At 44.8% G+C, this 72,089-nt stretch overlaps 2 protein-coding genes and 1 pseudogene across 3 annotated transcripts; 1 reads left to right on the forward strand and 2 right to left on the reverse strand.

The window, feature by feature from the left end:
- Nucleotides 1-1,672: 1,672 nt before the first annotated feature.
- Nucleotides 1,673-53,504, reverse strand: LOC144113460 (transmembrane protein 208). 2 transcript variants are annotated; one of them, XM_077646544.1, is made up of 6 exons: nt 53,220-53,504; nt 47,996-48,094; nt 44,013-44,072; nt 32,002-32,141; nt 17,251-17,335; nt 1,673-3,494 (listed from the first exon to the last, which is right to left on the reverse strand). In XM_077646544.1, the coding sequence occupies exons 1-6, from the start codon at nt 53,277-53,279 to the stop codon at nt 3,369-3,371; spliced, it is 570 nt and encodes a 189-aa protein (XP_077502670.1). In that variant the 5' UTR covers nt 53,280-53,504; the 3' UTR covers nt 1,673-3,368. The 2 variants fall into 2 exon arrangements, with proteins under 2 accessions (XP_077502670.1, XP_077502671.1); XM_077646545.1 differs by having other exon boundaries at nt 53,274-53,502.
- Nucleotides 53,505-54,420: 916 nt separating this feature from the next.
- On the forward strand, nt 54,421-56,534 carry LOC144113461 (cleavage and polyadenylation specificity factor subunit 4 pseudogene; annotated as a pseudogene).
- An 11,815-nt stretch (nt 56,535-68,349) lies between these two features.
- Nucleotides 68,350-70,251, reverse strand: LOC144113457 (uncharacterized). Its single transcript, XM_077646540.1, has one exon. It carries the CDS (start codon nt 69,931-69,933, stop codon nt 69,118-69,120), a length of 816 nt encoding a protein of 271 aa, XP_077502666.1. The 5' UTR covers nt 69,934-70,251; the 3' UTR covers nt 68,350-69,117.
- Between the last annotated feature and the right edge of the window lie 1,838 nt (nt 70,252-72,089).

The raw sequence follows: 72,089 nt of genomic DNA on the forward strand, positions 1-72,089 counted from the left end.
TTGAAAAAGGCAGATCAGGAAGGAATCGTTCTATGATAACACAAGAGGCAGTGCCCCATTATTTGAAGGTAGATCAGGGTATCTCAGTGTGCACAGCTACAAAAAGAAATTTGATCAAGGTGACACATGTGCAGTGCATGGTAAATCATTATAAGCAACTGAACATCTTATACTCACGTGTGATGGTAACCACCCAGACGTCGATGCAGGCAGTCACTCTCCCTGAGGCCCTAGGGCCTAGGGTTTAGAGATAACAATGGTCATGCGAATGAATCCGGTGGAAGTTAGCAAAAAGCAATTGGAAGATTGATGGCTTAAAAGCAGAGAAGTGACATAAGTTTAGAGGTATAGGATTAAAAATGTATTTTAAGAAAATGGCAAATTTTTAGACCTATTTATAATATCGCTAAAGAAATTTTAATAAAAAAAGCCGCGCATGATGGCAACCGTCCCCACACCATTTCAAAGGGGACGCTGTTAACTTCCTTCCTTCCATCCATCTATCCGGGCATTGAGCAGACAAGAGAGATGGCGGCCGCCGCTGTCAATTAGTGATGTCTTGGCGGATGGGCACGTAGTTTTCACCATTAAACTTGCATGGTCCGAATAATATTATGTGTGCGAGAGCCGTGAAGGAAGCTGCTGGGTTCCTGGCTACCCTAATAATCAACTGAGTATAGTTTGTGTTCAGGCTAGTCACTTGACCAATGGAAGCATTTGCAAACGCCACATAGTGACAGGAAGAGTGGCTAGTCCAGTCTTCACTATGCAGTGCTTGAAAATACTTCCAGCACTAAAAAAAACGGAGGACATGTGTTCTGCTTTTCTGTCACCAAATGGCATAAAGAGTGGAAGCACGCCGCACTGTCAACAAAACGGAATAGGCAACTACCTTGGTGTACGCCACAAACCACATTGAGCAGTTTTTAAGCTCAAATTTTTTTCTTGTTAGATAAGTTTACTCTACTGCAAACCTTATAATAGTTGAGTACAGCAAATGCATCCATGTTATTAAATAAGTCACCTGATATTAAAAAAATTTCTGAATTCAGGAGACTGTGTAAGGCTTTCTGCACAATACATTCTATGGAGGATTCTATTGGGCGTTCTGAACACCCCTTCTTGAGGCCAATTAACTCGTGAATGAAGATTGACACTTGCTGCTCAGCAGATCATAAAATATGCTACTTAACTGGCAATAGTTGCAGCACCACGTGACCGTGCACCAAATGAAATAGAGAAAAAAAAAAGCCCGTGCCATATCTTGGCGGCCGGTGGAAGTCTGGTCTACGCTCTCGCCACTTGCACTCTGTGGCAGGATGGGCCCATTCACACCTCCCCTATTCTAACACCACAAAGCTAGCTATGCAGCAAGCTGGTCAACTTACTTGTTAATTCCTGGCTGGGCAACTTCTGCACTTGCAACACTGTTGAGCATTTGTGATATGGTTCGACAAACAGAGAAGGACAGAATGCATCAAGAAGGCAACAAATGCCCTGTAGAATGGCTGTTGTATTTCATTCTAGAGTTTTTCATTAACTGCTGAAAAAAAAAAAACTAGGGCCAAATTGGTCTGTTACTTAGACAGACAGTTCAATGACAGATGGTTTTATATCATTAGTTCCAGTAATTCCAGAACAGTCAGTGCACGAAAAGTTTTACAAAGTAATCTAACAGAGAAGTTTGTTTTTATTCAAGGCTCTTCAGTATGTCACACCTGAGAGTGATGCTCCTCTGAGGGGTACATGCATGTGCCTTTAAAAAGTTGCATTAACATGCACAAGTATCGATGCCAAGCTTAATTACACACAGTATACACGCAGCACCGGTTCACATTTTTCAATCCCAAACCTAGAAACCGCTCTTATTAAATGCATAGCAAAGTAAAGAAACTTGTTTCTTGAAGTCCGCAATCTTTTTCAGTGAAGCGTTGGCACAAAAGAATAACTTGGTGCATTTTAAACACCTGTTAGCTGCCAACTCATACCTTCATGAAAGATTTCAACTCACCACATTATTCAAAACACTCGCAGGAATCTCAACAAAACTAAAGATAATGCATACCCATACAGCATAATAAAAGTAAAAAACAATGCATTAAAAAGCATTCAGCATCCGAGAAAAAATGCACTTCACACATTAGAGTCGACATGGCTGCTACAGCATTAAAATCCAGCTCAGCACCATCAAGCATCATGAAGACCCTAGCCCCATTTACAAGTGGTAACCAAAAAAAACAGCAACAGTTGTACTGGCTAAGCAGGACCACAATTTTTTAAGAAGGCCTTGAGAAGCCAATCTTCTGAGCCACAATTTATCAAAAAACAATTGGCACAAGCCATCACTGCTTTGGGTGTCAGCCACAGAGAAGAGCTCAGGAAATGACCTGCCTAGAAGGTTCTAAAGCTGAGCATTAAATACTGCTATCATACGGGCGCTTTTGACCCAGATCAGGCTGATTAAATTTAACTCAATGCTGATCCCACATTGCTACAAAGCCATTTCAGTCACAACTGAGCCCGATCCTGTGCGACGTCAAGCTGGTTCTCAAACGTGATTTCAGACTTTTGATCCGCCCAAAGGAGCTGCCACCGCTGTCTTCAAGCCCAAGAAACATTCAAACATATACTAATAAGTGGCCACACTGCTTTGTTGCATATAATTAGAAAATTACACACCAACATCTCAATCGAAAGCAGTTTTGTTTACTTTTAATTCATTACAAACTACTTGTTCACCATAATTATACGAGTGCATATGCATGCAGTGCCACCTGGTAAGTAGCGAGCCAATTTATTAATTAGAGTCAAGTGAAAACATGCAGCAGTGTGACAAGTCAGGTGCACTCAAAATTTCAATCAGTAACAGACTCGATCAGGACTCAACGTGCCTGTGTGACAGCTCCATAATACAAGCACAATCATAACTAGCAACATTTTCCTGTTTTACCTGTGCTGGGGCTGCTATTGATGGAAAGTCGAAAAAACACACACACGCATAAACCTCATATTTATCCCTGTCAGAACACTGCACATGAAGCTTGCTTATGATGTTTTTTTATTCTCATATCTAAAATGTTTGCATTAATTTAACTAGTGAAAGGACACGGAGAAAAAGAGCTATAATAAAACTGTCCTTGCTTCCTACAAGAAATTTATCTTTACAGCCAAACTTTTCTTTGTAGCAATGTTGAGTCCTGGAGTTTAAGCTCACTACTTGAAGACAATATCATGACTTCAGAGAAAAAGAAACTGCAATTTACAAACTGCATATGCCTAGTATCACCTTTCAAATAATGTCATCATTAAAACCACATTCAGCTTGCTTTGTACTCGCACAAAGATCAATCTAAGACAATGTGAATCTTTCAGTGCCGCCTGCTCTTGCGTTCCAATTTTCTCTGCTTTTTGTCATCCACCTCTGGAGGGGCTGGCTGGAAGAACCAAGGTCCCAAGACGTTGACCCAGAGTAAGTAGAATGCATAGCCAGGAGCCTGTGGTAATAAAACTCCATATCAAAAACAGCTAGCATACCCACATCACTAATAATTTGCCACCTTCAACTCTGCCTCTCTGCTTGCACATCTTTTACCTCTGCACTGTATCCTTTCTGCTTCCAATGCCTCTCTGGCAATCTGACTCTTGAGCCTTGACATGCATGATTAGAAACATGTGAATAACAACATTCACAGTGATAAATGTCAGGTGACCTTTGATATCAATATGTGCATTGTAACTATGTTCTTTGATTGTTCAATATAAACATCACTTGAGAAAGTCAAGCCTTACTACTCTTTAGTGCAGTGGGCAGTTTGAGAAAGTTTTGCTACTCTTTAGTGCACTGGACAGTTATCTCTAGTTGAACTCACATCAACTACACACTTCACACAAGATCTGCAACTTTACAGCTGAGAAAACGATACTATGGCATGTGGACCCATCATATTAATGTTGTGCAAGATTTTGCTGAAGTTGCGAACAACAGCTATACAACCCTTTAAGGGCTCACAAAAAAAAAGGGTACTAAATGGCCGATACTTTTTTTAATGACGTGAAATGCTACAATAACACGTTCAAAACAAAAAAATATTAGCGAAAATATTTTACGACACAGAATAATGTTTTATTAGCCATTACGTGTGGTCCACTCTTGGAACATCGAAAAGAAAGGGTTGGTTTTGAATAGCAATACACAAACTGTAATATTCATCCATTGATTCGCTCCAGGCTATTGTAGACTGGAGACAGATAACACTCTTCCATATTATGCCGCATGGATGATGCTGTTTGTTTGAAAAAGAAGGATAATCTCATGCTAACAGGTTAAGCTTCAACACACAAGGAATGCCTTCTGCCATCTAGTGAGAGCACTTACTCAGTGGAAGCGTGGGTGAAAGAAGGGGTGCTGCCATCTAGGTTTTAAATGTAAAAACACCATTTGACAAGCATAGGTCATTGAAGGCCATTTAAAAAGCAGTGACACACCAATGACTTATGATCTCTTGTGACAAGCTGAGGTCGTCATGAACCCTTAAGGGGTTAAAGGGGCAGCCTACTCAATTTTATCAAATATATATACATATATTTTTTCAACAGACTAAAGCTCCTTGCCCAAATAAACGGATACTTGGCTGTGGTGCCAAGAAACACGGCAGAACAATTTAAAACCAAAATTTTCCACATGGTAATTTTGCCTTTTCGTGAAAGTCGGCATCTAAAATCCCGACACCAGGTACACAGTATATAGTAAATACAGTAACTTTCTGCAACTCTTATACACAACGCCTGAAGTGCTCAAGGCGGCATGCAGCGGCAATAATGAACATAACATCGACCCACATGTATACATTGTTAAAATTGTAACTGAGAGCCCTACGGTGGTTTTAAATATACTACCAATGAAATAAGACTGTTGATCTCTACCACGAATACCGGCAATCGTTTTTGGCCAATGGCAGTGCCACTTTCAGCAGTGGTCTGCCTTTTCAAACCATTTTAAGAGATGATGAGAAAGCAGCTTTAAACTGCTCAAGGAACAGTGGCTAGTTGCAAAAGAAGAAACGATTAAGGCATCTGATGTTTCTTGAAGAAAAATAACATTATGTACTGCACTCAGTCCTATTCATAAATTGTGTTTCATCAACTCCAGGTGACATAGCACGGTGTAGCTGTAAACTCTGGCCAGACTTTCTTTACCACTGTAAAAACAAACCTATGCCAAAACCAAAAGTTCTCCCCTCACTACTGTCAACATACGGAAAGATCTTCAAGAATATGCCAATATTTTTATACTTGTCTCTAGTTTCAGCAGTAGACTGTCCCTTTTACGTTTATTAAACCATCTGGGCCTTAAGCTTGCTGCATGCATGGTCCATGATCTTCTGATATTTGTTTTCTCAAGAACACGCTCTTCAAAAGACATCATTAAACAGCAAACAAACTACGGCATGAATAAGTGTTAAGCTTAAACTTTTGCTCAAATAACTGTGAGCAGGACTTCTGTTAACGGCACCAGAAAAGTTTGATGGCAGAACTCCTTTTTGTTAAGTTTACATGTGTCAAAGAGTATTTAGAGACTTCCAAGCTTGATCAGCCAAATGATTTGTTTTTATTCATTAGAAGGTAGTGCTGCTTCAGAGCTGAAAACACATAATGTGCTCCAAACTCCTTTGTCAAAATCACAAACCTCCTGTCTGCACTAAATAGGAATCACAATATGTTTTTATTGGCACCTTGTTTTTACAAGCAGAGAAAAAAATTGCTGATGGCCTAGCTCAGTTAGGCCAGGATATACGCAGCGAAAGTACGGCGACTTCTGGATAGGAAGAGTTTATATATGAAACCCGTGCATTCACTAGATGCGCCTTTATTCATGATTAAACCTTGAGCCGTTGTGGCGGAGTGGTAGCGTCTCCGCCTCAAACGCCAAAGGCCCTGGCTCAATTTCCAGCCTCGACACAGGTTTTTTTTTTATTATTATTCAGCGAGTGTGCGGGGTTTCAGTGGCCCCCATATATTTCTCCACCGAATAAGCTGATTAGTGGTTAAGCGCATAAGGGCGGGTAAGGGTAAGGGCGGCTCCAGGTGCGCGGTGTGATGTCATGCCAGATGGCGCGGCGTCAGCCCAGCTGCGGCAGTTGCTAGGCAACGGCTCAAGGTCTGTCTCTGTGCCTCCTGGGAGCACTGCCACAGCGAAATCGCAAGTTCATGGGCAATGTAGCTTTCGCTACAAAATATTCATGAGAACATCCTGAAAGTATTGGGACCTCCTCTATGGTAACAGAGCAGCAAACAACAAAGGAGTAAAATAGAAAAGCCAACAGGGCAAAAAATGGAAACAATTTATAGTGACAGTAATGAAAACAGAACAAATGAAATAACTACAAAATACAGGTCTAGTACAATGGAATAAGTACAGAAAGAAAAATACAACTTTGCTTATCAACTTTCACAATAATTTTCAGAAGTAAATTATTCTGTTTATCAATAGCCTTTCTCAACAGTTGAAAGAAGCCTGCTTTTCTGAACAGAAACTTCTCTGGACAAAGGGCTGAGTTGATCCTTTACATATTTACTTAGAGCAGCTTTGCAAGGAAAGTATTACGGTCACCAATAAGTGTTTATCTATGCTGAGATATTGTTACGTGATGGCAAGTCGGTGAAGACAATACTACATGACAGATGGCGATGGTGGGCCTAGCGCAAGCGCTCCTGCCGTGCCACTCCCCACTTCGTCGTCTTCTGGTCCGTGACAATATTCCAAAAAACTGTTTCAAAATCTGCACAGCTATCTTTAGCCAGTCAGAAAAAAAAAAAAAATGGGTGTTGAGTGTCAGAGCTGAATCAGCTCTAAACAGGATGCCAAGCAAATACTCACAACCTCTGCCAGAACCAGAGAACACCAAGTTACAACATTATATTTTAGTTTGTTTCTGCCTTTGTTAATTTGCTCGCTGTACAATGGCAGCAAACTAAAGAATCGATATGGTTGTAAAACAGACCCATAAGATGTAGCAATACTCTTTTCCGCGCACTTATGCAAAAACATGCAAAACCATGCCTAAAAGCATACTCATACAAGTATATTCAGTGATATGACGACACGCCTCCATCATCCAGCCACCACGATGAAAATATGGACGCAGATCTCAACACGTCAAGAGAGGGTATCACTATCCACCTGCCACACTATTTCATGTGTGATGCTGACCTTCCACCATCAGCTTTTCTGACCATTTTGCTTGCTGAAAAGCATTGTCAGTATTTCTTTTCGCGGGAAAGACAGAATGAAGTGAACAGAAGAAATCAAAGCAGAGGTGAAAAGATGATGATTATGGATTTTTATGGCGCAAAGGCATCTAAGGCCAAAGAGCGCCATGACACAAGGTATTTTTCCTTTTTCTCAAGGTGGGGTCAAAGACCCGTTTTCCAAGCATTTCACCCTAAATAAGCCGAGCACCAGACCAGGGGAAAGCTTGTACCCATTGTATCACCGGTGGGTACCCGGCGGCACTGGGGATCGAACCCCGCACCTCCCGCATGCGAGGCGGATGCTCAACCACTTGGCCACCGCTGTGGTCGCAGAGGTGAAAAGAGAAATATTACAGAAGAGAAAATATGTATAACAATGGCCACTATCAACATCCAGAAAACTGATCTCACACATCATGCAACTTTGCAGCCAGCAAAATCATTTTACTGTCAGTGATAACAGACGAAGACAAGATGACATAATTATCTTTGAAGTACTTCCCTGCTTCTTACCAGCACTCACCTATGAAGCAGAAACGTGGAGGCTAACAAAAAGGATTCAGCTCAAGTTAAGGGCAACGCAGTGAGCTATGGAAAGTAAAATGATAGGAGTAACGTTAAGAGACCGGAAGTGGGCAGAGTGGGTGAGGGGACAAACGCAGGTTAATGACATCCTAGTTGAAATCAAGAGGAAGAAGTGGGCTTGGGCAGGGCATGTAATGTGAAGGCAAGATAACCGCTGGTCCTTAAGGGTAACGGAGTGGGTTCCAAGAGAAGGCAAGCATAGCAGGGCACTGCAGAAAGTCAGATGGGCGGATGAGGTTAGGAAGTTTGCGGGGATACTGCGGCCGCAGCCGGCAAAGGACAGGGTTAATTGGAAAGACATGGGAAAGGCCTTTGCCCTGCATTGAGAGGGTATGATGATGATGATGATGAGCATGCTGCATCTTTCAACCCCCTAACGGACACATTTTTTTTTAAATTGGTACCAAAACTGTCATGTAGTACCTGTGTTGCCATCTGTTGGCAAACCAAAGAAATGCCTTGCATGAGTCCTATTTGCCTTGAACCGGACAAAGTGTCAGAAAACACATGGCAAGCCACACTCACTAAGAGTCATGACAAGCCTGACTCGTCCAAGTCTGCTAGGGGTTACAATTCCAGTTCAGCTACAATCCATAGATGACAACCGATACCTTTTCTGCAGATTATATTGATGTTCAAGCAAGTGACTGTTTACATGTTGGTCCGTTTAGTCAATGCATGGTATGTGAGCTCCACATGGGCTACAAGAGATGCTGTAGTTCAAAAGCGTGGCTTTTTTGGCTTGTTGGTGCATGATCATAGCGAGAGAATACAGAGCAGAGTAGGACAGGACGCAAGAAGAAACGAACAACACGAGCGCTAACTTCCAACAAATTTTATTTCACACATGCAACACATTGCATATTGCATGGCCTGTCGCTAAAAGATGCTGGAGTGGAGCTGCACTGACACTACACAGCACAAGGGCAACATAGTGCACTTCACCTCGATCAAAATGCTGATGGACAGCAATCTTGCATTTTGGACGCGGCAGCCAAACAATACTAACCCACTGCAGCAGGCTGTTTGGTCAATGTAAACTAAGCAAAGGTCTAAATGAACAGAACAAGCCATTTCCTTGGACCATAAATTTACTTCGTTAGAGAAAGGGTGCACTAGAGTAGGATAAAATTTGTTTAAAAAAATAAACTGCAGTAGGCAACAATGGGCTATGGTTAGCAGTGTCCTGTATTGATGAAGATGAATTTCTTATGATGCAAGGGCAGCTTTGGCCAAAGAGCGCCATGGCACAAGGTAATTTTCATTTCACAAGGTGGGGTCATTTCCCAAGCATTTCACCTTAAGAAGCCGAGCAGCAGGCAGGGGAAAGCTTGTACCCATTGTATCCCCAGTGAGTACCCGACGGCACTGGGGATCGAACCACGCACCTCCCGCATACAAGGCGGATGCTCAGACCACTAGGCCACTGCTGCGGTCGATAGTGTCCTGTATTACTTCGCTGACTAACCTAACAGTAAACGAAGCCACCTTTCTGACGTTTGATTATATCAAACATGCGGTCGATGGTGTCCTGTATTACTTCGCTGACTAACCTAACAGTAAACGAAGCCACCTTTCTGACGTTTGATTATATCAAACAGGCCAGAGGCACCAAAATTCTCAGCCTTATAATTTCGTCTGGCAGTCAGCTTCTTTTTTAGGTAACAAGAAAAATGTTAACGGACTATGTTTCTGTCTTGAAGGAATGCTGTGCGACAGTGCTGAATTTAGGCGGAGGTTAACTGCAGACTCAAGTTGTATCTGATTATAGTAAATTTAGAAAGCATACGATGAGTGAAAAGCTGTAAATTTAGGAGAATATGGTCAACATTACCGTTCTTTTAAATGGGCCTCTCAGCGCCAATTTCTGTTGGGCATGCTCATTTTTAAAGCATTTTATTGCCTTATTTATAACCTAGAAAGGTGGGAAGGAAGCCAAATGACCTGGTCAGATTGTGCAGAGTGATATGGAAGTAAGCTGAGGTTTTGCCTGTCTTGGTTCAAAGGCCCAGCAAACTTCCTGTTTATTTTCCTCTCAGTCTCCCATTACTGCCGCTTTTTCTGAATGGCAACAGGTTTTTGGCTGCCCCTTCTTGCCTCTTAACTATTCATTCAGTGCCATTGTCCCTGCACCATACCTGCCTGTTTCCATTAGTCTGTGCCTAGAGGTGCACAGTGCAAGAGGAATGATCGGTGAGAGTGGGATAAACGATACAAGCACCCATTGGCAACTAGCATTTATTTTACATAAAAAGAAACAGGAGAGTTCGAAAGACAGCAAATTCAACAAAAAGACCGAGCACAAAAGCCCCTGCATTCGCTCAGCCCCAACCTCATTCGATTATCTTTTAAACTCCATTGCCGTGCCTATCACTGCCAGCTTTGAGCTACAAATTCCATTTACCTGTGCCACCTGCCTGGCGCTCACAATGCCAATAGCTTGCCAGCTATTTTTAGGAGTTTACACAGTGATGGAATGCAGTGTTTAGCAATAGACTATCTGTGTATGTATTTTGTGCTGCTATGAACCATCCTTTTCTAATGTCTGTTACAGCTTTTGGTTTACCCATACAGCCCAGCATTCTACCGTGAAATCTACAGCATCAGCCGTAAGTTAGTGAATTCATGTAACTTAATTATTTGAATTCAATTTAATTCAATTCAATGACCACCACCTGCAACCACCAGACCAAATTTTGCTGATTCACATTAGCACAGCTAGGCTTTCTCTTATGATTGATGATGTAGATTCCGCGGCCAAATGATGGGCTGCGCTAAATGGCTAAAGCAAAGCTATAGTAGCTTTCACTGATTAACGCTTTAAGCCGGTAAGCTTAGCTATACAAGAGTGTGCATGTGTGTGTATGCGCTTGTGCTCACGTCTCTGTGCACTGTGTTTTTGCTCCCTTTCCAGTCTTCCTTGTCATGTTTGTCGCTGCGCGAAATAAGCTAGCTTTCAGTTGGCGCCTGTCCTGTAATCCATGTTGACGTTCATCTCTTCCACTCTGCGTCTTTAAAATGTAGTCTCCGAACTAACCAAAACTGTTTCCCCAGTCAGTTTGTGTCTACTCAGTAACCATGCTCACCATTGATGCCATCTCAATGGTGTTTGAGTTTCAACATTTCCACTAGTTAGTTCGAGCTTCCTTTGCCACTCCTACAGGCGAAGCAGTGCAGCTGTCATTATTTATGAATGAGCTGCATCTGAACGGGGCTTTTACCTTCTCTCTTCTACGTGAGAGCGAATGTGGAAGCAGTGATTATATTGCAGTTTTTTCATGTCTCATGTTACCTTTAAGCACACGTTGACATCACAATGCTCATTTGGCTGTTCAAACCGAAACCGAAACAGCATGAGAAAGTAATGCGATTATAAATTATTTAGCCGTCGTAGGAGAATACCAGGTGGTAGTCCATGTATAATAAGGCCTTACGCATCGTTACAAAAAAGAAACCACGCACCCAGAATATAGGTGTCTATACTCCTTTAACTCCTTTTTTGTGTGCACAATTTTTCTTAGTAATCATTATTACAGAGCATTTTAAAACACTCTGGGTAGTTCATTACAAGCCACAGAATGTTTAAATCTAGGTGAAATTATTTTTGTCTGCATCTTTGTCAGCCAAGCAATTCATGGAAATTAGGGGGAATCTTCTTTTGCACTTCAGTCTGTTAGTATGACGCTCTTATAAAAATATGGTGAGACTAAATATATAAACAAGATTTCCACACTCTATGCACACCAAGGAACATCTGTGCAAAATTTCATTGTGATCCAACAAGTACAAGAGGAAAAAATTGTGTGTGCAAACTTTACAAATGGGTAAAAACACCAATTTGAGAAAAACTCAATTGAAAGTTTATTTGTACGTTGGATGCCGAAATTCTCCCTCAAATCACATGAAACTTGATGGTAATGTAGTTCAACATGTTGGCCACTAGCCCACAAGACTAGAAGCTCGTCAGCTGATCGTGTCCAACACCTATCGAACGCACATCGAGCACCGCTTTCACACTGCTAGCAAAACTATCCCGAGGGCTTCCACTGCACCGCTCCACGTCGCTGCCTTCACGGCTATCAGTATCAGTGCGTCGAGACGTATTCACAGCAGAAATTGCTGCTGCTCGGCATGCTCCATTTGCACACCTGAGCTCCAGGAGAGAAGCGAGACCATTCCGCTTATTTTTGACCTCAATGACCGCGAGTTCGCACTTCCTGCACGTCGCCCTGCACATGGCACCACTAACAAGTCTGGTAAGCACTTCAACTTCACGGATAACGACACTTGCACCGGTTCTGCTCTAGGCTATCTCATCCCGGAATGCTGCCAACTACTTCTATGACGCGCTCACGAAGTCAAAAGTGTCACTTATAAAATCAGACGTGCTTGACTTTGCAGCGCTAGAAGGCATGCTGCCGTTCTGCTGGCATAGAGGGCTTGCAGCATCCGCTGCGTTCGTGGCTCTCCTTCGCTTCTGCTAGGTTGTTCATCATCGAAAACTTGAACTTCCGATAATGAAAACAAACGCTCAGTAGCCGTGCGAGGGGATCCGACGTGAGCAGATACGAAAGTGCTGGGGTGGCTCCACTGCACGGCGACAACCAATGGCGGCCTCGGGTTCGCGTCACGTGATAACAGGAGCGCTCGGAAGACGCGGGAAAAAAGCGTTTTCTTCATATTTTACCGTGAAAATACGAAACTGACTGATGTGCCAGTCGAAAGCGGAAGGCTTAACCCACTTTTGCAAGTGGCCACAATGGCAGCCGGCACCGCTGCACAGAGCGGCGGCAGCTCAAAGATAGCCAAAATTGGGCAGCACGCGCAACTTTTTCGGTCACTGTCTGTCATTTAGACGCGTTTTCAACTAACTTCTCGCACAAACCTTGCTTTCATATTTTGTCGCATGAAAGTAGGATGTTCAAAGATGATAAAACAAATAAAAACAGAAAATTGAAAATTTTTTAAACGCCGATTTTTCGACTCGCATCTCCCCTTAAGGAATACAGATAGTATATATGGTGTTTTGACTGAAATATTTTGTGTTTTCTGTATTGTATTCATTTTTTTGTACATTTTTGCACTAACTAAACAGAATGCATTTTTTTGCACAACATATTACCGAAGATTAATAAGTTCGCACTCTGAAAATAGTTAAAAACTAGCTCTAACTGTCTTGGCCTGCTATTTGTTGACCCCTTGAGAACACAACAAGCAGGCGTTCAGTGAAACTACCCGTTCACTGCACATGCAGGCCTGGCAAAAGATTGCTGTGCTCCCAGGCCACGCCAGGGCTTTCGGGTAAGCCGGAGCCCGTGCAGTGCTCCAACGCCTACGTTCCCAAGCCTGCCTTGCATGCAACTGCGTGCAAGTGCGTGCATGCTGTTGGTCTGGGGCCGCAGGTAACGTAAAATGTACAAGGAAAATTTTTTTTTAGAAATCCAGGTAATGAATTAGGGTTGCACAAATTACATGAATAAATATGGTGTCCCGAAGAAGATTTTCAGTGCTACGATCATACTTTTTAGCAGGCAACAGATGAAGAAATGTGTCTTGGCCATTTCAGAGGCTACAGCTTCAGATGAGCCAAACATGCTGGAATGCACCTAATGCCTAAAGAGGAGTATGCTATTAGGCAGACATGAACTCTGCTTTGAATGCCATCATTCCTTAATTGAAGAATTGTGATGCACAAACAGCAGGATCAAAGGACATTCTACAAGTGTAAGTAAATGGGCCTGTCTGCCATCTATTGCACTGCACCCTATTCCAAATATTCTAAACATTAATGATACTGCCCAAGAGAACATCAAGAGATGTAGATTTCATGCAGTGCCTCAAACTAATCGTGTGTAGTACTACAGAAGCTGAGATCAAGGCTCCAACGATTTTGAAAAGGTGCTGAGGGACTCCACATGTCTTGGTTTTCATTCCTTCCTGCCCAACATGCATAGAAAGAGAACTATGCAGACACATGGCACCTCAAGAAATACCCAAATTCAATTAATAACTGGCTGTACAATGAAAAATTCTGCAATGAACAATTACAGTGTGATTAGCTCCAAAACAAAGTGAGTAAAAGGAAAGGGGGTGGTTGAGGCATGCATCGATTTTGGTGCTTAGGGAACCCCAAAAAGCAGTCCAAGCAACTGCAGAACCCAGTTTGAGAACCCCAGGCTTAGACCACAGTCCTTAGAAAGTCATATGAATACAGAAAAGTAAAAAAACAGGAACAGCCAGTAAGGCACATGGCAGAGGAAAAGTGCAGCCTTTGTTTGCAACTGAGTAGGGAAGCTCAAAAAACAAAGCTTTTAATATTTTTTAATATATTAATAAAGTTTTCTAGCAGAAAATCTTGTGTGTCCATATTATCACTCATAAAAGGTACAACTTCAGCTATACATGATGTGTGCCAAGTGCCTTCCTTTTTCTTTTAAGTTTCCTGACTTCTTCAGAATTTTTTACCTCAATGGTCATTAGCTTTTTTTGGTTTCATGGGATTTAATGTACCAAAGCAACTTAGGCTATGAGGGACACTGTAGCGAAGGGCTCCGGATAATTTAAACCACCTGGGGTTTTTAACATGCACTGACATCGCACAGTACACAGGCCTCAAGCATTTCGCCTTCATCAAAATGTGACCTCAGCCGCTGGGATTGAATCTGCATTTTTTGGGTCAGCAGCCCAGCCCCATAACCAGTGAGCCACCGCGGCGGCTTTCAATGAACATTAAGCGACTGCTAAGGGACCACCACCATCTTGCAAAGTACATTATAGAAAACCACTAAGAATTCAAAAGTTTATTAAAGCCGCACAGAACAAGAATTAGCCACTGGTAACGAGAACTTGCTGCACAAAGTTTTCTTGCAGCCATGTGTTGTTAGCCATGTATTGCTATTATTGACACTGCACTTACCAGAAATACATTTTAATCATGGCTACCAATATACGACCTTTCACTGCACTAGCAAGCAAAGACAGAGTAGGTCTCTTTGATTTGGCTGCACTCACTGCACTAGTTCCGTGGAGTTCCGCGGCGGTGCCACCAGCGTGCAGCGTCAGTTCAAGTGCAGCTTGGTAGTGGCTGCTTCCAAAACGAATGGACGAGTTCAGGCCTGGTCGTCTGCTAGCCTTGGCGTCGCTACCAAATCACAGCTCACCGCGTGCCGCCGACATCAACGGGTGCCAAAATCCCGAACTACGTTAAGTATTTTCAAGCAAGAAATCCCAAGGAAGTATTGCCATGAATCAGCCCCAGGAAATAGTCGTTTCATAGAAAAAAAAGTGTTGTTGCATGTATACACGCAGACGATTTACGGATATGCGCTGAAATGCCGCCCTTGGGGATCGACTTGGCTGCTCAGGTTTAAAATTATGACACCATGAACACTTCTTCACCTCCTCCTTTCAAGAAAGAACTGACATAGTTTAATTTAGAGACCACTGCCATATCTTCTTCGCTTCTCCTATCTACACATGGGTGCCGCCATATTGCTGCACTTCAGCTGCACTTCCACTTGGGAGAGTGCAAGTTGGCCAAGAACTCGTGTTGCACTAGTCTGGTACTTTTGCAAAACGAAGATGCAAGTGCCGCGGGCGTGCGCTGCACTGGAAAAACGAATGCGAAAGTGCTGCACTCCTTGAACTGGTGCAGAAAGTGCAGCCAAATCGAAGAGACCTAGTAATGACAGTGCCATCTCTGGCAGCCATTGCCAAAGTGTGAACACAATGTTGCCAACAGCATCAGTTTTAAATAACTAGTATTTTTCTCCATTACTGCCTTGTACAAAAGTGCGCATTAATGTTAAAAGGTCGGTGTATATTAAAAGTCTACCAATCTTTTCGAACTGAAAATTTATAAACTGACTTTTTTTCCCCAGCAATCCTGCACATTGATGATTGCAGTCTGGTTATTTGAGCAGCAAGTGGAGGCGAGTGAGCATTTGATGTTCACCAATTTATACTAACTGACAGCAATCTATGGGGGTTGCTGACCAATGAACGCAATGCAAATTGATTGGTTAAGCAACCCATTGTACCCTTATAGCTTTCCACCGCTTAGTCATGCAATCATACCCGTCCAGTTTGTTTTCATTGCAAATGTCTTGAGTCAATATGGCTGAAAGTAAAATGTCTTCTGGCCAGTACTCAAGGCACTTCAGCCATCAGCCTGTGCAGTGAAACGACCTTTGCTCTCTGAATGCCACCATGTCAAAGACATTAAGTGCGCCCTTCCTGGCCTCACCGTTGCTTTCTGTACCACTACCCTACGTAGATAGGACTGATGATTTATTGATGATTGAAATGACTGAAATAATCCAATTTCCACTTTTATGACAAATGAAAAAGTTCACAGCTTTAGCAAAAGCACTGTGGTTTTTGTGATGGTCTGATTCATGAGTAAACTGCCCCTGAGCAACAAAACAGCAACTTCAGTCCTGTTAAAAAGGGCTGGTCACCACACAACAGTGAGGCACGAAACCACTGTGAATAAGCACCTGCAAAAGCTTCACGGGCTGACTGACAGAGAGGCCTTTGCCAGAGGGCATGTGAAGATAAATGTACAGAGGCAAAAAGACATGTAGCACAGCATCTACCGTTACTTCATGTAGCAACTTAATAGAAAAAAAAAAAATACGTATAGTAGTCTGAACAACGTAAAATTTTTAACAGGGCAATATGTCGGCTTCGTTAATCCTCTTTTTGCAGCACCTATCCAGCCTGAATTTTCAGTAGGAGAGTTGCAGTCAATAAAACAAAACAGTAGTATGTAACCTACCCTGGTATAACTGGTATTGACTCCACTGTGGTATATAACCACAATAAAAAAGTGGAGGCTTCTAATTAAGAATAAAGACCTGCTAATGTTTCAAAATTGGCTTTTTAAAGTATAAAAATGGCTTTTGTGGCAAAGTAATAGGAATGTTGGTGGACATCAGAAAACAGGTGAATCATGTCACAGTAACCTGGTTAACCAATTCTAATAGTTCACTTTTTAGCCATTACAGCTTGGCATTACAACCAGAGATCTGTAGCCGGGCATTAGTATCAGTTGTATCTGTTTTCAGAATTTCAACAATGCGATTACTCTTGAAGCTGTGGCTCAACAAATTTTGGTTACCTTGCGCACCTTTCAAAAAGTGTGTGTCTGTGGAGTGCACACAGCAACGCTCACTAGTACACACCACTGAACAGCATACATGTCTCGCTGTCGTCTGGGATGGAGCAGCAAGTGGCAGCGAGCACCACAGCATGGGCAGGACAGAGATAGCAATACATCTTTACACTTCCAAGAGCCTACTTAAAAAAAAAAAAAAAGGTGGCTTTGCGGAAATGCCCAGTATAACATGATCTCTCAAAACATGTAGGATGTCTTACTATAAACCGCCATAAGTATAGTAGGATGATACTCACCACAAGCCATAAGAACCAGGCATACGTGGAAACGAGTGAAAGCGTTTGAATGCACGCAGTCAAGATGATCAAGTCTTTCAGGTGCCTAATAGGACAAAAAAAAAGAATGCAGAAAATACACTGTCACTTGGGATGACAAAATTCCGCATGTTTCATCATTCTGTGGCAGACACAAGTGATGCTAAATGAGTAATTACCAGTACTACACTCATGGCCATCATAACAAATTAACCATTTTGTGCAACACAGGGCAATGCCCAGTCATGTAGGTACAAATAGTCAAGGTGGGGTGAGACTTTTGCCAAAAAATTCGATTTTGAGATCACCTGATCACAAATTTCTTTATCTTCCAGAAAATATATTACACTTGGATATTTGCGATTTCAAAAATAATTTTTTGGTCCTTTTTCATCGTCAACGTGACCACAAAAGTGGGTGCGTCTCAACGTGGTCTCTTTGTTTCGGATACTTGCAAAAATTCATTGATCTGAAGTTTTTCATCAGAAACACAAGTTCTGGCTTTGGTATGGAATCTGGCCTTGTTTGTAGTAAATTTTTCAGCCACTACAGATGCTCCTATAGCTCTTCTATAAGAGGAAGTTTTAATAAATAAAGAAGTTTTCTGAGGCTTTAATGGCGTTTTTCTCGAAACATTTTTGGAGGTTGGTGTGCCTTTTTGTCGGGAACTAAAAGGAATAAGCAAACAAAATTTTTCGCAGATGTTAACCAATGCCTTTTACATAACTGGTACCAGAATCAACAGCCTAAGTTCATTTGTATTTTTCTGATTAAAAAAAAGAACTGTAGGCAGTTTCACTGTAACGACAAGAAAAAAAAGCACAATAAATGTAGCTTTTGCTCAAAGCGCATAATTTTGGTACAGTTGTGTAAAGCATTGGTTGCTACTCTCGTACTAAATTTCAACCCACTGCAGATAGTATATTTTAAGAAAAAGGTAAATTTAAATTAGCAGGAAAAAATAAACAAAACAAGAATAAAATATTAGAAAACATTTCAATCTATTTCTGACCTCTAATGCAAGCTCTGTCTATTTTTAAGATTCCTTAAAAAATTTAATACCCATAGCTTTTATTACAACTGCTTGTACAGCCAACTTTTGAAAACCATTTTCAAAGTCTCACCTCACGTTAAGCATGGTGGATTTGTACCACAATTTTAATCTGAAGCTTCAAAAATGCCAATTTTCAGACAAAAATGCCTGAACACAAAGAACATTGTTCATGGTAAGTAATAAATGGTTTATGGCTTATGGGAGTTTAACATACCAAAGCAAATGAGGCTATAAGGGACGTTGTAATGAAGGGCTCCGAAAATTTCGACCACTTGAGGTTCTCGTGCACTGACATCGCACAGTACATGGGCCTCTAGAATTTCGCCTCCATCGAAAATTGACAGCCGCAGCTGAAAATAAACCTGCGTCTTTCAGGTCAGCAGCCAAGCGCCATAACCACTCAGCCAGCGCGGGGCAAAAGTGGTAAATGGGGCACAGGGGCTATAACAGGTGCCTTAGCAGAGAGTTCTGGATTAATTTCGACCACCTAGGGTTCTTCAACATGCACTGACATCACTCAGCGCATGGGCATTTTTGCATTTTGCCTCCAGGAATTTTAAACAGCAGGCAATGGTCGCTGGGAGATGGTTGAGAGCTGAGAGGTTGAGGGCTGGGAGTCGTGAAGTGTTTTCATCACTGTTATTGAACTTATTTAAAATGGAATGCTGATTTACTGGGTATCAGTGTATTTTGTACTGTTTTCCACTTTCTGTTCCTTTTAGCTGTCACATTAGGGTGTATTACAATAATTCTAGTGAAGTGTTTTGCACTGTTCTACAGTTTTGCACCATTTTTCCCATTTCGTTCTGACACTATGCTGTACGAAAGCACTCCTATTGTATTTTCGCACTGTTTGTTGTTTGCACTGTTTTGCACTCTTTTTTCCTATCTTTCTTGTATCATGCAGTATATACCCACTCCTAACCAGGCCCTATTTCGGCTGATGGTACCAATAAACAAATAATAATAAATAGAAGTAAACGTACATTCGAACACGTCAATAGTCAACAGTGCAAAATTAATAGATTAACCCTTTGCGGTCCGTTGTCGGGCAGGGCCCGACAACGCTACACGGCCGTAGCGGTCCGCTGTCGGGCAACGCCCGACAAGGGTGTTCGCCGGTTAAATTTCGCGGTTTTTCTCACCACGAATCGTGCGCATTTTTGTGTACATAATGCGCCATCTCTTGACGGAGAAGTAAACTTTGTTTCTTGATGTTTACTTTTTTTTTGCACTAGGGCGCAGCACAATGTTCTGGATACTAGAGCCGCCAGAGCGTTCTCACTTGAGCACGGAACGCACGTTGGCGCGGTTCGTTGACAAGCATGGCAACGTTTTCACCGCGTGCGTTTTACGGTGGTGCATTTAGCGAAAGCGAAGACGACTTCAGTGAGGAAGAGAATTACGTGCCTCCATCGGACAGTGATGACAGTTCTTCCACTGAAGCGAGTGACGATGACGACGGCGGCGGTGGAGACAGCACCTCTGTTGACACACAAGGGAACAGTGCGCGACCACGTGCTGCGGACTGGAAGGTGTACGCGGATAATATGCCCGATTTCACACAATTTCCCTTCACTGTCACGAACCCAGGATCACAAGTAAGCACTTGTAATCTCAACTCTGAGCTGGAATATTTTCAGCTGTTTTTTACAGACGAGCTGATGGACAATATTGTGCACGAAACAAACCGCTATGCGCGTGAAAAGATTTCGAGTGCCGGTGAGCTTCCAAAGGACTCAATTTGGAAGGACTGGGAAGACGTGACCCTGACAGAATTCAAGGCTTTTCTTGGTGTAATCATAAACATGGCCTTGAATCCAAAACCAGAACTGAAGGAGTATTTTAGCCAAGATATTGTCAACAAGATGCCTTTCTTGCCGCATGTTTTCTGCCGGAAAAGATTTCTGCAAATGTTTTGGATGTTGCACGTTGCCCCGTGCCATGATGCCTCTTCAGGTCGGCCGGCAACACGTGGAAGCAAGATCAGGGACGTCGTGCATTACATCGACGCAAAATGCAGAGAGCATTTCAGAGCCGGCCCCAAAATTTGCATCGATGAGAGCACTGTTGGCTTCAAGGGCCGTGTCTCGTTCAAATGCTACAATCCACAGAAGCCAACCAAATGGGGCATGCGTGTCTACGCACTTGCCGACTGCCAAACGGGGTACATTTCGGCAATCGAGCCCTACTACGGCAGCACAACTGACAGTCTCGGCCGTCCCGAGCTGCCCTTCACCTGCAGGATTGTTCTTCACTTGCTCCAGAAAGTGCAGCAAGCTGCGCCGGGGAGTGGCTACCACCTCTACACAGACAGATTTTACACTTCTCCAATGCTTGCCGAGGAGTTACTTCTACAGAGAGTACAATTGACTGGTACTGTGACGCCAAATCGCAAGCAAATGCCACAGCAGGTCAAGAAAAAACTGAAAAAGGGCGAAGTGGCAGCTTTCAGAAAAGGACGCTCCTACATGGTGCTTTTGTGGCGAGACAAGCGTCAAGTGACGATGCTCAGTTCTGCCCACAATGTATCTCTCAAAGAAATGACAAGGACACAAGCAGGTGGAAAGAAAGTGACGTTGAAGAAACCAGTGGTCATATGTGACTACACAGAACACATGGGTGCAGTTGACCGTGCGGACCATTACTGTGCCAGCTATGCATTTTGTCGAAATACAATGAAATGGCGGCGAAAGCTTTTTTTTTGGCTTTTGGAAGTTTCCATCGTAAATAGCTTTATTTTGAGGCGCACACAGCTGCAGAATCGTGGTGAGAAAGAACAGCGACACCTGCAGTACCGCCGCAACCTCATCCAACAGCTGGTGGGTGACGTGAGGGCTAGAGCCAAAAAGCGCGGCCCATCTGCGCGGAAGGAGTGCGAGGAAAGGCTAGATGGGAAGAGCCATTTCATATACAAGCTGCCAGGCCGAAGCAGCAAGGACTGTGCAGTTTGTAGCGATAGAAAAACAAGCGGAGGCCGGAGGGAAACTGTGTTTTTCTTTAAAACCTGCAGTAACAACCCTGGCCTGCACCCAGGAGAATGTTTCGAGCGCTATCACACGCTTCCGAAATATCGGTAGAGAAGTTGCCAGCAAAATGCAATAGAAAAAATAAATATCCTTTGAGTTTTTCTTCCACAGTTTGTGTTTTTCTTCGTGTCGCCACAAACTGGCAAAATAGTTTCGGACCAGGACAGCCGGAAAGTGGGTAAAAGTTTCGGACCGCAAAGGGTTAATTCAACCTGGCCAAAATTTGAATGTAAAATCACACAATAAGTATACCTAAAAGCAATGCAATTCAGAGCATTTCGAACAGTCAAGGACCACAGAGGACGGTGCTTTCTGTTGCAGTGTCATACTGCCGCAGCAGATCTAAGAGCAACTACAGCATGCAAAAACCATGTTCAGCTGCTAAGTAGTATGTCACTCACAATCCAATTCTGCTGCAATTTCCATGTCAGTGTGTTCTGGCACAGTCCCTATTCCATAATCAGTGCCAACAATCACCTAAAGGTCAAATTTTCGACAGGGCAGAAGCATAAATGCTGACCTTATTCCATATTTTGTCCAACAAGCGGAGCTGTACTGCAGCTTCTAACGTATCGCTACCCTATACACAAGGCTCTAGACACTGACAACAAAATCAGCTTGACAGTACCAAATTAGACATGTTGCCATAATCACTGTGTACTGAATGTGCCAGTGAAGTAAGTGTTTGCTGAGAGATAGAGTGAAAGAAGTCTAACTGGCACAGACCACGGGCTGCCCTCACTCGCTTCTTGAGGCATTTTTTTCATGCTTTCAGCAGTAGCAGCCTCATTTCCTCCTTAAGTAGCCCTTCCTGCAATCCTCTGATGAAAGCCTTCTGCTGAGCCGTCCTGGCACAACATGCAAATGACAAATTAATACATGACACAGCTGCTTCCACACACATCAACTCTGCCACAGTGCAGTGATAGTCCTGCTAAAGACTGCTGCACGTGCACATTTCTAAGTTGCAAAAAAAGCTGTCTCCTTCTCTTACAGTTATACCTGGATTTCAGAGTGCAATGGCTTGGCTTTCGGAGAGTAAACTCATTCTGGCATTTTGATACCTTGGAAATAAACTGTAAGTTGTGGGGTTTAACATTCCGATGTAACATAGGGGCTGGGAGGGATGCCATAGTGCAGGGTCCTTAACGTGCACTGACATCGCACAGCGTGTCATCGGTAGCATGCAGTGGGCTAGAAAAGCAGAACAAGCGCATTTTTAATGATTATGAGTGCACATTTACACACATATGAATAAGTATTTAATTGGAAGTCAGTGTTTCGTGTGTCTATCATGAGAGAGAGGGAGAAAACCTTTAATGGAAAGGCAGAGAATTTAGCTGGCTGGCATGCTACTCTGCTTGGGGGGAATGTGGGAGATAAGGATGGAGAGTGGTAGAGGAAAGGTTAAATTAAAGAGAAAAAAAAAGAGGGAGAACATGCTCATCCCGCCTTTTCTACACTGTGAAGTTTCGCACACAATGCAGCATCTGGCCCAAACTCACATCTAGCTGAGCTCAGGCAGCACATACATGAACTCTGAGGACTCTCCCCAAAAAGTTATTTATAGACTTCTTTGTGTAATAAAATAGGGCTGCAAACATACTGTAAGGGTGAATGCTGCCATATGCAGCTTCTGCCCTGATGTCACTATTTCTTGAGCTATGTAATCCAGGTGCACTGGAGGAGCTTGTGTCAGTAAGACTGAATTTTTTCGCCCTTTCCTACACATGATAAATTATTTTTGTCATACAAGCACTAGCACAGACCCTCAATGAAAAGTCCTTCCCTAACATAGACCGCTAGCAAAGTCCCTCAATGATTGTGACAGCACAGTGTTACAGGGAAAGATAAATTCACACAGCTGTATTCAGATGAAGAGTTTCAAATGTATGCTGTGGCACTCCTATGTACACCTGTGCTATGGAGAAGACTGCCAAATGCCTCTAGAGAGCACAAGGTTTGGCACTGGTCCTTTTATTACAGGCTTACACCCATCTGACACAGGAAGTTTATGATGCATGCTTCTCTCGAAACAAGTTGGGCCCAAGTTCCATATGAGGCTATGTGATACATTAGTGCTTGATAGAAACAAGTTCCACTGCCTTGCTGCCATGCATGTTGGTGCTGAGAAGTAAGAATATGTGTGCAATTAATTCTTTACCTGTCATAAACCATTTCTACCACTCCTACCCAAATACAGACACTGATGATGCTTATTTGGAAGAGAATCTCAGTTTGTATTTACAGCATTTCGCAGAAATATTTTTTGAAATAAGCAACTGGCACCTCTGTAAACCAGTTTTAAAATATAGGCGGTCCTCCTCAAACTGATATTTAGTCAACCAACCGGAACAGTATTTGTCACAGGGACAACATCACAAGGAGGAACAGTGTGCTTGAAAGCAAGAAACATTTCAGTTATTTTGTTTAGTATGGTAACAGTACCAATATACAGTCGACGACCGAAAAATTCAGACGCCTGATTTTCAGACATGCTTGATTATTCAGACTTTTCCGCGGCACCACAACCTGGCCCATAGAGCCAATAAATTTCAGACGCATCGCAACTGACTGCTCGTTTTTTCGGATCTCGTTTGCACTTGCCATCAATATCCAATTCTTTGAAACAGGTCAGCGCTAAAAAAGACAAACACAAGGCGAAAGAACAACAACACGACCGAGATGAGCGCTCATCTCCGTCGTGTCGTCGTTCTTTCGACTTGTGTTTGTCTTTTTTAGCGCTGACCTGTTTCAAAGAAATGCTTAACCAACTAGCACAGCACCAAGTTTTACACCAAGTTTTACTAAACCAATATCCAAGCCGCCATATAATGTGTACAGTGGAACCTCATTCATTCAAACTGCAGGAGAGATCAAAAACTTTATCAAACCAAACGAAATTCAAGGTTAAAGAAAGCCTCTTAACATTCGATGCTGGAATTCTGCACGAGTCGGCTCCTTGCGCCTTCATGGCTTTGAATTCGTACTGTTCTTGAATTTCTTCTGCCACACAAACTTGAACAGTAGCCAGAGTTCGCGAATTCATCTGTGCCAAGTCTTTCGTCCCCTGACACCAGTCTGCCATGCTGCAATACTTTGTCTGCCATCAACTTTTTGCAATAGTATGCTAACCGACTCTCTGTCTTACCTTGTACTACTATAAAAATGCCAACTTTTTAAAACAAAATCTCTTCAATCTAACCTGATATAAAGTGACAACGCAGGGCAACGGTGACAGTGTTCCACCACCAATTGACACCATCATAACAGCCAATCTTCGTAGTCCTAAACAAATTCCAAGGTTCGCATAAAGCAAAAAGAACAGCAAAACCAGCAATATATAAAGACCCTTTGGCCACCCTGCACTTTTCTGTTTCCTTCTAAGGCCTCTCCCTTCAAGACTGTGAAATGCTGGAAACTACCAGGATGTGCCCAATGCAGTGCATACACTACCACTGGTTCAGCATGTACAGTGTACTCCAAGGCTAGGCCAATCACAGCACAGCACTGGGTTTTTCAGAATGCATACACAATGCCTTCATAAATACATCATCCTTTCCTCTCGACCAATGATGCTGTACTACTCATGATGTACCAGACTAGGATGCTGATGTTAAAGAGGAAATGGTGAGGGTTTAAACTAACACATCAATGATCTCACAGGGCACGTCTACAGCCCACATAGGCATGGCATATTACACATTTTTTCTTACGTCCTAAGCCCTACCTATTAAGCAATAAAAATACTGACTGATCATGATTAAGGGAATAAAAGATGCTGTAAAGTGGTGGCACCACCTTGTGTCTGTGTATGTCACAACAATGAAGTCTCCTATTGTCAAAGGATGGCTCCCCAGAGCTTACTATAGTGCCCGTTTTATCGCTCTTCTCTAGTGCGCCTCATAGAAAGGCAGTATCCGCAAGGTGTATAGACCTCCTTCACCCTGCGACGTCACAAAGATGCGGTGGCACTGATGTCAGCAGCGACTTTTGCATGGCAGGCAAAGCAGGTTCCACCTGCCCATGCTTACCGCAGCTGCCACAGCTACCGGCGGCTGCACCATGCCTGCGCACTGCAGAAGCAGCAGGTATTAACCAGCTGCGTCATTGTTGGATCCGCATAGAAGCATAAAAGTAAATTTAAACTAGCCCCGATAGGTTTCTCACAGCTAAATACCACATTAGGAAACTGGCTAACAGGAAATGGGCTTAAGAAGAACTTCTTGTTGGGCGAGTTGGTGCATACTGTTGTAGGTACGAATTGCGCACAAAAGACACACACAGGAAAAAGCACGAGGGAGACTGAAGGCTGCTGTTGTAAAGCCCGAAGTCTGGGAGTTGATCGTCCATTCACCTGAACAGCAGCATAGTGCGCTTATAACTGCGCAAGAAAAAAAGCACATATGTAGCTGCGCACGTATTTATAACCTTAAGCCGGCATGCACGGGGCGCCGGCAGGTTCACTCGCCCCTGAGGAATGCGTTCTTTTGTTAATAGCACAGCATGTTTTAATGGCGCGTTTTATGGCATTTAACATTTACTTGAAATTGTTTTTTAATGTGACCGACGTAATTATTTGATTCGAGTAGAAAAAAGTCTGGTAAGTTCTTGCGCGGTCACGTTGGCGTGCTTAGAATAGCGCACCTTAAATGTGCTAAAAGCCACATGCTTTTTCATTGCATCATGCATGTGTCATGTTTCATGATGTAGTCCATGATCGCGAAGCATTTTTGGAAAGAAGCAGCCGCTGGCGTGCTACTAAACAGACACGTGGCGAGATTGAGATGGGACGAGGCAATGAGAAGTGTTTTCGTTATTTATGCATGCGATATGTAACTAAATTTGGTGCAAACATGAAATTGCTACGCTAGTTTCAGTAATGCGTTTTATTTTTAGCTGTACCTGGTGCAGTTCTTGGGTAATTAACACCCTCGTCAAGTCACCCCAAGGTCTTAAATAATTGAGTAGAAAGTGCGCAAATTTTTTTATGCCAGCATGTTCACAAAGCCCTGTTCTGTATGATGACGCTATTAGTTCTTTTTTTTAGATGATCATGTACTTATGCATGCATAGTTACATGAAAACATTTCTTATAAATATAACTAACATAGTACTGCACGGGAAGAAAAAAAAAATCGAGAGATTTATTACACTCCTCAATGTCTCGGGAATCGTTTGCGACAAACAGAATCATTCTATTTTCATGCGTTACGATATTACGAAGGTGTGAGTGATGCCAATCGCAGAAAAAGTGAAAGGTCAAAAAACGAACCGTAACGTTTATTCCCTCGTTTTTGGCCTCTTCGCTTGCGCTCTGGTCAAAGAAATGCGGCACTGAATTCAAAGAAAGTCTCAAAGAAATCAAAGAAATTACCTTACAATTTTCGACAACCACACATCTAGAAAGCTAAATTTATAAATTTCTACTGAATATTTTGCTAAACTTCTTGTCACGAAACAGAAGACCCCGGGGCTAAATAAGAAAATTCCAGAAATCAAAAATTTTCGCGAAATCAACCAGTTTAACAAGAGAAGAGAGAAGTCGGCCTGGCTGGTGCGTGATCCTGCGGCTAAAAACAGTGCTTAACACGTTCACTGCGTAGCCCCTTATCATAGTTTTGATCTCTGTGCGTCGTGGCCCACCGGTGGGTCACCCGATGCTTTCCGCGGGTGCGTCGTGGCCCACCGGTGGGGCACATTTCTGAGGCTGTTTTTTCCGCCTGCTGAAAGATGGCTCTACTGGCATTTTCGGTTGCAGCTTGCGCGGGCTACTTCAATCATGTATGCTAGCGCAGAAAATCATCACGTAATTCCCTTGGCCCGTGCATTTCCAGGAAGTTGCTTCCCCTGGGGCCGCATTTTATAAGAATCCATTGTCCATTTTCCGCTCCATTTCGCGTGACGTAAGCCTGACTGAATCATCAGACGAAAGCAGCAGTCGATCAATCAAAGAACTGAAAAGCAGCAGATACCCGCGTTGACGATAGCCTTCGCCATTCGTTGCGCGCTGTGGTTCAATATGGGCTGCAATGTGCATCCAATAGTGAGGTCCGGTCGCCAATGAGCCAATAGTCAGGTGGCTTCCCACGGACGTTTGAACGGCACGGCTACGTCATCGAACAATAATGACCTGACGTAAAGGACCAAATGGATCATAGAAACAAAATGGATAATGGCTTCTTGTAGCATACGGCATCTGGAGAATTTATCTAGTCATTTATTACCGCGACTCTGCTCGCTTCATCCCCAGTGAACGCGACTGAAGCGCGTTCTCAAGGATGTCCTTGAAAAGCGGCGCCCTTTCTGTCTACCAAATTTCTGCTTTATGCAACTAGAGCGCGGCCAAGAGTTTCGGTCGTTCTGGTCCGCACAAATGCCAGAGGCGCTTGTTGCTCTCGCACCCTCGATTCTTCTTTCTTTTCCTGGGCATGCACAAGTTTTCACAATATAGAGTTTGCGTTTTGAAGCCGTTGCCTGCTACGTTACCTACCCACCGACCAGCTCCCCTTTGTGGGGCAACGTCACGTGACCCTGCGTTTCAGCATTCACTAAGCACCAATACTCAAGAACAAGACCTCAAACTCGACATTTTATTCAAGTACTTCCAGAATAATTTTCGTAAGAAAAAAAAAAAACAGTTCAAATCAGAGCATTTGCAACTAAACGTCTTACGTGCCACCAGCTAACGATGTCAAAAACGTAGTCTATGTTCAGGAGTTCTACTCGTGCAGAAGATTGAAACATGGCAAACACATAAATGGCCTTCCCGCGCAATTTGCGCAGAATGTAACAACTTTCTTCGCCATTACCCTTGCCTGCTCTGGACTTCTGCGAGCTCTCAGCGATGCGTAGCATCCAGTACATCTCCTTCGGACAGACCGTGCAGGTCCATCGGCCTTTTCCAGCGTATGGGCGCGCTTTGTTCCGCGTGTCCTTTCGGTCTCAATCTGAGCTGTGTCGAAGAGTGCGCGTGCCAACTCCTCGCGGAATTCGATGATTGGCGACGTTTTACCGTCCACCATTGAACGGACAACCCATGCGTTCACAACTGCAGTTCCAACGATGAGCTCCACCGCAGCTTTCCTATACCACTTGAGCCCTTTCCGTAGGCAGGAGTAGTAGGACGTCATTTGGTCACTGTAGTCTACGCCCTTTTTCGCCACGTTGTAGTCGAGGACTGTGCGCGGTTTCATGATCGGCTCACCCTTTCTCGTTTTTTTTCCGGTATCAACAAGGCTGGCGTCATGCTCAGCAACCGTTGTGATCATGAGAATGGGCCGTTTATCCAACCACTTCAGCACCTTTACGCCGTTGTGGGATTCAAGACCAACGACTTCGCCTTTTTTAACTCTAGCTTGTGTAACTTCTTTCGGAAGCCCCTTTCGGTTCGATCGGAGAGTGCCACATAAAAATGTATCATCTTTCAACAGGCGTGACGCAAGCGGCATACTCGCGTAGAAGTTGTCGACGAAAAGTGTGCGACCGCAGCCGGTGAAGCCAGCCATCAAATTTACTACTACTTCTTCGGCATGCCCCATGCCCGCTATGGCGCCAGATTTTCCGGCATATATCTGCACTTTCAATGTATAGCCCTCCTTCGTGCAGGCCTTGTATAGCTTGACTCCATATTTGTGGGCTTTACCAGGGATGTATTGCCTAAAGGCGAGGCGCCCACGCCACGGAATCATCGTTTCGTCAATGACAATCTCTTTGCCTGGCTCCAACACTGAGCAGAAATTGCGATTCATTTTTTCCATCAAGGGTCGAATACGATAGAGACGATCCTGCTGTGCGCTCGGTTCCTCGTTATCTGCGAAATGCCAGAACCTTAGTAGCAGCAGAAACCGGTCGCGGGCCATGTTCTGGCGAATGCAGCTTACGCCGTACAGATCGCTTCTTGCCCAGTAGTGCTGCAGACTAGGAAGCCTTACTAGACCCATGCAGATCAGTACACCAACGAACACTTTCATTTCTTGCACGTTTGTCTCAGTCCATTTCTTCACACGCGATTTCTCTTGTAGGACGTTCGAGTCTATGTACTGTTTCCCATACCTGTTTGTCTCATGAACCATCATGTCCCAAATGTCATCAGTCAAAAAAAGAGAAAACACGCTGAGAGCATCGTTGCCAGTCGGGAGGCTGATTAGCACAGGAGGGCTCGAACAGTTCAGAAGAACTTTCCAATAACTCTTCGAGGCTGTCATCGTCGCTGCTTGGACACTCAACGTTCGCTGGAGCAGAAGTTGTGCCGCACGAAGTGGATGGCAACGTATTTGGGCTGCCGTGTGTCCCGGCGGATCTGCTTCCACCGCAGGGTCTTTTCTTCTGGTTTTCTGTACCTCCGTCGAATTTTTGACAGTCCATCACGATTTTTGAATGCTCGTAAAAAATGGAAATCACAAGGATGAGGACCACGAGGCTTGGCACTGAGAGTGAGCCAAGTTATTGCGAATAGGACAGACTAATTCTTCAGCTGAGCTCTTGCACACATTGTGAGCGCTTTTCAAAAGTACGTTGCGCATGTGCAAAGCGCCCGAACAAAAGGCTGGCGCGGGTAGCTGGAACATTTTCTGCGCTGTTTCCTGATAGCCGTCAGCTTTATCATCAGACCCATTGCAAGCGCCAATGTCAATAAATACAGGCGCGCTTTATATCTCTACCGCCATCTGTGATATGATAGTGGAAACGCATTTTCACGCATTTGTGGAAGCATATCGTCGCCGCACTGCAAGAAACGCCTCGTTGTTTGCGCCACCACGGCTGGACTGCGTTGCGTGACCCACCGGTGGGCCACGACGCAGTGAACGTGTTAAGCGAGACAGAGCCGAAACAACACCAGCACTTCCTCTCACTACTGTCCCGAAGTAAAATCATTCTGGCTAGAGCAGAGTGTCAAAAACTTCCTATTTTATCCAATGCCTAGCATAGAAATCAATGGCAGAAACACTTTCTGTTTACTACTAACCATATATACAATACACACTGGCGCGCTATTTCTCTGAATACGCCGCACATGGCCAACGCGAGCTCGTGTACTTCGAGAAATTACTAGGTTGAAAGCATCAACCATTGCTGTGATTCGCAGAAACTGAAAACGTGCCTACAAGCCTTGAAAACCCGCGCTCAACACCTCTCCGCGATGCCACTCCCTGGCCTTTTGCATACCACGAGCCCGCTAGCAACTGCAGTGCCACCTCGTTTGTTTGCAAATACGCAGGAGGTCTATACCCAGTGCTAAGTAACACAATAAATTCAAAAGCAATGACATGCAAAACAAAAATAAACAAATCTCAAAACACGAATATTTTTTTGTTTACTGCCTCCCAACCTTAATGCAACTTCGTCTGAGAGAGATGTCATAATCAAGACAATGTAGGAAGTGTGTTCTGAGTAGCCTCTAATACCCCTTGTCATACGGGCACAGCTGAACTCCTTTCAACTCCCTTCAAAGCTGCCTTCATCTCGAGGGAGATGCACAGTGTGTCACATGGCAGTCCATAAGGGAAGGAACTTTAAAGAAGTTCCTAGTGAAAGGAGACTGATCATCTCCCTCAATGTTTTTTATGGTTTTATGAGGTTTTACATCCCAAAGCGACTCGGGTTATGAGGGACACCGTAGTGGAGGGCTCCGGAAATTTCGACCACCTGGGGTTATTTAATGTGCACTGACACTGCACAGTGCATCAGCCTCTAGCATTTTGCCTCCATTGAAATGGGACCGCCGTGGCCAGGATCGAACCCGCGCCTTTTGGGTCAGCAGCCGAGTGCCATAACCACTAAGCCACCGCATTGGCTCTCCCTCAAAAGGTGAAGGGAGTACTCTCGTCTCCAATGTGCATTACTTCCGAGTAAGCAAATAACCTTTTTATCGAATAATTTTATCTTTACTAGCAATTCAAATAGTTTGTATCGCATAAAACAAGTAATCCAAATCGGTTAGTTATGTTTAATTCTAGCAACTGCACTATACTCTCAATGGCCCAGACTTTCTTTATATGCCTAGATAACTATATTTTGTGAGAAAAAAAGAAGCATCAAGAACATTCCAATTGTTTTGACATTATTCATATGTGTGTTTGTACTAAATGAACAGTGCACAATGAGTCCCTGCCATCTCCGAGAAGCTTGTTACAGGCCGCGTGACACGGCGGCAACTCCTTTGAGGGGAAACTCCCTTGTGCTCCTTTAGTTCAGGCAAGGTCAAGCGAGTCACGAGTCGGCTGTAAGCCTCAACCCTGTAGGCAGCACTCTCTCTCTGTGCGTGCATGCATGTGTGTGAGAGAGGGACCCTTTAATGAAAAAAAAAACAGAATTTAGATGGTGTTTCAAAATCGCTGGAAGGAGAGTGGCACGGGAAAGGTAAAATAAAATAAAAATGGGAAAAGAAATAATGTGGCCATTAAATGCCTACTAGGTGCATCGGCGAGTAATGACGTTACATATGAAATGGTGAAGTGCAGAGTCTGACAAATAGGCTCACAAAGTTCAATGTGTGAAAAATGTATGAGGATAACATGCAAGGTGAAATTACAGCTTTTCAAGATGCCCACTGATGTTGTGGATCACTAGACATACACAACAAGCACTTTAGAGTTAAGTAATGCGGGCTTAACGTGTTCAGTGCAGACAGGTATTGCATCTACATACTCGCCCATGCCGGCTTGCACCATGTTAAGGTCCAGGCCTCCATCCAAGAGCTGGCCGGTCTCTGAATAGGACGCTCGAGCCATATATCGCATGGTCTGGATGCACCCACCGTAGACAAGCACAGAGAACGCGTACAGCAGCTGCACCAAGTAGACAAGTCGATCACACTCACAAGCACACACTCAATTTCTGCCTTAGGCACACTTTAGCCAACTTAGATGTTAAAAATTTATTATCCACAAAGCCCACAGCATATCGTGCATATTTCTTTTCACACAGAAAGGTGTACTCTTGAGTTGGAACACAAGAAAGACATTATAACTCATTTGAACCTGTAAGCTCTCATGTTTGAAGACACATTAATATGTGGACTTTTATCTGCCAAAGCAACACTGTATGCTATGGGGCACGCCACAGTGGAGAACATCCAATGAATTTTGGCCAGATGGGGTTCTTTAATGCACACACAGATTTGGGACCAGGAGATTTTTTTTTTGTATTATGCCTTCACTGAAATGTGGCTGCTATGACCAGGAACTGAACCTGTGGCCTTTTGTTCAGTACAGTCCAGCCCACTTATAATGAACCTTACGGTCACATGGATAATGTTCACTGTATCCAAGGTTCGCATTAATTGGACTTTTCATGTTACAGTGAGAAATATGAAGTCTGACGAAACTGGTGTTTGTTTTTAAGAAAGCCGTGTCATGGCGTTTTCCCAAGCTCTGCAAAGCGGTAATGCACATCTTTCTTGCTGAGGCCATACAACCAGCTGCCCTAAGAACACGATTTCACTAATCGCGGTTAAAGCATTCGCAGCGACCGATGGGAGGCCAGCCTCTTTGTCATCAATTCTTGGCAGTTGGGGGATACTTGTATTTCGCGTACAATGGATTCGTCAATGTCTCCCTATGCAGTGCCGGCGTCATAATCCGCACCTCACCAAGTCATCCCAGGCAAAACCATGTCCGGCCATTTGTGCATCAACAATGCGTTTTTACAAATCCACATGTCTAATCATGCGGATGTTCAACAGTATCTTCAGTCATCTTGGCCCATACACCAATTTCTGGAAGAAATTTCCGATGCACTCAGCTGTCATTCTCATCCGCTAGGCCTTAATCATTTTTACAGCAGCGAACAAAGATATCCGAACAAGAATGTCGCCACCTGGTGTGTCAGCTGCTATCAGCATGCGCCGTATGTACCGCTGATGCTTGATGCTAGGATGTCTTGAATGTGTGACATCCATGTCCAGTGGCTGAATCTTGCACTTTTCATTCAGTGGCAAGAAGAGCATTTTCACCACAGTCAGAGAAGGCAATATTTGTGCGTTGCAAAGTCCTCAAGCACGAGCAGAAGCTCCTATTTTTTTTTGCTATGTCATACACAGTTGAACTCAACAAGCCACTCCACGAAAAAATGATGCATCGCCCTTGTAGGGGTCAATGCGTCAGTATCAGGTGCGTGGGACGGTGGGAAGAAAAACAGCATTCCTTCAACATATTGGCCTATGTAGGAAGGGGGGCCGGTGACAGGCATCACCGTGTGGCCGGTTGTCAACGGTTCGTCAAAGGTGAGGGCCATTGCCTTTGTGCCTGTAAACCGAACAGACGTCCTCAACCGGCCACATCACCTTCAATAAAACCGCTGGCAGCGGGGCGCAACAAAGAACCCCCTTCCTTCCCTTCCAAGGGGAGACTGCATGCCATTACCTTTCCGACTCTTTGGAATGTCTCTAGCTTAGGAACGTGTGAACCGCACCCGCATGCTGGGTCATAGCTGGTTGTTCTAGGGAGGCGCCGGATTGACACCTGCAGAAAGGAACTCCACTTCCGTCTAGTTTGTGTTCGTTTTACTGAGAGAGAGGGTTTGGCATGCACTATCAAGGTTGTAAGGTGGGACGCACAATTTGGAGAGCCAATCACTTTTGCGGAGATTGCTCTGTGCATTGCATTTTGTAAATAATTTGATTTTTTTTTATTTTTTGGGAGAGAAGATGGTTAACATGGTCAAAGTTGAAGGAGGCAGCACGCAGCAAGCCACCAATAGTGTTGAGGCTTGCTGCTATTGGATGCTTCCCAAGTGTGAGGAGGACTCCCGAGGGATTAAAACCGAGCCCGGGAGCCCAATCCGTCGTTTTGGGCAAGGTTTAGATGCTCTGCATCTTCGGCTATGCCGAGGAGGGAAGATTTCCCTGTTAGCCAGTTCCATCTTGTTTGCTACTCTGTTTAAATATACTGTTTTTGTAAATATCATGCATTAAACTTAACTTCATTTTCTCGTCAACTCCCGCCTCCACAAGTTGTCACTACCCCGTCACTAACGGAGCACCTCAGGTGCGACTAGCCTTCCCTTCACGAAACCGTCTCGGACAGCGCACTCATTGTGGAAGAAAACAAACCAAGCAAGAAGAAACTTTACTGGCACAGTCGACAGGATCCCGCTGCTGTTGGATGACAGAACAGGAAGTAGAGAAAGCAAGGAAGGGGCGACGTTCCCGCAAGAAGTCAAGCATCGGAGGCCTGGGAGGGCAAGGCGCAGGCGGCGAGGAGTGGCAGCTTACGAGAAGGCCAGAGCAGCAGAGACGGCGGTACAGAAAGCGTAACGGTCCACAGAAGTGGGCCAGCGACGTGAGGCTGCAGCCCTTCAAGAAAAGCAGCAACAGTCAAGGACGCCAGACAGCAGGCGACAGCTGATTGCAAACGGCCAGCTACAGGAAGGAACAGCAGCGTCCAGTGAGGGACTGCGGTGTCCAGCACAGGGTGAGTTTCTCCAGTCTCACCTTTTGCCCATTTCATGTGTTTGAGCACATAGCGTAGGAATGCAGAACCTAATTTACAGTTCAATGCAGTTAGCATGGGTGGCAGAGGCAACTTGAAAGAACACGAGGAGACATCGACGGAAAAAAGGTCAATTCTGGAATCAAAGCGGGCGCGATTGAGGGAGATGGTGGCTGTACTACAGTGGCTAAATGGCAGAAAGACTCCAGGCTTGGGCATGACATCGCTAGAACTGGACCGCCAATTAGAAGATGTGGACTAGAAGCTAGATGAGGCAAAGCGGTGGAGTAGACCGGGGGGCGCAAAAACACCCGGCATAAAGCCAGTGGTTACGCCGCCTGAGCTAGAAGTTGGCATGGTGTGTGAATCGGGCACAAGGAAAGAAAACTGCCTGGGAGATGGAAACTCTTCTGAAATGGGTACCGAAAATAGCATTCGTAGGAAATGGCTAAAAGGCGTAGACAACGCACTGACTGCGCGCTCCGAGCAGCCGTCTGCTTCGTGGGTGGTCACCGAAGAGCAGGACGACAGTAAGAACGAATGCTCCGCAGAAGGGGATATCAGATCCATACTGCTACCATCCCAAGCAGCGGGCAGGAAAGCTGAACGGTTTAATGCAGACGACAGTTATGATGTCGTGTTGGATTTGCCCCCAAAGAATCGGCACGATTCTCAAATTTCATAAGGTGGGATGATCTTGAGGACGTAAATGAGGTGACCCACCGATCGAGCAAGCCATCGCAGTTGCGGGAGGCGACCGCAGAGGCAGAATTGCAACGGCCGCAAAGGGAAAATTCCTCAGGCGAGTCGAGAGAAACGGCCGATGCCGATCGCGTGGGCAGTACAGGCGAGGAGTTGCCAGCAGCAAAGCAAAGCTTAGTATGCAGAGCGCGCGAAGCACCCAATAAGGCGTGAAGTGTTAACTCTGCACCAGAAGCAAAGGTCGAGAGCGCACCCAGTGTGGTCATCTCAGAAAGGGACAAGACAAAGCCATCGGACCGACCTACAGAGCGTCCGGTCGGGTCATCAAAGGAACCAGAGTCAGGTAACCAAAAGCCGGCTGGTTCAGCTTTCGAGTTCGATGAAACTATGCGGCGGGCGAGCATTAGCCACGCTGGGCACGCGGTTTCCATGGTCGCGGGTTCAGACGGTGCGAACTGGTTCGTGAGAATTGAGCCAGCAGCATGCACGAGACTGAACCACGGCAGGGCATGTAACAGCGCAGGACTCCTTTCACTGTGTCTAACCTTGACAGGTAGAACCAGCCCGACTAGTACGTGCGGCTGGGATACGACCCCGTGCTTCAGAAAAGGCTCTTTGCGAACACCGGAAATTAGGAGCAAATCTCAAGGAAGGTTCTTCCAAGGGGTACTGTGTATGACTACAGTCAGGGACGTGTATGACCCCGGAGGACGCTAATGACGCGACATGTGCCACTGCCACCCGACCCCAAGGCGCCCTCGAAGGGCATCTTAGCAGTTATGCTCCTTAGAGTATGTAGCGCGCCAGGTTGCGGAGCAAATTCAGACACGCACATGGGCAGAGGGTCGGACTGGGGGACTCCAGGTGTTTGTGACAGTGCTCAAAATGTAAGACACAAGTCGACGCTGTGTGCGCAAGCGATGGCAGCGGTTCCATAGACTGACCATCAATATTGGGAACTGCCCACTTGCACACCGAGTTTTGTTGTGCTTGGCATATGCCGTTGTGAGTTGGAATGTGTGTGCATTCGTTTTGTTTTGTTCCCCCTCCCAGCGATGAGTCATTGTGCCCCGATGCACTGCTAAGTTTGCCCTCTGGGTAGCATAAAGTTGATCATCAACCCATGCAATGCAGTCATTCTCCAAGGTACCACTGGGCCCCTTGTAAAATCTTTGGAGGGAGGTGTAGGGGGTCAATGAGTCAGCATCAGGAGCGTGGGACGGTGAGAAAAAAAACAGCATTCCTTGAACATATTTGCCTATGTAGGAACGGGGGCCGGTGACAGGCATCACCGTGTGGCTGGTTGTCAGCGGTTCATCAAAGGTCAGGGCCATTGCCTTTTTGCCTCCGGCCACATCCCCTTGAATGAAACCGCTGGCAACGAGGTGCAACAAAGAACCCCCCTCCCTTCCCTTCCAAGGGGAGACTGCATGCCATTACCTTTCCAACTCTTTGGAATGTCTCTCAGTAAGGCATGTTGCTGGGCAAGTTGGTTAAGCATTTTTGAAACTTGGAAAGAATCCACCTTGGCGCAAGTAAAACCACAAGTAAATCCTTTGTGTGTGTGGTTTTACTTGCGCCAAGGTGGATTCTTTCCAAGTTTCAAAAATTGGAATGTCTCTAGTGTGGGAACGTGGGAACCGCATGCGGGGTCATAGCTGGTTGTTCTAGGGAGGCGCCGGATTGACACCTGCGGAAAGGGACTCCCGCTTCTGTCTAGTTTGTGTTTGTTTTACTTTGACGGAGGGTTTGGCATGCACTATCAAGGTTGTAGGGTGGGACGCGCGCTTTGGAGAGCCAATCGCTTTTGTGGGGATCACTCTGTGCATCGCATTTTGTAAATAATTTGATTACTTTTTTGGGGGATTTTGTGTTTTGGGGAAGATGGTTAACATGGTCAAAGTTGAAGGGGGCAGCATGCAGCAAGCCACCAATAGTGTTGAGGCTTGCTGCTATTGGACGCCACCTAAGTGCGAGGAGGACTCCCGAGGGCTTAAAAACCGAGCCCGGGAGCACAATTCGTCATTCTGGGCTAGGTTTAGAAGCTCTGAATCTTCGGCTATGCCGAGGAGGGAAGATTTCCCTGTTAGCCAGTTCCATCTTGTTTGCCACTCTGCTTAAATATGCTGTTTTTGTAAATAACATGAACTTAACTTCATTTTCTCGTCAACTCCCGCCACCACAAGTTGTCACTACCCCATCGCTGATGGAGCACCTCAGGTGCGACTAGCGTTCCCTTCCCGAAACCGTCTTGGACGACGCACCCCTGGTGCAAGAAAACGGACCAAGCAAGAAGGAACTTTACTGCCCTTGTGAAAATAATGCCTGGTTGCACGCTCCTCGAATAACAACAAAAAGTGATGCATTGTGTAGGCCTTTGTTTGGCCTGTAGCACACGAAACCGTTCATCGTAAAGTATCACAGTCTGTTAGACTTGCTGATGAAAAAGGACAGCTGCTTGTCGCAGCCGTTCATCCTTGTGCAAAGACGCACCTTGACATGAAAGTCTGCGGTGCCTTCCACCAAATCACCAAATCATGCATCGCCTTTCATGGCATTCATTTTTGATGGCACCAGTTGGTAAAACCGTGCCGTTATAACATTATTGGTCCCTAGGTTCTTTCCAAGGGCGGGTGCCATGAGGGCTTGAATGCGCTTTTCAAACTTTGCGCTAAGCAGACGTGCGGGTTTTTCAACTGCTGGGCTGAATTTACGGCGCCTCTTCATTCGTTTCAACGGAGTTATGCTGCCACACTTGTTCATTGTATCTGATACACAGTCCATTGCTCTAATGCACATTTTGGCGATAATACCGCCGCTGTTCATAATAAGCGAGCGTTTGCTATAACTGGAGCCATTACAAGTAGGCTGAACTGTAGCAGAATTTTCAATTTCAATTTTTTATTTTTCACATGTACACATGGTGAGTGTCGAGGGGGAAAAAGCCAAACATTGTGGCTTAAAATGCCCCTTGGCCACTACATTGCAGGGCTGCAGGCAACATGCAAGTAACATATCCAAGCAACATCGCGAAATGCATACAAACAATGGTTGCCAAAAACGACTGGCGCATCATTAGAAAAAAAATCAGGAAACCAAAAGTCAAGAACATCACGGAAAAAAAGGAACAGAACAACATCGCACAGAAAAACAGGTCTTTGGTTATTCAAATCATCTTTGGTTATTCAAATCAGTGCAAATTTCATGGAATGAAGTAAATCAAAGAAGCAATGAAAGCATGATGAAATCTAAAAAGTGGCACATACACACTGTACATCTTTGCGGCATGCTCGTGAGCATGAATCTTTTTTAGAAGAATTACTATGGCCACTGAGCCACTGCAGCGCGTCCAGCAGAAAAATCAAGATAAGACTGCTATGCAAATCAAATTACTGAATAGTATTTAAATGACACTGCGGTACAACTCAGTGTGCAGCATTAGTATACTAATCTACTTTTTAAGAATTACTTGGCAAGCCCAGTGTATTTAGGGGAGGCCCCCAAAGTAGTATATATTTCAATTGGATGGATGCTATGCGCAATTACCGTATATACTTGTGTATAATCCACTCTCCTGTACAGCCCGCACCCCCTACTTTCGGCCGCAAAAATTTGAATAAAAAGAAAACTAAAATGTACCAAAACGCGCCTTGTCTTATAAAGTCCTACAAGATGGCGCCAGTTAGTTTTTCCCACACCGCATCCATTATCATCATAGCTGCGCAACAAGGCAGTTTTCACGGTGCCTTGCACAGCGCCAATTGGTCTTTGTTACCCGGTGTTTCGCTCGGAAGTGTGTGGACTGCCTGGGGAATCTGTTGTATAGCGTGCGCTGTCGTGTGGCAGGCCTTTGAACGCGAACGAAAAGCAATGGGCGAGCACAGATGGTCCTACACTGCAGGCTTCAAACTTCAAGTGGAAAAATACGCTGAGGAACACGGTAAATGGTAGGCTGGGCGCAAGATTGATGTCGACGAAAAGTGTGTTCGTTGCTGGTATATGCAAGTGCAAGACCTCGCCGGGACTAACCCAACCCGGAATACTTTCCGTGAGAAACAGCGCAAGTTTCCAAAACTTGAAGAAGACCTCGTCAAGTATATTCACACTACTAGGAGCATCGGTTTCGCGGTGTCTACGGAAATGATCCGCATGAAAGCAATCGCTATCGCTCAGCACATGAACATTCGACCTGCGGACTTCAAAGCCAGTCAAGGGTGGCTTCAAGGTTTTATGAAACGGCATAAACTCTCCATCCGCCGTCGAACAACAATGTGCCAGCAGCTGCCAGCTGAATACGAGGACAAATAATGAAGTTTCATCACTTTGTCAACGCACTTTGGAGGGAGCATGAGTACAACCTCTCACAGGTAGGCAATCAGTCCCCTGTCTGGTTCAACGCCCCTGAAAATTGCACGAGGGAAGTCAAAGGGGCAAAAAGTGTCTCCGTGCACACTACTGGCGCCGAACAGCAAAGGTGCACAGTGATGCTTTGCATCACCGCTGATGGAATGAAGCCTCCACCCTACATTGTCTTTAAGAGAAATACTCTGTCAAGAGAGAAGCTCCCTCAGGGTATCATAGTCCGGGTGCAAGAGAAAAATTGGATGTCCGACGAATTGTTCATAGACTGGCTGAAAACAGTGTGACAGAACCGACCAGGAGGCCTACTATTCCGTAAAGGCCTTCTTCTGCTCGACAGTTTTAGAGGGCACCTGGCAGACTGCCGAATGGACTTGGCCGTAATTCCTGATGGCCTGACAAGCGTGGTGAAGCCACCCAATGTTTGCTTTAGCCAGCCATTCAAGACGAAATTTCGGCAGAGCTACGCCGAAGTGGATGGCCGCGGACAACCTCGGAACAACTCCGACAGGGCAGCTGAAGCAAGCGTCCCTCCAGCAAGTTTGCGCTTGAATTTTGCATGCGTGGCGTTGGTTGCCAGCGGACACCATCTCGAAAGAGTTTTAGAGTCACAGGGCTGTCAAATGCCATGGACGGCACAGAGGACGACCAGCATTGGGAGTACGCCAAGGAGGCGAGCTCATCCAACAGCAGTAAGAGTGCTGAGGAGCTAAGTTCGTCAGACGGCGATTAGCACGAAAGCGGCAATGAATGGTGAAATAAAATGTTCGTATATGTCACCAGCTTTTTAATTATCTGACGTAGTAATCGCAGTGGCACCACAGTGTGTTAATGTGTAGCTATAGGCCTGATTCCTGTATAACCTGCACCTGAGAAAATTTGATGAAAAAAGTGCAGCTTATACACAAGTATATACGGTACTCCCCAGTTAAAATAAACTTCACCTTGGGGGTTTCCCCAAATTACACTGAACTAGCACCATTCCAGCTTCAAGTTGTTGATCTATTTGACCCTGCCCTGCCATCTGCTAGCTGTCCTGATTAGGTTTGTTGTCACAAGAAATGGCCCAGACTGGCGATGCTCCCAGGTTCAATCCCCCAGAGGACATATTTTTCTTCACCTGTGCAGCTTCTCTGTACAGCTTTACTTTGTAGCTGTATGGCTGCGCCCAGGTGAATGCTAGCGAGAAATTGCACCCCGAATGGTTACTGGGTAATTTGACAACTAAGTGGAGTCACAAGCCCAAAGAACCTAAGTGAAATATGACAAAAAGAACACCACTAACAACGCAGCTCGTAAAGATGCCTCATGCACTCTGGTTTGGTAACAAATGTTATCAGTGATGCTCAAATGTGGTACTCATCACAGAGTTGCATGACAGGCCTAATGCTCTTTTCAGTTGAGAAGTGACAAACAGGCAACAATAATTTGCAGTATGGAAGCGACTGATAGAGACAATTGCTAAGCAAGTACAGTGAAAGCTCGTCACTACGAACCTCACACTTGTGAGTATTTTCAGATTTACAGACTTTTCCAAAATTCCTGCCAGAATGCTTATAATTTCAATTGCGAGCTTGTAAATGCCTGGAACAGGCTATATAAAATATTTCATTACAATGAATTTCAAAATAACAAACATTTCAGAATAACGTGCATAATTTATTTGGTCGCCAATAGTAAAGGCACTGCATTATTATGCACTTGCCCCGAATTAACGGTGCCGAAAACCCTACCAAGGTGCTCGATTTACAGTGTGCGTCGCTGCTGATCATCAGTCTCACGCCAGAAGCTGGGCGTGTCGTGATGAGATGAAAGCTCGACTAAGGGTTCTGCTGGTGCCCTAAGAACAAGCAACGACAGTTTTCGCTCAAGAAGGCATGACAACGAACAAATAGACCCATCTCCGAGAACAGTCTGATCGGTTAGTTTCGGTTTCACTTTTCTGAGCTTCGCGCCAGCCCGCACCGACGGCGGCTCGACCAGTCAGCATCTACCAGCCAATCTTACCCAGCTGAACACTGTTTCAGACACTGAGTGGCATGTCACTGCTGTTTTCTTTCCCCATTTTTTTTTCTCAATGCTACAGCGCCGCTGAGCAATCTCCTTCCCTTCCATCTGCATGGTTCTATTCTTCGAGTGCGCCGAAACTGCGCGCTCATGATGTGCCATTTGGTGTTTGTGTGGTGAAGCCTCCACACACGCAGCGGTGCCACTTTTGATTAGGGTTTGATATTTTTCTAATTTTTCTAATTTTTTCAGGCATTAGCTTTAAACTTGATAATAGGAGAAAATCAGAGCTTTTTGTGGAAACATCTGAAAATTCAGGTTTTTTTCAAATTAAATTTACAAACTAATAATTTATACAATTTTTTTCATTGGAGGGTAACAATTAGGAATATGTTTCAGGCTGGCAAGCAGAGAAAAATTGGTGTTCTCAAGAAAATATTCCGGAATTTGGTGTTTTTTTGCAAATTAATAACTGCTGGCAGTAAAAGAGCCTGGGATCAGTTTCGAGTTTTACCCGATTTTTCAGGTACATGTTTGGGGTACAAAAATCTAGCAAAATCGGGTTGTACCCGAAAACAAAGAACCCTACTTATGATGGGTGTGGCATGGTAGCGGTAGAGCTCCACCGCGTCACACCATGAAAGATGCGGGAGGCTCTTATGATTTTGGAGTAGTTCTGTTTTGATGCCTCCGACAGTATGCATGCAATAAAGCATTGATGGAAACATGAAAGGTAGTCATTGCTGCTCCAGTCTCATTCAAAATCAGGCAACCATTGCCCAGTCTTTCACCAAATAAATTTACTATGATGCAAGTAATACTTTAGTCTTTTTGGGGTCATTCAATAATTCAAACATTTTTTCCGTTCCCTTGGGCTTCAATTAACGATCTTTTACTGTGCTAGCTTTGATTACCAAGTATTTCATTATTATGATATTTATATTATATATAATGAACAATTGATGAGTCCCACGAAATTTTTTTTTAATTGGTTTTTGGGGGAAAGGAAATGGCGCAGTATCTGTCTCATATATCATTGGACACCTGAACGGCGCCGTAAGGGAAGGGATAAGGGAGGGAGTGAAAGAGGAAAGGAAGAAGGAGGTGCCGTAGTGGAGGGCTCCGGAATAATTTCGACCACCTGGGGATCTTTAACGTGCACTGACATCTGCACTGACATCTGCACTGACATCGCACAGCACACGGGCGCCTTAGCGTTTTTCCTCCATAAAAACGCAGCCGCCGCGGTCGGGTTCAAACCCGGGAACTCCGGATCAGTAGTCGAGCGCCCTAACCACTGAGCCACCGCGGCGGGTTACGCGAAATATGCTGTATTGCGATTTCACTGTACAATCTTGTCTGCAATTATAAGTCTGTACACTATGCCACCCTAAAGTTGCATCCCTGATGATGTTGCTACAGAAATTTTAGTAGATAAGCATCTTTTCTAAATGGGGTAAATCCCTTTAGACAGACAGCGCAATAGAACCACACTGATGAGCCCAAGTATATTTACTGCTATCATAAGCAGCTTGCAGCTTCGATTTAAATGCACACCACCAATCATTTCAACCACCTGGATTTCTTTAACGTGCACTGGCATCGCATAGTACACGGGGCCTCTAGAATTTCGCCTCCACTGAAATTCAACCGCCGCGGCCGGGACTGAACCCACGTCTTTCAGGTCAGCAGCCGAGCACCATAACCACTGAGCCAACGCGACCATTCACAAAGATTGCGCAAGCATCAATATTAAAATGTTAGTATGTGACATCAGTCGTCTGCTGCCATGAAGAGTCGCTTATTAGTAGCCCTTACTCCCAAACACATGTTATGCATCTCCATGCAACATAACTCCGATTTATAATGAGATCCAGCAACATTACATCCAATGTCAAAGATATAAGTGAGAAAGAAAAGAACAATTTGTTATCAAACTACTGGTTTCTTACATAATAACAAAGAAAACTGTAAACCTATTGTGAACACTTGCCACATAGCGCTAAACAGACACGGACGCAGGGAGACAAACAGGACGGGCGCTGTCCTGCTATTTTGTGTCAATGCACTTCCAAAAAAACTGCTTCCCACACTCTGTATAGCAATACAGATAAACTATTTTTACAGCACCAACTTTAAAAATTACCATCAAATACTAACCATGTAGGATAGCGTGATGGAATCCCTCCACAGCACCAGATGTGTCACAAGGTGACCAGCCTGTTTGAGAGATTATGCAATTAACAATGAGTCAGCAAGCAATATTCAAGAGTGCAAACCAAGAAGTAATGCAGGAATGTGACTGGGTTATGGCATATTTGTTCAGCATTTGGGAGCAGCCAGAAGTGTGTTTAGGAACAAGAAAATGGGCTTTTGGACCAAATGTTCATAGACGCATGTCCCAAAAAAATCAAGGGCATCCATGCTACACAAAACCTTAATAGCCAGGCATAGAAATAGGAGATGCCTAATAATAAAAAAAAAATGTTCTCATACAACATTGCTCTGCAAAAAAAAAAAAAGGGCTTTATTGGTGATGTGCTAAGGGAATGGCTTGCTAAAAAAGTGTTCCGAGTGCTGCATTTTGTTCCAAGACACAACAAATGTTCATGTCTGAACAGTCATTGACTAGAATAATGTTCCCATAAATGTCGCTCTTCAATTTAATCCTGCACACTTCAAAAGCACCATCAAACAACTTTTCTCTTAGCTTTGTGCTTGCCCATCGCTCATGAACAGCCATATACTGAAGGGGCCTTGGAGTATTTAAACAAATAAACAAAAAAACAGCCACAAAGCAGTAAGGACATGGACTAGCACCAACCACCATTATGTGCCAATGGCATCACAAACAGGGAACACCTCTTCTCACTAAATTTGGAACCACAATGTGCTTTTAAGAAAGGAATACTAGCACGGCTATGGCCAATACTAACAAAGAACAGAAGTACATTCAGTATAAGCCCAAGCCAATTCTCAGGCTCACATACTCATACTTCCAGCATGTCCGAGTTCAGCAAGAACACAGTAGTAGCCCCAGAGATTTTCCAAAAACCCTACGATATTTCTGATCAGTCAACTACCATACTGCACGCACACTACTGAATAGTAATTTCTCCATGTCAACCACCTCCTGCATGTGACATGCATGTTTACCCAGTGAAACAGTAAAAGGAAACAACTTTAAGGCAAATTAATAGCGACCGCAATTTCGGCTGCTGTAGTCTGAACTTGTCCCAGCAGGTTCACGCTGGACATAATAAATCCCAACTCACATGACAAAATTAAATACCAAAAGTAAACCCGACCTTGAGTAACAAAAAAAAAAAAGATCCTCCTGCTCATTTTACCAGCCAGAAGTGCACAGTCAGCACATACAACGCTGCCTCACAGATAAGCTAGACAACAACGGCCCAACAATGGGCCTTTTTCATGGTGGCACTCTGCGCATGTGGCCGCAGTGCATTGCGGGAAGCACGCAACCGCCATATTTTTTTGGTGGTTCATCGGCGGGCTGCGTCGCGCGATCAGCGCTTCGCTGCTGCGTAGCTGTCGCCAACTCTGCGCGCCTGCTGAAATCACTGGCGGGGTGCCTCAACGATGCGCCGCCGTGGGATGCTTTAATTCTAGCAAAAAGCCAGGAAAAGTAAGATTTTTTAGATTCCCTATGGCATCCTGCATGAAGCCAAAAGAGCAGAGTGGGCACAGGAAATCTGCCGTGTGAATGTTGATGGATCTCCGTGACAGCCAACAGCCAACTCGCGTGTCTGCAGTGACGACTTTGTGTCAGGTAAAAACTTCTTTTCTTTGTTCTTGCACTCTATTTTCTAAGTAACTGTAGCGCGAAGTGCAAGGTGCAATGCCTCTGTTGTCCATTTGCTAGCATAGCAGAAGTGGCTGCATGAAAAAATGAGCGGAAACTGCGCGGGACTGTCTGCTAGCACCCCGGATATTATAATAACTTCAGTAGAACTTGTCGGGCTGGTTGGTTTATATAGATGCAAAGATCTGCGCAAACGAGACACGGACGGCGAAGAGGCAAAGACAGCGTTTGTGTGCGTCTTTGGCTCTTCGCCGTCCGTGACTCGATCGCGCAGTCCTTTCATTGCAACTGTAATATCAGTGCCGCATATGAATAGAAGGGAGCCTAAAAGATAGGGTGAAAGGTAAAAGGAATGTAGTACGCCTAAGGGAACATGTGCGAGCCGCGGCACGGCCGGTCTCGAGGGAAGCGCGCGACCACAGTGTTCACCGAAACAATGACGACAGCTCGAGAATGCCGGATACCTTCCGCTTAGGAGCAACTCTCCTGCGAGAGCAGTCGCCTCAACATATTTTGCTGCAGTGGTCTGTGCCCATTTCAGACCATCTCAGTGGAATGGACTATGCGAATGCGAGTTGACGGCTTCGTCAGCTGACTCACCAGCCAGCCGAATACGCCAGTCAGTAAGCACCTCGGTGCCTCCACAGCGCTCTAGCACGCTGTGAGATCGTTTGCGCATCATCAACAGCCCTGGCACAGCCTTGTTATAAAACAACGAGCACGCTCGACTGGGTATCTCAACCGGACTTTCAATCCATTTGCTTCCAGTTTGTTATTCCTGAAACTGCAGTGATTAGAGTGACGAGAGTTCACAGCTCTGAAAAAGGTCAGGTTGACATGCATTTCCCTTACGTTTTATTTTTTGCAGGGGTGCCTTCTCATTTCATGGACCATCCAGATTACGCGCCATTGATCTTCGAACACAAGAATGCTAGCCGCGTCGGCGCTGTCGCCCGCCCTCTCCACATCAGCAGCTCGCCCTAGGACGAGTGCTGATGAACGCAACATTCAATGCGCGAGTATTTCTCATCTTTGAAAGCCCACTAATTGTGCAGTTGCCAGTTCGATGCGCCAAAGTGCATGTCAATCACATTCTCATTAACCAGCGGCACAGAAGTCTGATCATTGGTCCACTGCTTGCTCGCGTCCAAAAATTACGCTAAATCCATTGGCAAAAACGTTGTCAGCTCAACAGAAAGAAAACTTTCACAGCAATAAAGGCAAAAGCATACTGAAACGCAATAGAGACGTTCGGGTGAGCACGAAAACTTCGGCAAATGATCAACCGACCAAAATGACGGCTGCAGACTGCGCGACGCGAACCGACCGACCGAACCACCAGTTGTAATTCGGCGGCCGCCGCTAGGGGCGCTCTCCCAATGTGAAAAAGGCCCATTTAGCAACCAATGTCCCTGAAAAGCAATTGATCAAATGACACAGTCTGAACTGCTTTTTGGGGGCACTGATTCATTCAGTAAACTCAGCTCAATTTACCAACACTGATCAGAAGGAAAATATGAAACAAAAAAATTTAACAGTACATGATTAGGTGCAATTTGTTGCTCCCAGCTAGCCGGAATGAGTTTCCCAAACAATAATTTGGGCATGCTGCTATTAACAAAGCTGTGCATCCACCAGTCTTTTCACCAACACGGAACTCGCAGTCACCATCCTCCAGTGTACCAGTTTCTAAGCTCCGACTTCAATTAGTTTAGAACACACCTCATCAAGGCTTCCATATATAATGTGCAAGCAAGAGGATCAGCCACAGAAACTACTACTTATCCTCCATAGAAATGATGGCAGACACTTCTGAAGTTAGCAACACTACACTGGACTTTCAGAACTGCATATCACTGCATACTTTCCAGTATACACTAAACTGTTGAAAAAGCAAACTGTACTGAGCAAGATATACACATATCACTGCAGACCTTCTAGTATACACTAAACTGTTGAAAAAGCAAACTGTACTGAGCAAGATACACACATATCACTGCAGGCCTTCTAGTATACACTAAACTGTTGAAAAAGCAAACTGTACTGAGCAAGATACAAAATGGCAAAAGCATTGCTAGCTTGAGGACACTGCGCTTTATTCTCACTCAACACGTAACAAAGAATGTTTGCCTTTGTTAAATGCGCTCTTGGCAACCCTGTGCAAAAATTGTTGGGCTACATAAGAGTCAACATTTTTCAACCCGTTGATAATCCATGCATTCGACAGCAAAAGAGCACCGAATTTTTTCCAAGAAAATCAAAACAGAATCAACAGCTCCACTAGTCACATTTTAGCCAGAAAGGTGAATGACATACTTACTAGAGCTGCAGCTGCCATAATACTGTAGAACTTGATCGTCTGCTTATTCTCTTCTAGTATCTGCTTTTGTCCTTTAGTCCCTTGCTTTCCTTTTTGAGGCTGCAAGTGAAAACACTATGCTAATGAGGAATGCAAAGTCATCAGTCATTGCTGTTGTATGCGCTATGAACACACAGGGTATGGAAAGAAGGGCGAGCACTGCTATTTTCGCTGACCACACCGTTTGGTTTGACATAAGAAAGCTGCAGCACGTCCATGGCCAAAACAGAATTTTCACAGCTTCTCATTACAGAGAAATGTACGTGAATGAGCAAATGGAATGCTTTGGCATGCAGGGTTTAACATAAGGAAGCTGCGTAATGGCAGTGAGGGACACCATAGTGATCGACTACAAAAAAATTTCCACCACCTGGGGCTCTTAACGTGCACTGACATTGCCTTGCATACGGCTGTCTTTTATATTTGGCTTACATTCAAAATATGGCCGCTGCAGCTGTGATTCGATCCACTAACCTTGGGCTTGGCAGCCGAACACCAAAGCCACTCAACCACTTTGACAGGTGATGGGAACTCTCATACCAATTTGCAAAAAACCACAATATTAAAACATGAGATGAAACAATGCTCAGTGTACAACGCTGTCCATAGTAAAGTAAAACCACATGGAAGAGCACAATAAGGAACCATTTTGGAGCACGTCAAGACCATTTCAAAGAGACCCAGAAAGGGGCTCTCAATAAAGGTTTGGTATGTCTGGGATGTTAAAAGACGACGGTTCATAATTATCCTCCAGCAAGAATTATTTTAATGCGTTTTGTGGAAGCTGAGTTACATGGAGACAAAATGGTTGTTGCTATGAAGGGGGGGAGGGGGATACTGGTCCCGACGTATGTTGGCCCTTTGGGCATCACTCTTGGGGACAAAATTTTGACTTCCGTGTATTCGCGCCTTTCCCTCTCCTCTCGCATGCCAAAACGGTGGCGCCCCTCCGCCGGCCTAGCCCACTCGGCCCCTCCCCTACCTCTGCCGGCTGCGGCGCACGCGGAGTGGCCGCGGCTGCGGTAGCGCGTGACGTCTCAATGGAATTTGGCGCTGTGGACCAATGATGACCCTCGGCTGCTGCCGTCATTTGCACGACGTGACGTCGTATGCCAGGTTTTCGCGCGAAAGCCTGGCACAGCGCGTCGCCGCGAGGCGCAAAAACGGGAATTTTTAAAAATGTATCGTAAATTTCCCGCTCACTTTCGAGGTCTCGTGCGTGGCATGAACGCTCGGTGGCCTTTACTCTACCATAGTGCAAGCCTTTTAATGCCAAGCTCAAACCCCCTTTCTGTGGCCCTTTAAAAGCACATACACAGGTAGCAGCTCAGATTATACAGTTGAACACTGATTACCAAGTTCGAAGGGGATCGTGAAATAGTTCGATATATTTCTGACTCGACACATAAAAAATAGAAAAAGAAAAGCTTTTGTGTAACCTAGAAGCAGTGTTGGACAAATGATTAGGAGAAATGTTTCCTTTGCAGCCATATGGCTGCGGTTGGGTGGACGTCGATGAGTAATTACTCCCTTATTACAAACCAAGAAGCAAGAATACATCGCATCCACACTTGACGCATTCTTGCAATGCTGTGCTGTCCACCATCGTGCTGGCAGCGCACCGCTAGTTAGGTATTTTCATGCTTAACCTGCTTTGCATCAAATCTGCATCAGAAGATGGTTAGGAACTAGCTGCTGCCTACCATAAGATGTTTGATCCTGTTACCAGTAAACTATAAATACAATAAATTCATAAAACTAAGGTATTGTTGGTTTCAGCAACAACTTTGGCAATGAATCATGCCAGGTGAGGGCCACCGGAAAAGCTTATACCCGTGTCACACAGCCGACTCGGAACTCCCTTGATCTTCCTTGGCGGCCTGTAACGAGCTTCTCAAGAGGGTCTGCCAGGCGCCCATTAGGCACTGTTCACTCAGTACAAGCACATAAAAGAATAACGTACGAAACAAGAAATTTTTTTAAATATTTCTTATTTTTCTCACAAAATGCAATTATCACATACAAAAAACATGTTTGCAAAAAACAAACAACATGTTCTCAGCGCAGCGCTTTTGCCCACTCTGCCGGACACCATGTGCGGTGTTGTGCAATGCCTGCGTAATGGATTGCAACCATTGTGACTCTGCTAATTTTCCGCTCCAACACTTCACTAGCAGAGGTTGTGCATGTTGCGCGAATGCGACCTCAATCATAATGTGCTACATGGCATGGAGTAATGCTACACGGCTACACATGCAAGGTGTGAGCATGCGCATGACAGATAAAAAGAAACGAAGTGGCGCAATCAAGGCAAGCCGTCAAGCACCAAGTATGAGAGTACACTGCAGTCATTAGAATTAAACCCAACTACCCGAGCTGGAATACTTTATTTTATGTGATAAAAACTAATATATATACTAGTAAAGACAAAATTATTGAAGAACATTATTTACGTACTCGGAAGTAAAACACATTGGAAAGGAGAGTACTCCCTTCACCCTTCGAGGGAGGTGATCGATCTCCTTTCGCTAGAAACAAACTTCCTTCCCTCAAAGACATCTGTGTGACATGGTGCACATCTTAAGACTACCTTGGTTGAAGGGATTTGAAAGGAGTTCAACCACACTCGTGTGACAGGGGTATTAGGTTGGCTTCACTGCATGACACCAATGTGGCGAGGAAAATGAGTACAAGAGACCGCAGGTCACCCTCAAATACTCCCCATGTTTACCTCGACACACAGTTTCCCAGTGCCAGCGCTGCCATCAGCTGGCAAAGGCAGTGTAGTCAATCCGTCTCCGCATGTGAAAAGGGTTCGAAGAACGCCCTTAGAAAAAGTGGCACTTAGGGGGCACGGCGCACAGTTCCACTGTACACGAACAAGAGTGCTACACTTTTGCATGGGATTTCCAAGTTGATGTTCTCACTGTTCGATATATCTGGGCTTGACTATACATGATTAAATTTGACAGAAATGATTTCATTGACTGTGCAGCTCATCATATCTAAATGTTCAAGAAACCTGTCATCAGTAACCACTGTCACATCTCAAGCCATTGGCACATTTTGCGTAGTGCAGGAGTACTAAGGATCTAAAAGAAAGAACATTTCAACACTAGCCTCAGTTATTCCAACGATTTTCTTCTTTACCTTTCCTTTAAACATGTTGCGGATATGGTGTCTTTCTTGTTAGTGTCCTTGTTGCGCCACCATTCATTTCATCATGCACCAACTTACCCCTCAGGCCATTATTCCAACATGACACTTCTCACATACTCTGCCAAATTATTGCTAAATTATTCTCATGATACACTGTCAAGACAAAACACACTGCACAAAAAATTCTTCCAAAGATATCCTTTCACTCTAATAGAACTATCAAAAGTGAAAAAAAAAATTGCAGGTGGTGGGCAGGAATTTAGCTCATATCAGTTTGGTACTATGGCTTGCTATGTATATGACGACAGGAATAAAGAAGATCAAGCTATTGAAAGTTGCTTCAAAACAGTTGAGTGTGCAGCCTTCTGTCCATCACAAGTGTGGAAGTGCTGGTCCTGTTAATAATAACATTCTAAAAGATCCACAGACACCTAATTTTAGTTGTGTGCTTTCTTCTTTCAAACGATGCGTTACACATTAGAATACATGGTTCACCATGTGGTTTTCGCTATGACCGCTAAATAATTTATAATTGAATTTCTTGCTTATGCTGTTTGGTTTCATCAACTGAACGACAAAACTGTCATCAGCATTGGCAGTGTTTAGATCACATGATGCCCAAAAAAAAAATGCACATTATAAGCGTTGATATGTTGCTTGTTGTCATTCCAGCTCTTGAATTGGGCTGGCCTAAGTGTCGTAGTGAATTGAAATTATGTAGCCACAATTATACTAGTTTTTTTTTCGCATGTCAAGTGACCTAAACACGTCGCGGCTATTCAGTTGATGAAGCTGAACTATCACCTAGAAGTTTTATAAATCATCTACCGGTCAAAGGCAAATACCATGTGCTGAACCATGTACTCAATGTCTAGCACATCATTTGAAAGAAGAAAACATGCAACTAAATTTAGTAGTCTAAGGCCCTTTAAAACATCTGCAAACAAGATATACATGCCGAGAAACGCACTTGAACCCCAAATATGAGGCTGTTCACACAAATGCACTGCATTCAACAGACTGTACCAACAGAAAAGTGGCGATGTCAACGAACCACTGTCATTGCTACAAGGCACTATGCCGAACGTCAAATTGCACAAAAACGAGTCTCTTCAAAATTCACCTTTCTGTTTACAGCTTCCAAACGAACAATTTTAACACAAGAAAAGGTTTAAAAACATTCCAGTTTCCTTCGTAAAAGTTAGAACGGTTGAAACGTTAGTACTTGCATTTATATCTACAAAATAAAAAAAAATAGAATGAAAGTACTCCACAGCTCATACCGAGAAAAGAGCCCAAAAAAAGACAGACTGGACAATTGAGTGGATAAGCGCTCACTCGGTCTAGTCTGTCGATTTTTGCGCTTTATTCCAATCACTAACGCTCTCACTCACCTTTCGATACTTCTGCACAATACTTGTTTAGTTGCTACCGACATATATATATATATATATATATATATATATATATATATATATATATATATATATATATATATATATATATATATATATATATATATATATATATACTCGTTCTTCCAAGCCGCATAGCAACAAGACAGCAGCGATTCGTGAGAACAGAGAGTATTAGCACTGGATTCACAACCAATTTATTTCGACTGCTTGCTGCCTGAAGTTGGATGAGAGCGAGTCCCACTATTGCCGACCTCAGCAACGGCACAAATGCGGCGACAATATTCCCGCGCCTCACAAGAGGGTCACTGCTACCCATTACTTCTACTTCTGATTCTGGAAAGGATGCAAAGCTATACGATTTAAGAGCTGCACACGAATACGAGTTATCAGTGACCAAAAAGAAAGTACTGAAGGCTAGGCTGTCAAACATCCATTCAAATGGGTGCATGACTATCGCATATGGCATGGTTTCTGTGTGCTCGGCTACGCAGGAAGCCGGTATATCATACATCGATGCGCATTCGACTCGTGCAAAGAAACTCTATAGGGTGTAAACGCTGCGCTACTTCAAGGACGTTGCAAGTCATCAGAGTACACAACTGGCGCACCTTAAAAGAAGTTTGTTTCAGAAACTGGTCGATATCGACAGACGTCAACATTACCGCCATTCCCGTCTTGTTGACTTCGAAGTTTTGCAGCGATGACTTCAGAAGGTGTAACAGCTAAAAGGGCCGATAACAATTCAGAACACTAGTGCACGTAAAATATTTAGTGCAAACTGAGTAGGCATTGACAAATTTGGAATAGGTCAAGGTAAAATAGATTGAGGGCTGACTGCGGGTCCCGCACTGGGCGAAGAAAAAAAAAAAAAGAACGATCACCTGGCTATTCTCCCGGCAGCCGTGAGAATTGCTTTAGCAATTTCTCATTCCGTTCGCCTTTCATTGGCTGCCTAAAAGCACGCGACAAATTGCCGCTAAATTGCTCTTACCATATCACTGATCTCTTGACTAAAACAAATACGCTGGCTGACAAGCAAAAAAATTGCCGGCATTGATTGATTAAAAACATTTATTTACTGAATATTCGTAGAACATGTCGGTGGCCCATCTAATCCGATAGTCCACTGGTTATTGCGGCAGTACTGGCCCTCCCCACCAGCCAGTGCTGACGGTCACGATCACCGCTGAGCAGAATAGCCTTCCACTGCTCCTCTGAGGGGTTTGGAATGGGGTCAACTATGGGATTGAATTGGCATGCCCAAACCATGTGGTAGAGGTTAGCTACCTCTCCACCACGGAGGAAGGAAAACTAATTTTTTCCTTTTTTCCTTCCTCCATGCGCTCCTCAGTGCGGGCACTGCCACTGCTGTAACTCAGCTGGCGTTGGGTATGTGTTGGCTTGTAGTTTCCTAAAGGCGTTCTCTACCCAACACCACATATATCGCTCAAATTGCCGAGTTTTTTTTTTTTTTTTCATGTGCATTCCATGACGGACAGGATTTTCATAGTTGCCATTAGATAGCTTCGTTTTCGGCCAAATTTGTTACAAGATTTTGGCAAAAAAAGAACAACATGTCCAGAATTTTTTTTATACTGATGTGAAAAAATTTTATGTTCTAAATAGAAAACCGTAGCGACAGTAGATACTTTAGCGAACTTTAGCCGTTTTAGAAGCACGCGCCTGTCTGCAGCGGTAGCCAGTTGCGTATTTTCGATTCTGATTTGTAGCGCTGTGGTGGCGCGTTGCGGTGGCGGTTTGACGCTTGTTCTCGTCTTTGGTTCGTAAGTCTGTTTTCAGTTATAACATTTTCCTGTCACCTGGGCACGAATCTGGACATATTGGTTGTTCGCTCTACCGACACTCAACCACAGTCTTGATGGAAGAATAGTGGCTAAAGTTGGCAATGTTGTCTTCGAGATTGAGAAGGCCCTAGAACAACAGGTCGGAGCGTTGCCGCTACCGTTCCCAGGTATGGACAAGTCAGGTGCAGCCGTGTGCTACTTTTACCAGCAGGGAAAATGCACCAAAGGATCTGCTTGCCCGTTTAGGCATATTAATGGTGACCGTTCTGTGGTGTGTAAGCATTGGCTCCGAGGTCTTTGCAAAAAAGGCGACCAATGCGAATTCCTCCACGAGTACGACATGACGAAAATGCCCGAGTGCTACTTCTACTCGCGTTTCAACTCGTGTAGTAACAAGCAATGCCCATTCCTGCACATCGATCCTGACGCCAAGGTTAAAGATTGCCCGTGGTATGATCGAGGGTTTTGCCGGCTTGGCCCCAACTGTCGCTACCGGCACACAAGGCGCGTCATGTGCGTCAACTACCTCAGCGGATTTTGCCCCAATGGGCCTCATTGCAAGTTTGTGCACCCGAAGTTCGACTTACCTGTAAGGCCCTGGACCGAATCCTAACGTTATATGCCACTTCTGTGGTGAGGCTGGACACAAAGCAGCATTCTGCTACAAGATGCCAGTAGAGAGCAGGGAAGGCCAGCACCACTCTCCCTCGCAGATCTACAGTGGAATGGAACGACGTGATTACGACGACGGCGGCGCAGGCACCCACACTGGAGGTGGACAACGGGGCTTCAGGCCACTGGATCAGGTCACCTGCTTCAAGTGTGGAGAAAAGGGACACTATGCAAATAAGTGTCCGAAAGGACATTTGGCTTTCCTCAGCAGTGCTCTAAATAACATCCCATGCATTTAGACTTCATGTGCATCATTGCATTCGAAGTTTGCTTCATTTCCTTTCCACCATGTCCGTGCATCATCATGCTCACCAGTGCTCTTCATAACACCCCATACATGTAGACTTCGTGTGCATCATTGCATTTGAAGTTTGTTTCATTTACTTTCCATCATGTCTGTGCCTCATCATGCTCCTGTGATAGCTTTCATCATCATGCTCCTGTGATAGCTTTGCATCATCATGTTCCTGTGATAGCTTTGGGTCATCATGCTCCTGTGATATCTGTGTGTCATCATGCTCATGTGATGGCTGTGTAAATGCATTTGTGGCAGTCACAAAAGTTGAGGCATTAATCACCTAACCATTGTTTTACATACAAGTGTGCGTGTGAGCATTTTCCCATCCTAAATCTTGTGATCTCATGTGCCTTTTTTAGCTGAACTGAAAATCTGATTGTTGGTACAAGTGAAAGGGTGCTACGTTTTAGGCATCCTGCATCATTTATACTACCATGCACCCACAAAGAAAGATCTAGTCAGTGATTGGGATGCATTGTAGTATGAATGTGAACACTACTATGCAACCAAAGACCTACAGCTTTGCAACCTAGTCAGAATGTAACCCTGCTTTGTCATCGAGGTCAGGTGTCCTTTCGAAATCAAGACCCAGCTAAGAAAGCTTGGGTGTCATTGATTTCTGTGTGCAGTAAAAGGTTTTTGATCAGCTTGACAGAAGTGAAAGTTCCTAAAAGCTTAATCACTCCGAGCTGAGTAAGTTCTACAGTTGTGCTGGCCACATTTGTCTTTATAGATGCAATGTTTATACATGGAGGTCTCCAAATTATTAATCTAAGCTTTCATTTTAAGGTAGTGTTCATCAAGCTACACCAAAGTGTTGCTGCTGGCCAGCCCTACAAAAATGCAGTTAAAGGCTTGCATCAATTACGGGTATGTTGTGCACAAATAGTACTTCCTATTCGGAGCATTGTGTGCCAAGGATAATTATTGTGGATGAAGTGCATTAAATTTCTACCCTGTGTACCTGCCAAATATTGTGCATTGATTGGACTTTTAAAGTAAAAGAATTCCTCTATTTTCCTACCTGCACAGATTTACAGAACATTGAAGTGAATCTAGAGTGGTGTTTGCATACACAAATGCCAACTACACCTTTCGATTCCAGGATGTGCCCATAAGCTGTGATTAAATTTGCTTCCTTTATTGTTTTCTTGTTTCTCATCTTTTCCTGTGGCAGTACATAACACTGTGGGGCTTGACTATTGTCAGCGGGAAATTATTTCCTATTAAGAAATGGTGAACGGCTTAGCATGGTAAGGCCACGTGCAAATTAGCTGCGCTAGCAATTTGGTTTTCACTTTGGTCTTGGTTCGAGGCTCGGTTTTCAAGGTCAAGCAGGCTTCAGACAGATGAATTCACTCTTAAGCTCTGCCTTAAGGCTATGAGGTGATAGCGTTAATGGGTTAATACCCAAATATGCGGAATTGGTAATTCTCTACATAATAGATTGCTGGGAGTCCTCATAGCACTCCTGGTGCAGTGGTTAAGCGATGTGACACTGTCCAGCAATGGCAGATGCTGCCACCAATGGGGCTTGTGAGACCCAGGTTTCCCTTCTCGAGCAACCTCAAGGTTGCCGAGAGGGGCTTTGGCTAGACAAACGTCTGCGAAATCTGAGATTGGGGGATTAACGTCCTGAAGCAACACATGGGCTATGATGAGTGTCATAGCGGAGGGCTCCGGACTAATTTCAGCCAGCTGGGGTTCTTTAACATGCATTGACATTGCACAACACACATTTGCCTTTTGTCTTTGGGAATCCATCAAAACATTGCAGCAGCCAGGGTTGACCAGAGTCCTCTGGCTCAGTACTTGAGTGCATTAACCACTGAGCCACCATGGCAGATGTACTTTCTTGTAAGTCAACTATATTGTGTAACATGTTGGTTAGTTACACGCCTGCATACAGCCATTTTTTCATCAGGGTAGGCACATGGCTACACACTGAATGAAAGGTCTGTGAGATGCTTTTTTTTCGTTCTATTTTGGGGTGCATCATGTAGTAAATTCATTGAAAATAATGTGCAATGAATCGGTTGGCTTTGTGCATCTGCTTAGGTACTTACTATCTGGCGCAAAAGTCTCCAGTATGCACAAGTGCCGTGCTGACTGCATTGTTGCATCGCCCGGCAGCTCAGCAATCGAGAGCATGCCTGATGTATACACACGGATGTTTGTCTGACAATGTCGGTGTGATGGCCTTCGGTTCCCTTAGCATGGTGTGAAAAGTAACACTGTTCCAGTTCCTCACTTCTCCGGATTCCATTAATTTTATTTGTTTGTTTACACTGTACCCTGCAGTGCCAAGCCATTAGAGCAGGAGAGTGGGCTTCACAGTGCAATAGATAATATTTGGTTACATAATTCCAACAAATAAGAACAATAAAAGTGCAAACAGGTCTTAAGGGCAAAACAAAGCAAGACCAGTGCAGTTACACCTCGCTCAGTAAAGAAACAAAAGTGGTGCTGCTGGCAATCGCCACATGCGCATTCCATTCACAGATTGTTTTCGGGAAAAAGGAGAACATGTCATTTGTTTTGCACTTAATTTTGCAAATCGTTTTCATGTTCCCTTCTGGCCGACATGTAGTGGGGGGATGGGGGGTGATAAATTTTTGCCTCTTGAAAGGGGAACTCAAATCGGAAAGCACACCACTGCGAAATAAGGGTTCCCCACAGTGGACAGTTTTATCGCCCTTTTTATTCAACACTGCACTGATCACGCTCCCTAGAAAACTTGGTGCTGATGATGTCACGATTTCGATGAATCACGGATCGGACGGGCAGATCGAGACGGCCCTACAAGAGGCGGTGGACGTCATAGACGGCCACGCCCATTGGGCAGGACTGGAATGCTCCCCACAAAAGTCGGAACTGCTGGTCATCTCCAATAACGGATGGGCTTGCACAACTATGCTGAATAGTATGGAACTGAAAATCCAAGGCAACGATATTCTGGAAGTAGACATGATACAGGCGCTTCGAATGCTTATACAATCCAACAGATGCAACAAAGTAACGCTGGACAGGTTGACGACCTCGGTCCAGCAACCCATAAGGCTCATTAAGCGCGTGGCGACTCGGCAACAGGGCATGAGAGCGCGACACATGTTGGCTCGTTTAGGCTTTCGTTGTCAGGTGGCTCGTGTACCCTTACCTGGATCTCAAGAGAGCAGAGAGTGAAAAGCTGAACTGCCTGATAAGGCAGGCATACAAGGCGGCTCTCGGCCTCCCCAGAAACGCGTCCAAAGTGGGACTTCTGTCTCTTGGGGTCCACAACACCCTTGAAGAGCTCATTGAGGCATAACTGACATCGCAAGAGCAGCGGCTCAGGCAGGCAGGTACAAACCAAGAAGCAAGAATACATCGCATGCACTCTTGACGCGTTCTTGCAATGCTGTGCTGCCCACACACGTGCTGGGAGCGCACCGCTAGGTAGATGTTTTTATGCTTAACCTGCTTTGCATCAAATCTGCAGCAGAAGATGGTTAAAAACTAGCTACTGCCTACCATAAGATGTTTGATCCTGTTACCAGTAAACTATAAATAAAATAATTTCATAAAACTAAGGTATTGTTGGTTTCAGCAACAACTTTGGCAAAGAAGCATGCCAGGCAAGGGCCACCAGAAAAGCTTAAACCCGTGTCACACAGCCGACTCGAAACTCTCTTGATCTTCCTTGGCGACCTGTAACGAGCTTCTCAAGAGGGTCTGCCAGTGTCCCATTAGTCACTGTTCACTCAGTACAAGCACATAAAAGAATAACGTACGAAACAAAATTTTTTATATATTTCTTATTTTTCTCACAAAATGCAATTGTCACATACAAAAAACAAGCAACATGCTCTCCGCGCAGCGCTTTTGCCCACTCTGCCGGACACCATGTGCGGTGTTGTGCAATGCCTGCGTAATGGATTGCAACCATAGTGACTCTGCTAATTTTCCGCTCCAACACTTCACTAGCAGAGGTTGTGCATGTTGCGCGAATGCGACCCCAATATAATGTGCTACATGGCATGGAGTAATGCTACACGGCTACACATGCAAGGTGTGAGCATGCGCATGACAGATAAAAAGAAACGAAATGGCGCAATCAAGGCAAGCCAACAAGCACCTGGTATGAGAGACATGAGAGTACACTGCAGTCATTAGAATTAAACACAACTGCCTGAGCTATAATACTTTATTTTATGTGATAAAAACTAATATAGATACTAGTAAAGACAAAATTATTGAACATTATTTACGTGCTTGGAAGTAAAACACATTGGAAATGAGAGTACTCCCTTCACCCTTCGAGGGAGGTGATCTGTCTCCTTTCTAACTTCCTTCCCTTAAAGACTGCTGTGTGACATGGTGCACATCTTAAGACTACCTTGGTTGAAGGGATTTGAAAGGAGTTCAACCACACTCGTGTGACAGGGGTATTAGGTTGGCTTCACTGCATGACACCAATGTGGCGAGGAAAATGAGTACAAGAGACCGCAGGTCACCCTCAAATACTCCCCATGTTTACCTCGACACACAGTTTCCCAGTGCCAGCGCTGCCATCAGCTGGCAAAGGCAGTGTAGTCAATCCGTCTCCGCATGTGAAAAGGGTTCGAAGAACGCCCTTAGAAAAAGTGGCACTTAGGGGGCACGGCGCACAGTTCCACTGTACACGAACAAGAGTGCTACACTTTTGCATGGGATTTCCAAGTTGATGTTCTCACTGTTCGATATATCTGGGCTTGACTATACATGATTAAATTTGACAGAAATGATTTCATTGACTGTGCAGCTCATCATATCTAAATGTTCAAGAAACCTGTCATCAGTAACCACTGTCACATCTCAAGCCATTGGCACATTTTGCGTAGTGCAGGAGTACTAAGGATCTAAAAGAAAGAACATTTCAACACTAGCCTCAGTTATTCCAACAATTTTCTTCTTTACCTTTCCTTTAAACATGTTGCGGATATGGTGTCTTTCTTGTTAGTGTCCTTGTTGCGCCACCGTTCATTTCATCATGCACCAACTTACCCCTCAGGCCATTATTCCAACATGACACTTCTCACATACTCTGCCAAATTATTGCTAAATTATTCGCATGATACACTGTCAAGACAAAACACACTGCACAAAAAATTCTTCCCAAGATATCCTTCCACTCTAATAGAACTATCAAAAGTGAAAAAAAATTGCAGGTGGTGGGCAGGAATTTAGCTCATATCAGTTTGGTACTATGGCTTGCTATGTATACGACGACAGGAATAAAGAACAAGCTATTGAAAGTTGCTTCAAAACAGTTGAGTGTGCAGCCTTCTGTCCATCACAAGTGTTGAAGTGCTGGTCCTGTTAATAATAACATTCTAAAAGATCCACAGACACCTAATTTTAGTTGTGTGCTTTCTTCTTTCAGACGATGCATTACACATTAGAATACATGGTTCACCATGTGGTTTTCGCTATGACCGCTAAATAATTTATAATTGAATTTCTTGCTTATGCTGTTTGGTTTCATCAACTGAACGACAAAACTGTCATCAGCATTGGCAGTGTTTAGATCACATGATGCCCGAAAAAAAAATGCACATATAAGCGTTGATATGTTGCTTGTTGTCATTCCAGCTCTTGAATTGGGCTGGCCTAAGTGTCGTAGTGAATTGAAATTATGTAGCCACAATTATACTAGTTTTTTTTCGCATGTCAAGTGACCTAAACACGTCACGGCTATTCGGTTGATGAAGCTGAACTATCACCTAGAAGATTTATAAATCATCTACCTGTCAAAGGCAAATACCATGTGCTGAACCATGTATTCAATGTCTAGCACATCATTTGAAAGAAGAAAACATGCAACTAAATTTAGTAGTCTAAGGCCCTTTAAAACATCTGCAAACAAGATAGACATGCCGAGAAAAGCAATGGAATCCCACATATGAGGGTGTTCACGCAAATGCACCAAATGCACTGCATTCAACAGACTGTATCAATAGAAACGTTGCGAGGTCAATGAACCACAGTCATTGCTACAAAGCACTATGCCGAGCGTAAAATTGCACAAAAACGAGTCTTCAGAATTCACCTTTCTGTTTACAGCTTCCAAATGAACAATTTTAACACAAGAAAGCAAGGTTTAAAAGCATTCTAGTTTCGTTCGTAAAAGTTATAACGGTTGAAACGTTAGTACCTGCATTTATATCTACAAAATAAAAAAAATTGAAAGAAAGTATTCTATGTACAGCTCATACCGAGAAAACAGCACAAAAAACGACAGACTAGACGGACAAGCGCTCACCCTGTCTAGTCTGTCGATTTTTGCACTTTATTCCAATCACTAACGCTCTCACCTTCCGATACTTCTGCACTGTAATATATATATATATATATATATATATATATATATATATATATATATATATATATATATATATATATATATATATATATAAAAACCTAAGAAGGGAGCCAACAGTCACCGAAACCAAGGTGCACAAGGGAATTTTTTTTAATTTAGTTTTTAATGTGTAGTGCTAATCAGTGGGATAATAATACTTAGATTAATCTATCGCTTAAAGAAAATTACTTATAAAGCAGCTTTATATCTGCTGCTTTATAAGGAAGAATTCGTCTATCCCTCAATGTGAAGAAATGCGCATTGTCAGTATTTCCGTTTTCTGTTCCTGTAAATATCTGCCTGGTCTATAGAAATAACATAATTCCTCAAGTTGAGACGGTGAAGTATCTCGGAGTAATATACGACTCTACTCTATCTTGGCGGCCTCACATTGAGCAAGTTTCTGCAAAAGGAGTTCGGGCCATTGGCATCCTGCGCAGGCTTTGTAGTGCTAGGTCAGGCATGAGAAGGTGTACACTTCTGATGATTTATAAAATGTGCGTCCACCCAATTTTGGACTTCGGGTGTGTTTTATTCTCAGGAGCTCCTGCCAATAAACTTCGCCCTCTTGTGCTCTTGGAGCGTGAGGTGTTACGCCCCTGTCTGGGGCTTCCAAAATATGTCGCCAATGCTGTTCTGCACCTTGAGGTGTGAATAACATCGTTATCAGCTAGGTTTCGCCTTTTAACAGTTCAAACATTTTTAAAATTGTGCGACTCATCTCTTCACGCCTCCAGTATATTTCTTAGTCAACCTTCCGCCTTTTTTAGTGTCGCCTGGTCTCGTTTTCATACTCCGCAGATATGTTATGTGCAGTCCCTCCTTGATCCCATAAACATTCATTTCACAGATGTCCGCCAAATGTATAACAACTCATCTTCTGTCCAGATTGAATTTGATGACATTTTCCCATCGAATGCAAAGCTGCAGCCACTTCCGCTTCTTCAGGGTTTGTTGCAGGACCACCTAAGGTCCTTTCCCTCTCATGTTCTTAATGCTACCGATGCCTCGCAGGATCGTGAAAAGGCAGGTGTGGGAATTTTTCTCGCCTTCACTGGGTTGGTATTTTTCTCTCCGTCTTCCTGACTTCACTCCAATTTATCTGGCTGGGTTATTAGCAGTAATCTTAGCCTTACGAAAATTAGAAACTACCGTTTCCCAGGTCGTGGTTATGACGGACTCTGTCCATTTGCTCTTCATTATCCTCACCCACCGAGTCTCGGGCATTATGCCTCTTTAAGTTCCTGATTCCGCTCCATCTAAATTCGGTAAGGCTGCTTTGGGTACCAAGTCACATAGGCTTTCACTTAAATGAGGTTGCAGATTCCATAGCAAGGGCCTCTCTCTGCGGCCCAATTGTTGCTGTCCTGCCAACCTGTGCATATACAGCGGCGGTGAGGTTTCGCAGCTACACAATATTTCAGGAATTTGCTGCCTCGGCTCTTACATCATCTCCCGAATATCAGCATCTTCTGTATCCTTAGAGAAGCAAAGACTGATGCTCGCGCAGAGTAGAGGTCTCTTTCATGCGTTTGCGTTGTTGGGTTCCCCTTCTAAATTTCTGCCTTCACAGATCTGGCCTGGCGGCTTCCCCATTGTGCCTTTTTGTGCCGAACCTGAGACAATAGATCACTTCCTGCTGTTGTGCCGCCACTTCTCTCATTTGAGGAAGCGTCTTTTGCAAATTTCACTTCATCAACTGGGTTTGCCTGTGTCCTCCGCGGTTGTTCTTACCATTGGCGCTTCTTTGCTTGGACGAAGCGACAGGAGTATAAGCACTGCTGTGCAAAATTTCCTTCAAGAAACGCAGTGACTTCCATTCTAATTTCTTTTCCCCGCTCTCAGTGAGTACGACATTGAAACATTACAGGCATTGTATACTATTCTGCACATTAAGCCATTGTCCCGTCTTCGATCTCCAAGTCAACACGACCCCTATCCTTGCGTCTTCCAATCTATCAGCCTACATACTATTACCACTCCTATTCCCATCAAAACTTTCCTGTATCCAGCAATTAACCGCCTGTGTCTTGGCCACTCCCCTGCAGTGGGTATGTGCCAGCAATGTCTGAGGCCTACCTACCTACCTCCCGGCAGCCGTGAGAATCGCTTTAGCGATTTCTCATTCTGTTCGGCTTCCATTGGCTGCCTGAAAGCACGTGACAAACTGCCGCTAAATTGCTCTAACCTTATCACCGATCTCGACTAAAACAAATACGCTGGCTGACAAGCAAAAAAAATTGCTGGCATTGATTGATTGAAAACATCTTTATTTACTGAATATTCGTAGAACATGTGAGTGGCCCACCTAACTCGGTAGTCCACTGGTTATTGCGGCAGTGCTGGCCCTCCCCACCAGCCAGTGCTGACGGTCACGATCACCGCTGAGCAGAATAGCCTCCTACTGTTCCTTCAGTGTGGGAAGCCTGCTATATAAAGAACGCAAGGCCTCACAGTTTTTCATTTCCTTTCTTTTTACTATTGATTTACTGCTTAAAAACAAAAGTGCGCCTGTGTTATAAGTGCTCATGCAGTAAAACATGACTTGAGGCACGAAACACCAGCTCTGGGTCTTTTTTTTAGTTTTGCGGTTGGTGGCAGTCTCAAAGCTCGCGGCAAAAATAACGCATATAGTGGTCCATGGACCTCAACTTTACCTGCTTCGGAAAGCAAGAATCAGCGTGAGCGATGCTTTCTTGCTGTGCGCAATGCTCCGGTGGCTCGCTCTGACCCATGGATGGATGGATGGATACGGCTGAACCCTTTAAATCGGGCGGCGGCTCAAGCCACCTAGCCATGACTTATAAAATTTTACTCTTGTCTTGATTTTAGCCACCAATCAGATAACCTTCGCTTGGTTACTTCTACCCGCTTAAAATCTACTTTCCCTTCACTGTCCTTAAACCCCAATGCCTTGGATAAATCAGCCCCGCTGCTTTCCACTGCAGGGTGAAGCCCTTTACAGAAAAGTATCAAGTGTTCAGCCGTTTCCTCCTCCTCTCCGCACGCAATGCACAAAGTGTCTATCTCATGGTACCTGACTCTATACGTCTTAGTCCGCAAAACTCCAGTCCTGGCCTCAAACAACAAAGAGCTTCCCCTACAATTATCATAGATATTTTCTTTGACAATTTCCTGTTTAAAGGTCCGGTATGTTCCCAGTGCCGATTTCGTCAGCATCCCTGTTTCCCACAGAACTCTGTTTCTTTAAACTTTTTCTTAACCGATAATTGCTGATTTGCCCCCTTAATGCTGTCCAGATATTTGCTTGTCAATTTTCTAGTTCGCTTTCTCCATTTCGTGTCAACATTCCTTATATACAGCTATCTGAAAACTTTCCTAGCCCACTGCTTTTCCCCCATTTTCTACATCGCTCCTCAAATGCTATCTTACTGCTAGCTTCTCTGCTCTCGAACGACGCCCATCGCATATCACCCTGTACCCCTTGATTTGGTGTATTGTGATGTGCTCCCAAAGCTAGCCTCCCTACGCCACGTTGTTTAATTTCTAACCTTGCTTGAACATCTGGTCTCGTGCACAGGACCGCATTACCGAAAGTCAGGCTAGGAACCATCATTCCTTTCCAGATCCCTCTTACCACTTCATACCTATTGTAATTCCACAGTGCCCTATTTTTCATGACAGCTGCATTCCCACTACCTTTATTCATTACATATTTTTCATGCTCTGTCAGATGTTCAGCGCCGTTATTTATCCACAACCCAAGACACTTGTACTCATCCACTATTTCTAGCGTGGACTCCTGTATTCTATGCTCGCCGTCCTCATCATTAAAGATCATGACTGCAGATTTTTCCTTAATAAACTTGCAACCTAATCTATCTCCCTCTGTACCACATGTCTATCAACTTCTGTAAATCTTACTTGCTGTCAGCCATTAGCACTATATCATCGGTGTATATTAGTCCCGGTAATGACTGTTTAATCGATTCTCCTTGCTTGAAAAAATATAGGTTGAAGCCTAGTCCACTCCTCTCTAGCTTGGTCTACAACCCTTGCAGGTACAACATGAACAACAAAGGAGACAGAGGACGTCCTTGCCTAAGCACCCGCTGTATCTCTACAGGCTCTGATACCTTTTTTTCCTATTTTATAAGCACTCTGGTACCTTTATATATATTTTTTAAAAGATTAATTGCACCACCTTCCACATCCAATGTGCCCAGTGTGTCCCACAGATACTCTTGAATAACGTTGTCGTAGGCTCCCTTAATATCGAGAAATGCTAGCCATAGGGGCCTGTGTTCCTTTTCAGCAATCTCTATACACTGCATCAATGAAAACAGATTGTCCTCGAACCTCCTTTGTTTCCGGAACCCATTTTGTAACTCCCCTAGCACCCCCTCATTCTCCACCTAAGCCTGCAATCTCTCCTTTATAATCTGCATCACCACCCTGTACACCACAGATGTCACTGTTATGGGACGGTACTTACATCAGCTTTGTCCCCCTTTCCCTTATATATAATGTTCATTCTGCTTAATCGCCATTCATCGGGGACTTTCCCATCCACTACCATTTTATTCACTACCTGTATTAATGTTTGCTTGGATTTTGGTCCTAGCTGCTTTATCAACATAATCGAATACCATCTGGTCCTGTTGACGTGCCACTAGGAACCTTCTTCTCTGCCCTTTCCCACTCTCTTTGCTCAAGTGAAGCTATTGCAGTAACCGGTCTATCCTCCTTTGATAAATTGTGTACATTTCTTTCCTTAAATTTTTCTGTCATCCTTGTTCCTATGTGTTTTATCGCTTCATCCCCTTCTATTCGAATACCCTGATCTGTAACAATAAACCTTTGTTCTAGCCTAGTCTTATTACTTATTGCATTTAGATGCTTCCAGAATTTTTTAGCTGCTTTTCTATCCTTTTTATACTTTTGACATCCATTGGGCACCCTTTCTTCTAATTTTCTCATTAATCAAATAGGATGCTTCCCTTCTACACTTTATGAAAGTATCCCATTTTCTGTCTACTTCAACTTCTGGTTCCCCCTCTTCTTGGAATATCTGTGTTCCCTGGACACTTCCTGGCGTTTCTCGATCGCCCTCTTGACCTCCTCATCCCACGAACTCTTGGGTTTGCGTCTTTTCCCTTTTAGCTTTACTCGCACCTTAGCTAGCTCTTGCTCCAGTAATCGAGTTAATTTGGTATAAGTCCATTCTGTTTCACTATCCTCAAAAATTACTTTGTAAATTTGTTTGGCTGCTGCTTCCAATTGCTTTTCTGAGTAAAAATTCCCCTCTCATTGTTCATCTTGCTTCAGTTCTACTTTAGTTTCTCTTCTGAAACTCAACTTGATACACTTGTGGTCACTACCTAGACTTCTGGAACCATGTTCATCTATGCTCATCACCCCTAATCTATTATACATCCTCTGTGACATTAGTGCATAATCTATCGTCGAGTGCAGACTCCCTGCCTCCCATGTTATGAGCCCTTCACACTTCTCGGTACTGTTGCATACAACTAAATGATGCCTGTCACACATGTCCTGCAGCATGCTTCCTGTCGAATTGTTGTACCCATCCAGGTCTTCTATATGGACGTTCATGTCGCCTAATATAATTATCTCGCCCTGTCCTCCTAGCTCATCAATGTCGCTTGCAATACATTCTAACATTTTCCTGTTTTCCTCTTTGGCGTTAGCTCCTGTCCGCAGGTATACCAAGCCAAGGAGTGTTTGCTCCCCTGCCACTTTTCCTTTTAGACATAAATGTTCCTTGCATCCCAGTTTAACCCTATGAAAATTCTTACTTTTATGAATGAACGCTCCAATTCTACCCCCCCCCTTTCTGCTGCCCTATGTTCTATTGCAATATTCCCATGCGTAGTCTGGGTTAAAGGGTGGTTGCTCCACGTCTCTAAGATGCGTTTCCACTAAACCATATACAATTAATTCCTCCTGCCTTAACTGTTCTTCTAGTTCCTCCCATTTCAGTCTATTCCTGCCACCTTGCATGTTAATGAAACATATATCTGAATTAACTTGGCCCTGGCGCTTGCGTCTATTTCTTCTCCAATGGTTCCATCGTCCCTTTGAACTTTGTTCTTCCTTCTCTACACTGGTTCCCTCAGAGCTCTGGGTCCCCCCAAAAAAAGCCGCGCCGCTGTCTTCAGCGCTCCCACGCGGCATCGGTGCGTTTTGGGGGCAGCTTCCGGCGACGTATCATCAATGATGGTTGTCTGCTCCCGCCACTTTACTCAGCACGACTTCTTTTTCCCGGGTGAGTAGTGAAATACTGTTAGCATACTAAAGTTTGCGAGTTCGATACGTGCGTGCAGACGCGGGAGGTGCCAACTGAGAATGATTGCAATTGTGGCGCTTTTGGTGACTCTGGGATTGTTTTGATTGTGTAGCGTGTTTGCCGGGGGGACAATTGAGTAACACCGCCTCAAGCTGCATGTATCCGTTTGTAGATGTTCGGGCCAGCAGCGAAGAACACGGAGCCGAAGAGGCTTTTTCTTCACATAATTCTGGGCGAAGGAGGCGTGCACTGCCCCATTGCTATGGTGTACTAGATTATTATACCAATGCTGGCCGTTGTCCAAACGTGCGGCGAAATTCTGAGCGTACAGATGTGACCAGATTTATTTAGAGCGCTCAAGCAGTGCTGTGCGAAGTAAATGAGGTGAAATTCCAAAGCACATAGCTTGCTCTCGAGCACAGCCGATAAGCTAACTGCACAGGCGCAAAAGCGCCTTTCCCTTAGCGATATATGTCGGGTTTAACATCCCTAAGCGACACATGGGCTGTAAGAGAAGGCAACAAATTAATTTATACCACTCTTTAACGTGGCTCTTCAACGCGCACCCACATGTTACAGCGCATGGATGTTTCTGCATTTTGCCTCACATCGAAATACGGCCGCTGCGATCGGGATCCGACCATGCTGCTTTGGGATCAGTAGTTGAACGCCAAGGCACTGAGCCAACACGGTGGGTTGCCCCTAGCGAAGCAGCTGTGTAAAGTTTTAGCTTAATTTGCTCTGCAACACGCCGCTCGAGTGCTCTGCTCAAGTGAGCCGACCTCTGATCAAAGTTTGACCATCATATAAATCCCAGTAAGGGAGCTGCTTAACTGAGTTCAAAAACTACACAATTCCAAGGCAGCCTGGTAAATGCCCCAATGAATTCGTTAGTTCTGTCCTTGTTGCATTTGAGTTGCCGCATGAGAAAAATTTAGGAAGTATAAACTGTGCAGGCACAATTACGTACCTTGGCCCTAGCAAAGCAGCTGCATTAAAGCTCACTTCATTTACTACACAGTACACTGCTCGAGCCGTCCGGAAAAGATTGCTCATTACTGTATACTTCAAATATATAGCGTTACAAATGGGCTGCAGAAGTCGCAGAGAGTCCGGAGCTAATATCGATGCGATCCAGGGACGTGTCCGGACGGTCCATGGCCTCGGACGCAAAGCACTCAGTAGCATCGGCCAATTGGTCGGCCCACGCGATGGCAGTAGCTCGGAAAAGGTGACGAGGCTCGCTCGTAAAATTAGTAATCAGGAGTTCTGACCGACCGTCACGGAGGTGGACGACACTTCGGGCTGCGCAAATGCCATGTGTCAGCAGCAAGGAAAGGTTGCCCTCGACGACTGCAGGTCCATCACGTAGCCCATCATCGCATTCGATGCTTGCAAAAACACTGGAGCGCGGCGGGATCAAGACACTTTCAGTGGAAATACGAAGGGCGGAGCTGCATTGCCGAACGTCGGAGGTGTCGTCGGCTTCCGCTGTCGAAAACGTAACGGTCCTGTGCCTCAGGTCAATAACAGCGCCATTCTCATGGAGAAAATCTACGCCCAAAATCAGGTCACGAGAACAGTCGAGGAGCACCAGGCAGCTAACTACGGACGTCGAGTCGCTGATCTGGACCCTAGCCATGCACTGTCCAAGCGGAGTAATGATATGGCCCCCCGCCATCCGGATCTGCACGCCAGAGCAAGGGGTTGTATCTTTCTCTGGAAGCGCTGCCAATTTGCCACTGATAATTGAAAACTCCGCTCCTGTGTCCACCAACGCGCTAATGCTGTGACCATCGAGAAGCACGGGTATGTCGAGAGAGAAGCGGTCCTTTAGTTCAGCTGCTGTCGTCGACGTCATCAAAGCTCTATCATCGGATATCTGCGTCGTCTGCATCGTCAGGGGGTCTTTACAGCGTCGATATCCAGCGACCACGCCCCCGGAGGTCGCTGTCCTCAGTTTTCCCAACGAGGGCTGGGCGAGCGGTCCGCCGTCGCTCGCGAGGAGTTCTGCACATTCGGTGAAAACGATGGACGGCGAGGTGACGGTGATCGGGACTGACGGCGCGCCATGGACCACTGAGTTTGATGGGTCAGGTACTCTTCAATCTCATGGGGCCGTTGGCCAAACCAGGGCATTGGCGCATCGGAGGAAAAACCCTGCAGGCCAAGCTCTCGATATCGGCACCGGCGGAACAGGTGACCGGGCTCCCCACAGTGGAAGCACAAACGCCGGTGGTCAGGGCCACGCCAGACGTCCGCTCTGCGCAGGGATTCTCAATCACTCGGGATGCGCTGCTGCCCTGGCTGCACGGAGTGTAGCAGGAAGTCGTGATGGTTGGGAAAAACTGCTGCTGGATTCAAGGCAGGGCGTCGCAGCGCGTCAGCGTAGGTCGGGCGGCAGTAATCTGTCTGGTTGGGCGGTGGAAATGCCGGTGGATTTGGGGTGGGGCGTCTCAGAGCTTCAGCATATGTCGGGCGGCAGTAGTCTGTCTGGGTAGGCTGTGGTTCGGCGTGTAGTAACGGAGGCCTGATAGCTTGCTGCACCTCTTCGCGGATAACGCTCATAAGGGAGCTGGCCGCTGGCTGCGACGTACCACAAATCTTCTCTACCTCCTCACGGACAACAGCGCGGATCATGTCGCGGAGACAGTCGGTATTGGTGTTGAAAACCGGGAGGGACTCCGTAACAGAAGCAGCACCTGACTGGCCGGTCGTACGCGGTGGAACGCTGCTGGAGGACCTGCTCCATCGTGACTGCCTCCGCTAGAAATTCGGCAACAGTGCTGGGGGGGGGGGGGGGGCTGCGCACGAGGCCGGCGAAAAGCTGCTCTTTAACACCATGCATTAGGTGGCGCAGCTTTTTGGCTTCTGACATAGCTGGGTCAGCTTGTCGGAAGAGCCGCGTCATGTCTTCGACGTACATGGTAACAGTTTCGTTGGGCAATTGCATACGGGACTACAAGGCTCGTTCAGCTCACTCCCGACGATCAGCGCTGACATACGCGGCGAGCAGTTGACGTCGGAACTCAGGCCATGACGTGTCCTCACGGTTTTCGTACCACGTACGAGCACAGTCCTCCAGGCTGAAGAAAACGTTCCTCAGCTTGGCGGCGTCATCCCATTGGGTCATCCCATTGGCGGCGACACGTTCAAACTGGAGGAGCCAATCTTCCACGTCCTCCAGTTGAGTCCCGTGAAAGGACTTTGGCAGCCGTGGGTTCTGGAGGGTGTAGTACGCGGTGCCTTGTATGACCGGTTGAGGAGTAGGCGCCGAGGGAGAGTCGAATGGCCTGAGCACAGGAGGCAGTCGGCCAGGCGGCGAGGTTGTCTCCAATAGCCCATGCTCAGGGGGCAGTCCAAGATTTTTGCTGCTGACCCGGTGCACTGGCGTGTCGACAGGGAGAGGTCTGGGGTCCTCGGTGTTCGGAGAGGTGTGCTACATATTCCAGAGCGATTTACCCCGCACCTCCACCACAAAATGTCACAAATGGGCTGCAGAATCAAGAGGCTAGGCACAGGCCGCAAGAAATCAAGCAGTGCACAGCTGCAAAGAGCACGCGCGACTCACTTCTTTGTCCTCAAGGCGCCGCCCGGGGACACCTGGCGGCAATATCAAGCACAAATGGCTGCGCCAAACTCTGTTTACTATTTGCTATCATTTGTATTGAACAAATTTTACTTCAGCAGTATACCGACTCCGACACCTAGGTTGGGGGCAATGTATGGTATGTGGGGTTTAAAAAGGTGCACATGAGCTACGACGGACATCATAAGGGAGGGCTCCGAATAGTTTCTACCACATGGATAGGGGGTAGCCATCTGTATTGTTTTGAGTTAGTCTCTTAAACGCGATTGAAAATTTGTTGTTTCCATGGTCGATGGCCATCATCTCCAATCACCATTTTTCCCACTTGAGAAAAGCCACAAGACATAAAAGTGATTGTTTTATTTCTCAGAGCTCAAGTGCCAACGAAAACGCCCGAAGAAAACAGCTATACCAACAGAGAACCTTCCAAAACTATCAACACACGACGAAAACAAGGCTGCCCG

This window comes from Amblyomma americanum, chromosome 1, assembly GCF_052857255.1.
Source record: "Amblyomma americanum isolate KBUSLIRL-KWMA chromosome 1, ASM5285725v1, whole genome shotgun sequence".
NCBI classification, from domain to species: Eukaryota; Metazoa; Arthropoda; class Arachnida; order Ixodida; family Ixodidae; genus Amblyomma; species Amblyomma americanum.

Excerpts from the sequence above, each read along its gene's own strand:
- LOC144113460 (XM_077646544.1), bottom strand. The coding sequence starts at position 53,279 with ATGGCGGTAATGTTGACGTCTGTCGATATCGACCAGTTTCTGAAACAA. Across the intron at positions 48,095-53,219 it reads TGAAACAAACTTCTTTTAAG|CCTCAAAAAGGAAAGCAAGG; the intron begins GTGCGCCAGTTG and ends TTTCACTTGCAG. Across the intron at positions 32,142-44,012 it reads CCATCACGCTATCCTACATG|CTGCTGTACGCGTTCTCTGT; the intron begins GTTAGTATTTGA and ends TACTTGGTGCAG.
- LOC144113457 (XM_077646540.1), bottom strand. The coding sequence starts at position 69,933 with ATGCAGACGACGCAGATATCCGATGATAGAGCTTTGATGACGTCGACG.